This window comes from Scleropages formosus, chromosome 6 (genome assembly GCF_900964775.1).
Source record: "Scleropages formosus chromosome 6, fSclFor1.1, whole genome shotgun sequence".
Classification (NCBI taxonomy): Eukaryota; Metazoa; Chordata; class Actinopteri; order Osteoglossiformes; family Osteoglossidae; genus Scleropages; species Scleropages formosus.
In genome coordinates this window covers 28984501-29052999 of record NC_041811.1, presented here as the reverse complement: position 1 = coordinate 29052999, position 68499 = coordinate 28984501, and the positions used below count along the sequence as shown (strand labels likewise).

Sequence of the window (68499 nt, the reverse complement as noted above, 5' to 3'; positions counted from 1 at the left end):
CCTTACACGGTGGGTTCGATGCATCTGCATTTATGTGCTTTAGAGACATGCTCTCGGTCCTGCGTGCACACATAATGTTTTTTAAAGGCAGTAGAAGCAATTGTGAATTTCGTTTGTGACGAAAAGGCAAAGTAGTGGCTCGGTAACTTGAGCAAGGAATTGTCAAGTCGAACACCGAACCTGGCTGTTGTAGCCATCGGCAGCGTGAACCTGCGTTTCAGCGGATATCCAGCAGTACAAATGGGATAAGGTAGTTTTCCAAGGCATGGAAAAATTCTCATAGTGACTGTGTCTGAAAGGGAAAGAAATACATTACTAGCGTGAAATGAAATCGGCAACAAAACAGCAGCAACTTTTTCTCATGCCTTCGTACATCTTAAAGGGATTGCTTGTTTTATTGTCAACTTGTTTTCCATCTCCATTAATTCTTTCCGCTCGACTGCAGCGTATGGGAGAATCCGTCAGCGCGCTCTTAGTGCATCGGGTTAGGCCCGCTTTGTCCGGAAACCGGAAAATTAGCCGTAATCCTATCGGCCGGCTTCTGCTTGAGGTGTCATTTAATCCCCCACCTCGTTTTTAGAGATGGAGAGCCTGGAATTACAAGAAAAGAGCTGCGAAAGCAAGCGGTCCGATTCCAATTCTGCTGGATCCTGCAGGGGACTTCATAAGGGGAGCAGCCCTTTGTGTGTAACACATAGACAGTGAGGGGAGAAAAAGCCATTAAAGTCGTATCTTAAAAGGTCAATAACGTTCCCTGTATAATGACTTTGACTGTTTTAATCCAAATGTGCGGCTGTGTGCCTAAGCCCTTTCCTGACATTGATAGACTTGAGTGGCAGTGAAGGATCTTCTCTGTCAAAACACTGCAGACGGGGAGATAATGAGAAGTGGCACTTGAGCGAGAGCCCGCGGTGGAGCACGTCCGCACAATAGGTGTTGAAAAAAAGCGCGCAGACGGCGCCGTAATAAGCGTAATTGTTCCAGCGGGCTGCTGAGGCATGAGGGCCACGCTTCGGGAGGGTGTTTGCCTTTTAAAACTGGACCGATGTGACACTCGGCCCAGCCAGAAGAACAAGGCAACTTGAAAAGGTCTCCTTTCTCCCCGGACGTCTAATGCACTGCTTGCGCCCGCTGTGCTGCTGTCGCAATCCAGTGTCAGCAAAAGCATCTTGTCCACAATGTAGGACAATTTCCGCACCTCTGAAAAGACACCATCGCAAGTCAATGGACTGTAAATTGCACCTGGAAATGGGATCATCTTAACTACAGGCTGTTTGTTCTTCCCTACAAGGTCCGCAGGCAAGTCCCCCTCCTTTTTTAATAATTTGTATGTTTGGCTGTTTGGTCAATTTACTCTGCACTTGTAACATCTCCTGAGTGAGGCCATCAATCAGACTCAGGTTGACAATAATCTCCTGCTACAATATTGCAGGTTATTAAAAGGATGATGGGAGGACAGGCACCGCCGTTGGCCGGGGCCTCCTTTCTCATTTTCAAAGAGCACGGCCCTCGGCGTATCCAGTGATTCATCTCGGCGCACCTTATCAACAAGTGCATGGTGAGCACCTCGCTGTATCTCAGCCTCCAAGCACGCGCTCCCGCCGGCGTCAACTCCGGCGCCCACTCTTTGCATCTCACAAATGACAGTTTTAATGCTTTGGACCAGCGGCCGGGGTCTAATATCTCGGACACATAATATCGCACATTTTTCCGATTAAGTTTTTTAATAAAAAGAGCGTCGGGAGCGTAGCTGACAAGCAGCTGCTGGAGGAGGATTCCCACTCGGGTGCCTCTGGGAAAGAATTCCCATTCTGCGAGAGTCCTGAGGGGATCGTTCCTCCAGGCAGATGGAGAACTGTCGACCAGACATCGAAACGGGATTAGATTTACATCTTTCCTGACGTATTGATCAGAGTCTCGAGGTGAACAGGGCAGTCCGCCGAACGAATTTGCTTCGGCGACGACGTTGTCTGGGCGAAATTGAATTTTACTGGACGTCATTTTTACGCCGCAACTGCTGTGCAGTATTTTTCGAATTGATTCTTTCAAAAAACATGGGAGAAAACAATGATAGATCAGAGTTAATATTTTTCATGCAGTTCAACCTTCCGGCGGTCCTTTTGAAACACAATGGCACCCGAGAACCTAACATGGGCAGGATGGAGAAACACAAGGGACGGTGTGTAAATTTGGGCTTTTGTTTCACGCCGATTACATGAGTCGAAACTCATTCGGAAACGTCCGCAATCGGAGTTAATGAACAAATCAATCGGTAATTAAATTTTCCTCCTCGCAGATGAACTTGTTCACTGTAGAAAATGGAGGTGAAAGGAAACAGGGAGTTTGACTATCCGGTGATCTATTGTAGCTGCTTTTTTGGAAGATTGATGGAGATTTTCTTCAAGTTATTTGATTAAAGCTCTGCAAAAATTAGTTTGATTAGTCAGCATTAAGATCTGAAAGAAAATTGATCACTTTGGCTGAATTGAAATAAAATGTTATCATTTGGCATTTAAATAAGACAAATGACTGGAAGGATAATATCATCAGGCTGCCTCTGTGTTGGACTTAGCATTAATGCCACTTCTTTTATCACCATTCAGGATATTAATAAAAGAATCCTTCGTGAATTAATGCTTTTGGTTATTAAAGAGTTCAGGGAGGAATATGGCTACACTGAAGTACATTTTTATAAAGCCATTAGAAAAACATTCACTAATGTCCATAACAGCTTATGGCAGCTGGTTTGTGACAACGACAGTGTCGTGCAGAGGGTATCGTGTTCTGCCAAATGCCATAGTAAAATATCATGGAAGTCTGCAATTTGATCTCCAAAAGTCCGCATGCCGTCGAGAGACGAGGAACAAGCGGGGTTTCTGGAAATATGTCGCATTTCTGACGGGATCTCGGTGCCACGCTGCCACTGCTCCATTCCCATCCCTAGTTAAATTTATACGAAACAGGCAAATATGGAGATGCAGCTGTTGCTGCGGTGAAGTCTTAAATCAATTACCGGCGAGTGCATGTTAAGTACGGCGCATCTCTCGTCTACCCATTACAGGTAAATAATCCGCTCCCGATGAATCATTGGTTGGACATTAGAGGTTTGTGTTCGTGCAGCGGCACAGCGGCGCTCGCTGGGCCACTGAACTCACAGAGGTCACGTGGAGATCAGGCCACTCATGAGAACACGTAAGCCAGTGACCGGCGCTTGGCACACGGATGAAACAAGCCACGGAAAGCGTAAAATACGGGCCTCTTTTTCTGACGTCGCAAGGCATCCGGAACTTTCTCGTAGGAGACCCATCATTCTTTTTATCTAAACATGCATAATATGTACAGCGTTTGACTGCTCTGAAATTAACAGGACGGAAAATTAATGATTGAGACCGTTGGTTGAGGTGCTGTAAGCTTGCCTTTTATTTATATTATCCACAAATACCACTAATGAATGGAGGGAAAACTGGAGAAAAAAAAAAAATATAAAGAAGAGGCATCATTTTAAGATCATTAACTTAATTATTTCTGGTTAATGAGCACGGAGAAAGAAAGGAACCAATTACTAATTAAGTCCCATCATTACAGTAGGATAAACGAGCATTCTGTGGCTACATCGCTTTCATGTTGTTGCATATTTATAATGTTAAATTAATTTCCAATTCTCCTTATAAATCATGCAAATTTATGAACTGGAGGTTTTGTTTTATTACAGCGTATTAAGTCGTGTTCGATGTGTGAGGTGGCTCTGAAGGAAGGCAGAGCTCAAGGTTAGGCCTGTTATTTACGGCCTGTCTGTCAGTTAACGCTAAACGCCATTTTATTGCACTTTAATGCGCTGGGATGTTGGGAACAATACTAAGGAATGCAATTACAGGGATTGCAGCGCAGATGCTGTTGACTTTTACATTAATGCAAGTTGTTCCTTTTTGTTTTTATTCCTTGACTTCCAATGTCATCTAAGGGCTGTGTTGGATCAATAAAGCCATCATAGTTTTTTTTATTTTTTTATTTTTATTTTAAATGAATGTCAGGTGTGTCGGAAAGTTTTACAATGTTCTGCAAAACGTGATGAGCAATGCCGACGTCGGTAAAAATACAAAACACGATGGTGCCAGGAAAAAAGCAACGGCTTCGTCTTTAGCTCAGCTGAAGAGCTCGGTGTCCTTGGCGTCAACCCGTGCTGTTCATGAGTGCCCTTGCTCACCTGTGCTGGGTCAACGACTCGCGTAGAAGACCCAGGATGCATTATTCCGAGCTGTGGAGGAAGACACCGCGTACACTGCTCCATCCCTTTCGCTGCTGTGAAGAGTACTGTGCTGTCCCACAGTAATTTGTGTAATATGAGCCTACAAGGTTGACTCGTGGCTACAGACCCAGGAAGCCAAGAGTAATCCTGTCCCTATACACACCTCCACAGGAGAGGTAGTGTGCCAGTGCTGTCTCAGACAGTGGCCCTAGTGGGAGTCCTCACGTGCGCCGAGGGATCTTTTCCTATTGTTCTCCCAGATGTCAGAAGACCCTATCTGAGATAGAGTCAGCGCACCACCGTACCCTTCGCGGCTCACCGGCCCTTGGATCCGCTCCCTCCGTGACATGTAAATGCTCCCCACGTGTGGGTCACAGCACCCCAATTGTTCCTAACGAGTGCGAGCGCCACACGGCGGTAGGGTCGTGTCCCCCTCATTACGGTGCCTTCGCTCGCCTCCCTGTGCCATTAGAGGGCTCCCCGTCAGGCATTCGCTGCAATTTACCGCGATTAATAGACGGAGGTCAACCGGGGTCACTTCCAATTTCCACCTCGAGGGAAGAAAAATGGAAACAACTCATTTGCACAAATTTAAATAATTTGCTCGTTCGAAAAAAAAGAAAAGAAAAGATGGGAAGCTGGGAAAGGGAAGGAAGGATAAAGGAAGTAGGGAGCCGGAACGCTGTTGCACCGGCACAATAACAATCCGTGTGGTGCTGGTCGGATTGCATAGAGCTTCTAATGAATTGGACGGGAGATATGAATCCAGATGTAGGAATAAAGCCCCTTTTTTTGCGGACCAACTCGCCAGGGAACGGCGGCTGCCTCCTGCGAGCTTTTAAACATATCACAAATGTATTAAGATTGCGCCAGGCCATGAAACAGCTGTAGACAATTAATCTTCCGCAAATCTTATCCGAAGAATTGGTTTCTGCAGAGTAACATCTGTTGCGGGAGGTGATTATTCATGAGCGAGGTTCGCCCAGCGCACTTTTATGCATGGGGCGCCATCATTGCCAATGAAGTAAAAATTTATAGTTTTCCCTGTTCGGTAAGAATAACAGTGGGCCGCATTAAAACGCCATCCATCAGCATCGCATGGGTGCCACACGCCGCCTCACCCGGAGAAATTAAAAAAGTATTCATTTTAATGTGAACTTGTAAAGCGTGCTGCTCCATTGGGCCGAGGTTCTCGGCTCCCATTTTTATTTATTTCTTTATTCGTTTCGGAGAAGGAGAGCAGAATGAAACGGGAGGCGTGCGTTCCAAGGTTGCTGGGGGGGGGCTCATCTGAACTGAAAAGACAGGCCTCCTCCATTGTTTGCATCAAGCACCATACCGCTGACTTCACAAAGGAATTACTACAAGGCATTTTGGATGCCTAGCTGCTATATCGCGTCTTTGTTTTTGGAGGGACGTGAAACATTACGAACAGCGGTAGCGATGAACTGCGAGGTGTTAGAAAAAAACCACAATCCCAGTGCTGGCAAATCCACTAAAACATCGTGTTAGTTCTCTAAACCAGCAAGCTCCAACGCACGTGCGTGCAGGAATTGTCTCGGTGTGTTTATAACAGCTTCAGATTTGGCGGCGCTCGACGTCGACGACAGGATGGCGATTTAGCCGTTTGCTACGAATTTTGCTACGCGTCGCTCAGAGCAGTCTGCGTTTTTCGAACGCCGCTAGAAGCACCACTCTACGGCTCTCCGAAGCCATTTTCGATAACCCCCAGCGTCGCAGAATTTCCCTGGCAAGCACCCTCTGGTCTTGCATGTGTACAAATGTATGCATTATTCCAGGCAGGTAGTCTTTAGAGCTGGGGAGGAAGTCCATTCAGAGACAATGAAAAGAAGCGTTTAAAGGCATCCCTCAGGGGCCCGTCCTCTGCCCCCTTTTATTTTCCTCATATTAATTACTTTGCTGTGACTTTTTCATCCCCCAACTGTCGCCACCACACAGATGGCAATATTATTTACAATATAGACCTCCTCTGGAGTCCAGCCAGATGCCGCCTTAATAGGAATTTGATCATCTACAACTTTGGCTGCCTGTCAATTAGTTTGCCGAGAATAAAAAACAAACAATATGCTGTTCTATTCTTACAAAGCCTTTCACATTGTTCTGCCTCACGAGCCTATAGAATCTCCTCAAACTGAAAAATTTTAATTAGTTTTCATGTGACAGTGACTTTGTCTTGATTTATGTTTCATTTGTGTGTTCCGGTTTTTGTTCGGTCACACTTTTTTAACTGCAAACAAACTGATCAAATATAATTAGAATGTTAAGAATACGTTCTCAAAAGCAGCCGGGGTCTGCTGAGAACACCCTCGCAGCGGATAAGTAGCACAGAGGAATTCATACACACCAAAATACGTAGCCATAAGAAATGGAGCACTGCACCGATACAGTGCTGCCGGAGACTATGGGAACCCTCCCGGGATCGCCGTTATCCTTGTATAAAATACGAACGTGAAATTTTAAAATCGAAATCTTAAGTATCAAAATATACTTACAAAGTTAAGAAATTATGATTTATACACCTGATCCTGCTTACCTACTTGTGCTTTAACTAATGCAACTTCTCTTTGCTCCTGCACTGCTTCCGTTTTTCTGCTACACGCACGTTTTCCTCTAAACCAACATATGGAATTGGTAATTACACACATGTCGGATGAGGAAGGCTGCTTCTCATTAAATAATGATTTTGTGGTAAGACCAAGGGACATAGAGGGGTATGCACTGCATACTTTCAAGCAGCAATGCATACACAGGTAATGTTTATACAGGGCACTTTAATAAAATATTATCCAAGAAGAATTCACAGTTTAGGAAAGTTAAGGAAATTTGCTCCTGAAAGTTACAGACTCAGATCCCAGGTGGGGCTTTGGGTAATCCACTCATTAACTTGATATATCAAGTTGAAGGAAATGAAGATATATGTGTCTATTATTCTGATACTTGGTTTTTTTGTTAAATTTTTTTTTTTTTTAATTAAGCTGTCAGAAAAATTGTTGAGTATGGATAGAAACTGGTTTAACTAACTACACGCTAATGGAATGAACACAACAGAACCTTGTAAACATGCAACACGGCGTAAACAGATCAGTCAGAATATGACTGTTTAAATGGAGTGATAGGCTACTGTTAAAGTGCACTGAATGAAGGGTTTTGTTTGGAGAACATAATTATTTAGACTTAATGCATTAGACCAGCAGTTTTCCAAATCAAACGTGAATCCGGCTCATAAAAAGCATCCCTGTCTTCTCCGTATCTGTGCTCAGGACAAGGCACGAGCACTCGCTTACAGCCCTTCGACCCCGTGCTCGAACCTCCCACCAGGCAAACTTGCTCTTTCAAGAAAATGTTAGTTGTTACACCGATCCAAGGGTTTTTAAAGAAGATGTGTTGGCCGGTGCTTTAGCATTTGAGTGCGCACTTCACCTTCCAGGGCACAGCACAGACGGGCACGAGCGCCGTCACAGTGGAGTAACCGCCCCGCATCCCTCACGGGGATGAGCGGCCGATCGCGGTGGCCACACAAGTTCGACGGGTGCCTTATTGGAGGGTCACTCTGAATTATTTCGCTGAGGTCCCACCCCTGCTCTCCTCTCGCTCCGAATGACCCCGAGCAGGTATGGTCTCGTGGCCGTCCGTCTGCACTAGCCATCGAGTCCTGTACTTCATCTATGAAAATCATCTGTATTGCAGAGACCGGTCCTGGCAGCATTGAACTAGTAAACGAAATTTGGTTATAATGGCAGAGTTCAGCATCTGTTTATTTACTGAATGACCATATGGAGGAACAAAAATCTTTTGGTTCAGACTTTATAATTATGTTCGTGTGAAATATGGTCTGTTCATTTATTAGTAGTCCTAAATTTCTAATGTAGTATTGAATGAAAGATGGAAAAATATATTTTTCTGCGAGTCATTTAGAATTAAGGCCGCGCGCGGTATTGAAGAGTCGTTCGTCAGCGACGTTTGATTATTTTGTATAGAAAGCAAATTATGTAAAAGTCAGCGACGGTGCGGTCGCGTGGCGCCGCGACTCTGGCAGAGAAAGCGTTTGAAATGCGTTAAGAGTTCCGTTAAGCGCGAACTACCTGCCGCCGCGCATTACGGCCCACAAGCCCAGATGATGTTTAAAGGCCGACATGTATTGTTCAATGTGACATGCTCAATTTATCATTAGTTGTGAAGTGAGAACGGATGAGTACACTTTCAATTTAGTTCGGTTGCTTTCTCCATTCATCTTGCTTCTTCATCATCCATCATCTCTCGCGTTTGATTTGTGTGAAAACACACTTTCATAAGTTTAATTCAATTAATCACGAAGCTAAGATAATTTTGTATTAATGGAGCGGGACGCTTATTTTATCATTCAATTTGATGAACTTGCATGGTGATTTTGATGAAATCTATTCCGCGCAAGAGACCCGTCCACTTCTTGGAGCTCCAGCTTGTACGGTTTTTTTGTGCTTTGTTGCCATTTTTTTCTTGGTGGAGCTGTGTAATCTGTGTCTCTAGTCTGTCTTTTCATGGGTTGAAATATTTCTACCCAACAGGTGATCCCAATAATAAGCATTTTATTGTTTCTTGCGCTCAGGCTGAACGAACGTAACGTAAAAATAATAAAACATAAATGTGCAAACGCCTCGCTGGTTTGCAAAGGTCTGATGAAAAGAACAAATTCCGGAAAATTCTGGAACATTTAAATGGTATGTTTCTGAACTCCTGCTAACATTGGTAGGTTACAGCTGTGGTTGTTTTTTCTCTGATCCTTTCATATTTTCAGTTTTTCAGAATTTATTAGGCAAACATTTTGTAGTTCATTCTTTACGTGTGATTAAATAGTAACAGCAGTTAGTGTTTAGGGATGTCACCTTATAATCCAGAAGGTCCCAGGTTCAAATACCACTCCTTCAATTATCCCCCTGATCAAAGTACTTACGCTGAATAAACACAGTAAGAATGCCCTGCTCTATAAACAGTTAAATCATTGCCCCAAACATAGTGTACTGGCACCTCTACTCTGTGCCATCCCTTGGGTAAAGCAGCAAATTTTATTTTGACATAAATGGAAAAAAGATCTAGCGGTTTCCATCGCTGTTGTGTGCCTTATAATTACTTATTTCCAATGATTTTCTATTTTAAGTTCTGCAATAAAGCACAAGTTGCTTTGTGTGATCACTAGAAGGCCTACAGGAAATGGTAACCTGTGTAGTGGGGTCTGGGAAAAGTAGCTCAGACACAGCAGCTCACACACACACTCATTTTCTTCTTTATAGCTGAATGCTAAGTAAAGGTCGAGTTCAGCAGTTTTTATGGGTCTGTCCTGAGATGCCGTTTCATGCCATCCCATTAACTGAAAGCTGGCAACGTGGAAGGACCTCCGCCTTCTTTTGTAGCCTCATTGTATTTTTTTGTCATGGACGAAGGAAAGGCTCCCTAAAGGTTAATACGTGAGCTGCCATGTGTACAAAATCAGGGCCAATCTCTGTGAAAATGTGCCATAGCAAAAACAATATGAACCCATTTCAGTTTGCATTAAGGGCAGCATGATGGTTCAGGAGGTGCCTCGGTCTCTGGGGAATTTACATGTTCTCCACCTGTCTGAGAATTTTTCCTCCGGGTGCTCTGGTTTCCTCTCACACTCTGAAAATATGTTGAATTTGTGACTCTAAAATTGCCTGTAGTGTGTGGCTGCCTTCCGATGGATTGGCATCATTTCCAGGCTGTACCCATCCTAGTTTGGCACCCAGTGATTCGACAAGAGGCTCTGGACCATGTGCCCCTGACAAGGAAAAGTGTTTAGCGAAAGTGAATGAATGGCTGCGTTATTGTCTCTGATAACCAAGGGCCTAAAATGTCCAGTTCATATCATTCACCAGGATCTGTATGGAACTGGGAAAAACCTGTATTTAATGTGCAGTTCTGGAATTTGTTAAATTTAATGTTAAAATTTTACTTATTCGCCAGCTGAGCCTTTGGTTCAGTTTTTACTACAATTTCATGTGAACGGGGTAAATTATTATTTTCAGTTTATGATATTTTAAAACAAAATCTCTTCAGCGATTAGAGATAATTGTTACAAACAAATCTTGCTTTTTTTAAAAAATATACGTTTAAATAGGGCGTAGGAAGGCAAATACATGTTACTTTTAACCACTGAAATGATATAATTTTCAGCAGAGAGACATGGTATTCATGGTATATTGCAACTCTTCTCTGGAGAAACTTGGCAAACAATTGAGCATTTTTCAAGAACATGGTAAAGACATATTCCAAAATGGTCTGGTCCAATGAAAACTGTTCTAAAGAGCAGTAATTCTAACAACATCTAGTATAGTCAGGAAGTTTTCTCGTCTCAGCAGGTACGACACAAACCAAAAGAGAAAGGGCTCTTCCTACAAGTTGGTTATTCCGCACGATTAACGGCGCTCACGCAAGACATCCAGTGATAACTAAATAAGAACATAATTATTTCTCAAAATGAATGGTGTGGAATTTCACCACAAATCAATCAGCTCTCCATGCTAAGAAGTTCCGACTCCATTGTAGCTCAATCAAAAAAAAATCAATGTGGACCAATTATAGCCTGTTTCATTAGTGTATGCAAATGAGCGAGGGTTGTAAATGGGGTCTCCCCAGTACATTGTGAAAGAACATATAGGTGCACACTTACTGGCCTCTAGTTGTAAAATATGGTATTAGCCGGTACTCCGATCACGGTGACTTTTCTCTTTCCCTTCGTACTCTTGGGCCTTCAGCTTTTTGTCACCCTTTTTTACACATTACATTTACTTTTACACACCTTCTAGCGTTTTGTCTGAGAATCTAGATGGCTCCTGGATTGTGTGTGTTTTATATTCTGTAATCATAACAATGTTGACTGTATTAACAGTATGTGGCAACAGAGGTTTTAAAATCCTTTTTTGGCAGGAAGGTCCAATAAATCTATCACTAGTGACCCAGATATACTTTCGTAACAAGCTCCTACTACAGTGCATTTGTGGGGAAATATTGTACCGCAAAACACCCAATTTGTTACTGCAGCTAGTAATAATAATACCGTGAAAGAGATTTTGACTCAAAAATAGGATGTAAAGTTAAGAACATATTTACGTTTCACAAAAAAAAAAAACATTAAATTTTTGAAAGCTGTGTTCTACTGTTTTTTTTAATGGACAAAAATGAAATTATGGGACACATTTAAAAAAATAAAAACTGAAAATTTACTTCGTAGGATGCCCAAAATTGGTCAAAATGACCCATAGATGCTTTTACAGGCTATTCTATGCCTTCCTAAAGAATAATTGCCTATGCCTGGGGTTGTATGTCGTTTTGATATGTTGATTAGCATATCAAAGCATTTAGTTTTACATAATGATCATTTTAATCCATTTTAAAACATTGCCATATGTACGGGTAATTTCTTTGACACATATTGTGCATTGTTTCCAAAACCCAGAATTCTCTATATTTCAGCGTCGCAATTTTTCCTCTGCCGCAGAATACGAGGTGAAAAGAGTATACGAGTTAGGGGAGTTGTAAAGTAGCGATGGACTGGGTAAAAGATGACATTAGTATTAGGACATAAATCACGGCGTTAGACGATCGGTGCCGTCATTTTTTTATTAACACGCTCGTGTGTGTTTCTGCGTACGAAATGTGCGTGCAGTAGCTAGTTTCTGGTTGGACAAGTACCGTACAACGTGGTCCCATACATTATTGGGCCAACTCTCTGCAGATCCCTGGATGGGTCTATGAAAGATGTATTCGTGTAAGAGTGGGACTACTGAGAGCAAGACAGGGGCCGCAGTGATTTAGACCGAGCAAGCGCTTCACTTCCAGGCAAATAGGGATTTAAAATGATGTCCTGCTTGAACTACATTCTCCGGGAAAATGATTTAATTTAGCCATTTATTCATATTTACTGAGTGTACCTACATTGCATTTGTATGGATCACATCGGAGTAGGACCAGAAATCGAGAAAATCTAATCAAACCGTGGAGCCACGGTGGGCGATCGCACGGAGTCTGCCTCCGTAAGCCGGGCCGGGTCACTTCCATGCTTTTCATGATGTCTTTTTGAAATCTATCCGAATCGCATTAGATTGGATATAAAGATGTGGAGACACATACATCTCGGTAAAAGGTCCGCGGACTGCTGCTCCTGGAGAATCCCACCTCCGCAATTGGGTTATAAAACCGTCTTCAGATCCGATTAATAATTCACAATCCTGTTAGGGGAGAACAAACATTTCTGTTCAAGCAATTTAGGCTGCGGGATTGTTATTAGAGCGGGGTGCTTATACGGGCTGGAGGGCGGGACGGATCTGCCAAGCGGGGAGCCGCGCATCGTCTGTGCGGGAGAATAACTCAGTGCTATTTCACACTCCCTGCTTTCTTTATTAAAGTCCCGTCACAGTAAACATGTATTACCCACACTTATCTTTTCAAGGTTTTCATTCAGGATCATGCCACCTCCCCCAATTTTATTCTCCCTCTCCCTTCTCTTCCAGGGCAGAACGACTTTTGCGCCGCTTGGGGAGAGGGTGCTTCGAAAGGTCGACCATGGGGAAATAATCCTACATGTTGCCATCAAACGATTAGCAAACAGAAGTCGGTCATATTCCAATCAAGCAGTAAATGATCCCTTTAACCCTCAGGACAATAGCATTAAGGAGTGGCAACGCTGCCATCCAGAAGGGAAGACGGCGATTACGACTCTTACACGGGGCTGATGCGCTCAAGGTCGGCCACGCCACGGAGACACAGGATTTAGGCTCGGGGCGAAAAGGACGCTTCGTCACAGCGTTTCATCGAGAAGAGTTAAGCGCACAGGTTGCAGAGCGACGTTAGCATTTAACGGCAAACTGGCTGTTTTCCTTACACGCTTCGCCACAGACCTCTACCGTTATCTCTTTATAATGCTTACGCCTCCATGGTGTGTTTAGAATAGCTGTATTTATTAGAATATTCCTTGTATCTTAAACACAAACGCTAATTGCGAGAAACTCAAACATGCTGTCATTTGCCTCAAAAACTGGTCTTTATTTACATTTATCCATTTAGCAGATACTTTTCTCCAACGCGATGTAAATCTCTCTATAACACTGGCTGGATAAATAAAAGCCCAGTTAATTAAACACCAATTAACTCCAATTAAAGGAGTGAACTTATTCTGCTCTCCTGTTTTCGCCGATTATTAGTAACTGGTTTATAGAAATGTATTATCTTCCAGGTATTTTCTTTGGCAAACAGTTGCATTTAAAATATACCACCATGTTTAAATAAAACTCTTACAATCTCATAGAACACATATAGTGCAGTCAAATTATTATGCAGTTTTTCTTTCTTTTTTTTTTTACTTTTTAAATTACTCCAGATTGTAGATTCGGTGGATAATTCCTCATGTCATACTTACTAAAATATTTTAAACATTAACATTTTTTAATTCCAGTCAACATTAATCTAAGGAAGAGATGTTTGTTCAGCAGGCCTTAACACATTTGGACGTTTACCCAACACTGTCCCCTAGTGCTTTGTACACTTCTAATAGCATAAATTTCATTTTGTTTATCACCTGCAGTATTGTAATTATTTGAAAGAAAAATAGTACCTTGAGTCACCAAAAAAAAAAAAAAAAAAGAAAAAACCTGGGTCACGTCTGAGTAATACTGTTATACCCTGGACTACTCAGGAACATCTTTTCTTAAAACGAGACCTAACCAAACAGGAGCATGCATGAGCCAAACAAAATAGTTCAATAAGTTTTAATACACAAACAAACATTTAGACAGCAACGTCAAGACCCATAAGCTTTGCTATGTACAAGTCTACTCAAATTCACTGCATCAGTTATTCAATCAGGGCTTCTTATTGAAAGAAACAAAAAGTAAAAAGAATTTATTCCAGTTACTTGGAGACTTAGGTGCTTATTTTGGAACCAAGTGCAATTTTTTTTTTTTTCTTAAACTCCCGTGTATTACGTGTTGTGGGAAGCGGCCCATTTGGTGCTGCTGGAGGAAAGGCCCCGTCAGTCACTGCTGTCCTCCCCAACAATCATGCTGCTGTACTTCTTCTGCTGCTGCTCCTTGTATGTGTCCTTCACCTTGGCCCTCTTCAGCCCCCCATCCCTGCAGAGACACGCATGGCCATCAATCCTACCCTGCATTAAAACCGCTGAACTTCTTGAAGCTCTTCAACGCTTAAGCCCATCTAGGGGTCCTGGCAATTCCCTCCACCTCAAACTTCATACCTTCAATCATGCTTGGATCACAATATGGTGAGGAAGACAAAAGCCTGCTGTGACACTGGGGTCTGATTTCTGGTGCAGTAATCCAGTGGTGGTCTCTGGCAGTTTTTTTTCATGGTTATTTAAACCTACTTACTTAATACTTCCTTGAGTAATTAGGAAACTTGCTAGCTGTCAGGCCATACTAGAACTAAGCCACGGTGTGGACCTTGTCTTCAAGAGCATGACAACTGCTGATGACCAAGACAACAGCACCACCTTCTGGTCTCTCAGCTTTTTCAGAACACAAGAGGAAAGAAGTCAGAAGTCTTTGCTTGAGCTCCTGACAAGATGTCAAACAAATTATGACAATTCCACAAATGCCAAATAGCTCCTGTGATGTGTGAGGTCTCCATAAATAGCACCGTTTTCCAGGCCCATGTAAGGAATCATTCGGAAACATCAGGCTGCTGCTGCCTACTATGCTGAAGGTAAAGGAGGTAATGGGTTAAAAGCTGCTTACATCATTTGACCTGATGCTATTTATAAGAAACAAAAAAGAGAGCGAATATTAGTATAACTTGTGCTGATCTGATTAAGTGGATAAGCAGACGTAGCAGAAGACCGGTGGAGACTTACCAGGACAGGTCCTCGAGACCTCCCTGACGGGCGATAGCAGACTTCACTCTGTTGGCAAAATGGACAGCATCTTCCCCTTCCTGTCCAAAACGGAGACAAGAACTGAATGCTCCGGCCTCTTGCTGGAAAAGCTCACCAATACAAAACAGGGAACATGACACCAACTTATTTTTCCTCCATCCCTTTAAAAGGACAGACCATTGACCGGCTTCCATTATATGGCAGCAGAATAATAAGACATACTAATGAAAAGTTCACAAAGAGAGAAAACACTTTCATTTGCAAACAAATGTCCAGTTCAGATTTATATGAGAACCACTGGAGCGGGTGGATCATGGCCTCCATGTTCATTCTGAATTAATAAACTGTCAGGCGTGTGATGGACAACACGAGAAGCAGTGTGGTAAAATAAAAACTTGACCTGCTTTCTCTAAACTTAACTCACAGGCAATCTGTGCTTTGCAGTGTAGTTTTTTCTTTTTTTTTTATTCTATCCTTGCAAGCCAACTATCAGTTTTAAAGGGGCATTAACTCTGCGACTGGATTGCTTCACAACAGCTGTAGCGGATGAAGCGGAAGCTTGTTGCAGAGGTATTTCAGCCCTCAAAGCAGAGATACATATCAGCACCTGGGACATGAGATTACCTGGCGTTCCACGGCAGGCAGGTACCACACATTGCAGACAATGGCCCAGCTTGTCATCATCCTCAGGAGGTAGCTGACCATGTTGTATTTTCCACTGTTCCAGAAGGCATCCCCAAACTGGGGGTCATACTGTTGTGGGGGGGGGGGGGGGACAGACAAGCCACTTCAGACTCCAGAAACAAAAGAGAAATTTCCCAGTCACACAGCAAACGAAAAAGCATCACCTTGATGGTCACCGGATATATCCTCCCTCCGATTTCGAAGCTGCCCTTTTTGAACATCATGACAGACGTGTTGTTGATACAGGTTCCTGGACAAAGACATTTTATGATCTGCAGGAAGTGCACCCTGATGAGACCACACTCAAGTGAAGAGAGCTGCTGCCCTGGCATCCTTACCCTCTGGGAAGATGAGTATGGGAAGTTTCTCCTTGTCTGCCACATGATTCCTCAGCCTGTGTGCCCAACCAGAGAACCCAACAAAGGCCATCAGTGGTGGTCAACATGTGTTCTGTGAGTAATATTGAGACTTTACCAGCATACAGCAAATAGTATAACCTAATAACAGTCAAGAATAGCATGAAGTACATCAATGTTCATTCAAGAAAGGAGGAAAAAAAAAAAAAAAAAAAAAAAAAACATTAACTGCTGAAAAGGTGTGTGCTCTATGACAGGAAATTGCTGAGCACAGTTGTGTCATTGAGCTACAGTATGTACCCTTATCACGTCCACTTACGATCACTTGAGTTCATGTATGCATATGAATGAAGACTAGCTCATCAGCCATGAAATCAAAGAAAAGAGTTCTGACTGCTGCTCTCATTGTTTAACATTTCACCTCGTTGTCACCAGGTGACGGTCCTTCATCTCAGACCTTTCGAACCAGACATGAGGGCAGGACTTCACCATTGATCTCTGAAGGACCCCCATTAAACCTCCATGAACCTGACCTACCTTTAATGTAGGAAAGTGTAGTTCAGACACAGAAAATAATTTTATTGAAATCATAACATATGCAATCACTCAGATATTAACAGGAATCTGTCAGCATTTGCACTTTTCCCTACCATGGCATAGCATCCATCATTAGCTAGAATGACAACATCAATCGGCGAAGTGTGATTGGCTACGCAGATCCCACCTTTCCTGGGTTTGTTTTCCCTAAAAAGGGGAAAAAAGTATTAGTCAGTCAACGGAGACATCCTTTAAAGCCGGACTTGCTGCATCCAACAGTTACCCAATCAACAATTCTGTAACAGTCAGCAAAAAACATTACAAAATAGGTTACAGAATACTTTTCGTTTCTCAATCCAAGCAAATATTTATTGGGCTCAAACTAATGTGAGGAAACAGAAAATTGCCCAGTCATCTGGACCAAAAAGGGGAAGCCACTGAAATTATATATTAAGGGCCAGCTGAAAGTATACCGGTCAGAGCTGCAACCTTTATAAGAAAAGATCGCAGGTTCAAATACCACCTCCGGCTGTACTGCCCTTCAAGAAGTTACGTACCTTAAATTGCTCCAGTAGAATTACCCAGCTATATAAGTAGATAAATCATGGTAGGTAGTTGTGGAAAAGTGTCAGCTAAATTAACAAATGTAAAATCACACTGAGCAGTTTGTCGTAGTCAGCAGTGAGTACTTGATGGGTACGCTAATGTAACTTCAGTCTAAACTACTGTGTTTTCCTTCACATTAATTAATGTATACATTTAACGTGCGAAGGATTCCAAGTTGCAAAAAACTTCAGGATTCCCCCCCCAAAAGAGGTGATCACACCTGCCACGTGCTTGTCGTCCTTTCCTTGTAATTTCCACGCCCTCCACCAGGTGGCAGAACGTGCTGAAGGGCCACATTCACCCTCCCACATTTTCTATGGAAAGATGACTCTGGACCCAGTTAGATTTGGTTATTAAACATCTTGCCAGGCCACAATCTCTGTCTCCTTTGGCACATAAATCGCCTGCATATTGCAGGCCCAGTTATGCTTTTTTGGACATTTACCACCCATCTGCTGTGGAGTAGTAAAACATCCCAAATTCCAGGTGTGACCATGTTCTGTTCCCAACAGCATGTACATAGGTTGCCTGAAGGGTTTCCACATCATCATGCGGTGTCATTTTTCCCCAGGAAGGACTGCTTTTGTCAACTGAATGGGGTTTTAAGTCTTCTGGATGAGACCACGTCGTGTAGGAAACCAAACCGGTCATCAACTGGCAATCGAGATAGAGAAGCACCCCGATAACTTCAATCGAGAAGAGGGTTTCAAACTATCAAGGACCTGGACACCCTTCATTTCGGATTTTCATTCCAGACCCACGACGACCCGACTGCCTCACACGGAAGCTCAGATCAACGAGCCGACCATTAACTCGAAAGATACGGCGCAGGTGGAAAACGCACAGGGACACCACCCAATGGGACCACCCGCTACGTCCTCCGACCCCGACCCCAACCCCGCCCATAAATACGCCCCACCCTCGTCAAACACTCCAGTTCACATCCAGCCTTCGCAAGATGTGGAAGCTCCCTGAAGATGCTTCCAACAGGGGAAGCGAACCGTCGGAACCGGTTTCATACACGATGTGGTCTCATCCAGAAGACTTAAAACCCCAGTCACTTTTCTAACCACTTTCTTGGGGGGGGTGCGGTAATATCCAGGTGGGCCAGGACAACAGTGATAGGCTACACACAGAGTAAACAGGTGCAACTCACTTGTTATGGTAGTGGATGGTGGCAGACAGAGCCCGGGCACAGATCCTGTAGCACATAAGATGGACCAGCTCGCTGAGCCAGTTCTTCATCCTGAAAAGGGCAGCACAGCGGAGCGTACACGTAAGCGTGTGTAGGCACGTGACCGCCGTTTACCTCCAGCGCAAACTGCGACAGATGGTGAAAATGACATTTTCAGAACAAGTAATTGCTTGTTTATGTTCCACAATAAGGAGAGTAATCCAGGATTTTAAGACATTCCGCTTTGTAAAAATGGAACAATTTATGCACAAAATCTAAATTGCGGCTGAAGGTTTTTTATTATTTTATAGGGCAGCTACTCTACTTTGCACCCTTCCCGAAACATAAGGGAAAACCCTAGTTTACTCTGGAGATACAGGCATTACGTAACCCCCAAAGTGTGTGAGGAACGGGAAGCTGCTGTTAGACCTTCAAAAAGACCCCAAGTCTGGAACAGTGCAGGTATGGCACCCAGGTAAACGGGTCGCACTGCAAGTTGCCTTCGGAGATAAAATTTCACACCAAGGCTGTGGTTCAGACTTGTATCTGCTCTTCTGGCCTGATCCCAGGTGTTGCACAACACCTGAAAGTACAGATCCTACAGTGATAAAGCTATAAAATATTCTCATACTCTTCCAGACTTGTCATCGGTGTTGATTTTTCCACTGCTTCAAATATACCGTACATTCTCAGCTCCACAAATTTACCATGATTTTGAACTGTCGCCATCATTGTCTTGTTAACTCATTCACAACGCACACTCGCCAGTTCTGCAGGAATACCCAAAGGCGTCTACTGGTTTGCACACCGTAATACTGCTGGTGATGCCGCTGCAGATGATAAAAGTTTACTGTGATTATAGCAGTATGAGCCACAAGTCTGAATACACCTGTCGGAAAGCGGTTTTTCACGAGGGACTTGGTTAGCGGCATGAGCAGCAAATGAGCCAGCATGTCTTCAGCAATTCGCAGAGATGCAGGACATTTGTAGGTTGCTTTACTTTGACCCTTCTGTCCAGTTTGTCCCATGCAAGTATAGACCAGATGTACTCAATCTTTCAAATTGGTATGGTAAGTAACCTATAATACACAGGTTTTACTGTTAGATCTCCCTTCTGCTCCAGGTTTCGCCGTTTCCCAACACTGAATGGTATTGTCAACTCTACCTGCCTCTGAAAAACAAGGCTCGCTGCATAGTGGTTCGCGCTACTGCCTTCGGACCCAAAGGTTGCAGGTTTGATTCCCACCTCCAGCTGTAATACTCTTGAACAAGGTACTTGCCCTAAATTGCTCCAGTAAAAAATTACCCAAGTGTATAAATGGGTAAATAACTGTAACCTTAACACTGTAAGGTAAATGTAATGTATTTATTTTTAAAAAGCCACCTAAAAAGGTAGAGATGAAACTACCTGCTGGAGGGAAGCAGCCCAACTAAAGTGGTTCCTATCACCAACCAGCTCAATCCAATGGCTGCCAAGGTGATCCTACAAAAGGAGAAAGAAAGGTCGCGTAACCACAGATTTCTTAGGACGCGGCAGATTACGCCGGCGAGCCGAGGACCGGACGGATGCGAACGGCGGGCTCACCGCAGCGGCAGCAGTATGCAGTAGCGGATGGCCACGCCTAGACCCCAGATAACCGTGAGCCGCAGGCTGATGTAGTGGAAGTTGTTGTTGGTGCGGGTGAGCAGGTTCCAGGAGGCCAGCTCCTCAGAACTGAAGCGTTGCGTCACTTCATCTTCCACGATGCTCTCGATGCCCTTTCGGCTGAAGTAGAAGATATCGCTCAGCGTGAACTCTCCCCCTGCCAAAGACTTGGGTCGGCAGCGACGTAGCTCCCCAATCTCCTGCTCCATGGAGCCATCATCTCTCTGTATGATTCCTTGGGGCGTGCGAAGAACAGCAGCAGTCAGTCAGTCACGATCACCGCGACGCCAAGGGCCACTAACCCAAAAACGCCCATTACAATAAAATTAACAGCAATTATTTCATTTATATGCCGCTTTTTTCCTGCAGCGACCTACAACGCTAAGCTACTTACAATTATTTACATAGAATTATTTATACACACACACACACACACACACACACACACACAGTGGCTACAGTTGCCGCCTTTGGATCTGAAGGTCACACGTTCGATCCCCACTTCCAGCTGTAGTATGCTTGAGCAAGGTACTTACCCTGAATTTAAAAAAAAAAAAAAAAAAAAATACTAGATTACCCAGCTGTATAAACGGGTAAATAATTGTAAGCTTGTAACTGTGACCTTAACATTGTAAGTCACTTTGGGGAAAAGTGTCAACTACATGAATAAGTGTATTTACACAGCAGGGTTATTTTACTGGAGCAACTTAAGGAAAGTGCCTTGTTCAAGGGCACTATAGCCAGAGGTGGGATCAAACCTGGAACCTTTGGGTCCGAAGGGAACAGCTTGAGCCGCTCCACTGCTAGCTGCCCCTAGAAACAATCTAAATAAGATTCCTCCCCCCCCACAGCTTCACGTGCACAGTAGCAGAGATTTTGAGACCTGTTTTTAGGCACTCTCAATAACATTGCATAATTCACCGCTGCCATTTCCTCACTGACTGGCATCAATCCTGTATTTCACTTTTTCCCAGTATACTAACAGGTAACGAAGCACATTCTGAAATGTTTACCATCTGAACATTGTTTGAGAAACTAAAATAATTTAGACTGATGTTTCATGGTGATTGAGTAACCACGCAGGCGTATTTCAGGAGTAAACCCCCAGACTGAACGAATATTTATTCAACAATTACAAGTAATACTTGCTGTTTGTCAACAAAAAAAGAACTTGAACTGATTCCACAAGGACATTTTTGGAACCCAAGGGTCACAGAAAAATGAACGCATATCAAAAGCAAAATCTAAACACAACTGCACGTATCAGCCAGCGCAGAGGCTTTATTGCAGGGCTATGACCACGTTTTACTACGGACTAATCTCGATGATATCACTAAAGCTGAGGTAAAGGATTTTAAAAACCGATTTAAATCCTTCAGCGTGTCAGAGACGTGTTATACGACACGGGCAAGAGACTTGGCTAGAAACCTGCAAGGGTGGCTTGCGAAACACGGGCAATTTCCACATCTCCAGGATGCCTTGTGTCATCTGCTTCTGCAACCTTTTTTGCTACAGTGTGTATCGAAGCACCGCAGCCAATCCGTCCAACAGTCATGCCCTTTGTGCACTTAGCCCACACCATCCCAGGACACTACGTTACAACTGGAAGAGCAATTTTCTGCTTGTAGTGCGTGTTGGTGTGTGCAGGTGTGTTTCGTGAGCGTCGCTGAGCACGACTCCAAGCGCAGGTCATCAGCGAGGTCTTGTGGTTCCAGCTCCAACACGTCCCCGACACTTGTCGGCCGTCCCTCCTTGTGACTAACAGCGAAGAGCGACAATCCCGCTCCGCACATGCTCTGGAGTCTCCTCTGAAGGGACGAACCTCACGCGCTGGGTGGATCTAACAACATACGGACCAAAGTCCAAAGAAGGAGGAGCAGAAGAGCTTCAGTTGTGAAATCAGCCACTGCCTCGAGGGACAGTTGGGTGGAAAGAGCAGAACCAATCACCTCAGCTGCCCTGTAATAAATCCACACGTGGATGGCTGGGTATGTCAAAATAAAGTGGACATGGACCAAGTCTCCAGGTGAGGGAAGCCAGAAACATTCCCCTGAAAGTAAAAGTCATTAGAAAAACCGCAGTTTGTCCTGTATTGTCTTAAATGCAAGACACCACTCCACATGGCAGGAATGTCCACAAAGGTCTCAGAAACACGCCCTTAAACATATAGTAACGCAACAGTCTTGTGCAAGACTGACCGATGGAGAAACGATTACCGCAAGTACAGTAAAAAAAACACTTTTTTTAAAAATTCTAAGCTTAATCACAACCCGACTCGTACAGGAAAACTATGCAATAGGAGCGGCACCAGCAGACATTTCCAGGGACAACCAGATCTGACACCGGACATACCTACAAGTCACCTTCAGTCTGCAGTTGTCAACTGATCACTTCGAGTCACCTCCTCTTTTTCACTTATTTATGATGATTAAAAACAAAAAAAAAAAAAAAAAAAAAAAAAAACTAACTACTAAGAACTCAAAATTCCCAAATCCCTTATTTTTGCTATATCTCTTAAAAAAAAATACTAGATGCTTGATTCTTGCATTTTTACATTTAAAACTACACCTGGCAATAGAAATTATCATGTTGGATTTGAAACTGATTAATCTTTGGCCTGCGTGCGAGAAAACACAGGTCATCGCTGTACAATGACCTGCGGCATATTTTCCGCTGCACCCACAGGTGTAATTTATGTTAAAGAGACTAGAATTGCTGGGCGCTTGTTTCTCGTGCGTTTCAATTATTTAAATGATGGTGGAACAAGGAAGCTGCTCTGAAGCCCCTGTCCTCGGTGGCTGTTTACTCACCATTGGCAAGGCTGGCATTGAGAACCTCCTGCTTCTTGCGCTCTTTCTGGATCCGCAGCGTTGCCCACTGTCCACGAAACACGGTTATTTGCGGGTGACCTTTCGCTCACTGACTGGCCCACAAGACACATATTGCTGACAGCACTTGAGACAATGCCATGGATAACAGTTGGGAAGCACATGATGGCTGGGACTGAACAATACTGGCCATGTCTTAAATGAAGGTAGGGAGAGGATCACACACTGCAGCTTTACTGTAAGCTTACATCAAAAAGGAATGCTGAACACTGAAGGAAGAACACAAGCTACTGTTTTTCATTCTCATGTCTACCACACCTACCCTAGTGTTATATGCAAAACCCCAGAAACCAGAAGCATTCCACCTTTCCCTACCTCCAAGGTTTTGACCAGGATCTTCATGTAGAGCTCAGTGATGCCCAAGGAGACTCCAAACATAGCAGGCAGCATGATGAAGGTCACCACAACCGAAAACCACGCCTTGACTACGGCGAACGTTAAATCCCAAGATTCATCCATTATGCCGTCCCACGCGCGCTCCAAATTCTTCCGAGTTCCTGCCAGTTTCTGTGGGGCCAAGCCAGAGACAACAGGGGGATCAGAACACCTACAGGAGGAAGAATGATGCTGACTGATCAGATTTGGCCCATATGTTGCATTTTCAGTGACCATGATGCTGCCCTTTTAGTTCATTTCTGTCCACTTGTGGCCCCTCACAACACCAATTACTTACTTCACCTCACTCTTTTCAATGTATTAAACCCTATAAACTGCCAGTGTGTACAACACCTTTTTAGCAAGAGCTATGCAGACCTTTCACTGTTAAACCAGTTACAGTCTGATACTATTGACAAGTCACCCAGTCATAAAAATTATTGAGCATGTCCAGTTATGAAATAAGCGCCTTATGTTTATTTAAACAGTCTTCAGAGTTTAGGAACAATGCTGAATGCTTCCATGAATGTACTTTATAAAGAGAAAGATATTACTCAGTTTACTTTGATTTACAGCTTTTGGACTTATATTTCACAGCACAGATGTGGCCACATGTTCCTTTAAGCTTTGTGAATTAATTACTGGGTAAAGATGGCTGTGACACGCGCGCGCCTTTGACTCTGAGATAACACAGCTCGCTACATTGTTTCTAACCGTTCTTTGAACAGTATCCCACACCGTGTCACTCCAACATGTACTGTACCCACACACGAGAGGAAAACGTCGTTCTCTTGCGTAATGCAAAAAAAAAAAAAAAAAAAAAAAAAGTGTAAAAGAAAAAAAGGCCATTACTGAATCTTCTTGTTTCTCCACTACGTCTACGACCGTCGAATACACAGCAGTAACTTTTACAACAATGTCGTACTTATAAAGTCGGTTAGGCACCAAAAAAAAAAAAAGTGTGAGGGATCATCTTAAGATTAGTCTTTAAAATAAGGATTTAAGTAAGCATTAAAGCATGGATTGGTAAGGAGAGCGGCACAGACATGAGGGATTTTTCACAAACACTCAGCTCACACACATGACATGATCACCACCGCACCCCCGACTCGGACCCGGACAGGAAAGGCAGCGTTGCCGCCTCCTCTCTTCCAAGCGACACCTGTTGCTGAACAGAGAAACGAACCTGAGCAGCGTCTCAGAGCAGGTCCGTCATTCTTCAGCAGCACCGTCCTTCCCGGAGAGCTCGCTGCGCGCTTCGGATCCGCGCGACCAGCACCAGCAGTGTGAGCGAAGCTCCAAAGTTCGCCCCGAACACGGACATGCCTGTAAAGCTGGTGAACACCGCCACCTTGTGGCCACTGCCGAAAATCACCGCCTTCAATTATTTCACTTAGAGAGCTGCTTTTCCGAAAGTATGTATGTGAACCCTTTTTGTCCCTTAATTTTACCACGAAATCGCGGTTAAACCCGCACCAGTCGTTCTGTTGTGACACAACAGGTGTGCAATGACCAATTTAGAGGTAATCATGCGTGTAGTAGAAAAGTAGTGCAGGTGCAAAAATAAGTGAACCCCAGATCTTGCATTGGTTGAACCCAGTAGGATCAGCCTGGTGTGTAAGTCATAATCATGTGTCAATTTTATGTGTTTATTTTAAGATTTAACACTTTGATTTTGTAAGATTTTGTTACTGTTTCATACAAGAATAGGTACCATTCCTGTTGGGTTCACATACTTTCAAGAAAGCACTCTATGCCTACAAAAAATATACAGCCTAAAAACACTGCTAAAACATTTTAGTTAATATTTACATTTATTCATTTAGCAGACGCCTTTGTCCAAAGCGACGTACATCTCAGCAAAAGTACAATTTATGCATTACATTGAGAGAAAGGGACATAGCTGCAGACATGAAAGTCTCAAGCAAACCTAGTTTGTTCCCTACCACTTGCTGAAGAGAGAAAATAGGTAACCCCGTGGGTGAGATGTTTACTCAATTTTACTGAATATTTTCTTAACACTCACAATTTATGTGTGCAAATGCATAACTTAAAACTTTTTGTTGAACTGCGACCCCGTATAGGACAAGTGGTTCAGAAAGTGTGTGTGTGTGTGTGTGTGTGTGTGTGTGTGTGTGTGTGTGTGTAATTGAATACTTATAATTTGTAACCTGTAGGGGGCGCAGTAGCGCAGCGGGTTTGGCTTGTGCCTGCTCTGTGGTGGGTCTGGGGTTTGAGGCCCGCTTGGGGTGCCTTGCGATGGACTGGCGTCCCGTCCTGGGTGTGTCCCCTCCCCCTCCAGCCTTGCGCCCTGTGCTTAAGAAAAGAAGTGCACATGTGTGTTACCTGTACAATTATATGACTTTAAAAGCATGACTGCTCAAACAAACTGATGTATACAATTTGTTATATATGCAAATACACACACGCACTTTCTGAACCGCTTGTCCCATACGGGGTTACGGGGAACCAGAGCCTACCCGGCAACACAGGGCGTAAGGCCGGAGGGGGAGGGGACACGCCCAGGACGGGACGCCAGTCCGTCGCAAGGCACCCCAAGCGGGACTCGAACCCCAGACCCACCGGAGAGCAGGACCAGGTCCAACCCACTGCGCACCGCACCCTTCCATGTTAATATACTGTATATGAAAATCCCCATCTATTGGCTGTTTGATTCATATAGAAGCTTCAAAAAGCAAAGATAATGAATATAACCTTTAACATTATCATAAGTTTGGTAATAAATTAAGGGAGATTTTATAAACTGGGTTGTAAGAGTAAATATTTCAGTGGCCCTTGCTAATTTAATGTCTCATGTTTTTAGTGCAGTTTAAGGGTGATGTAGCAGAACATGACTCCTTACACTTTTACACCACGACCTGTAAACATGATGTATGCGAATGCTGTACTGTACTGTGCTATACTGTACTATGCATCCATGCGCTCCATCATCATCCACAGTTCAGTTTGACAAGGACTGTACAGCCTATTATGTACATAATTGCAGACTGGAAAATAAACGTGCATCATAAAATGTTTCTGTAGATAAGTTTTGTTGTGCAAATCAAGGCAAAGTGCTGATCATAGAATGAGGATTGGGGACTGGAAGCTGGTCTCGGTTTGACACTGTGGCTTATGACGGGAGTGGAACTGCGGGGTCTCTGAACTACAGCCTGGAACCGGGATCTGGGGCAGGGTCTGGAACCCGGGTCCTGATACTGACACTACGAGGTCTTGGACCGACACGTGGTCTGAAATTTTGACTCATTGTAGGACCGGTATTGTGACAGAGACTGCTTCTGGATCAGGGTTTGAGGCAGAGTATGGGGTTGGTACTTGGAATGGGATGGAATCTGCAGATTGAAACCTAGAACTGAGACTGTGACGGGGCCTGGAGACCGGATCCTGGTGGTACTTGGATTGGGTGAGGGTTCCGGAATGGTGCTGCGATGGGAACTGGGATCTGATGCTGGGAAGGAAACTGAGGCTCGTACCGGTACTGGCCCTGGTGGTGTTACTACTGGGTCCGGTACCGTGACTGGCACTCATACTGGCGCGAGGCGTTGTTGTGCTCAAACGACCGCGTGATCAGCGACGGTATTTCCGCTTGGTGTCGGTGGGAGAGGAGCGCCGGAGCTCGGGTTCCAGCGCAACGCAGCGCCTGTCCTCTCTCTACTCGATCGCGGTAGAAGCGCGAAGCTACGTGCAGTGACTCCCGGCTCGGAGACTCGGCGGGACCATGATGATGACGGAGCTCCACACAACCGTCCGTATATCGGGAATCGTGCTCGGATCGCTGATGTTTCAGCACTTCAACAGTGACTCGGACGCGGTGAGCCTTCGCGTAAAGCCCGGCAGTAAACCGCAGTAAACCACAGTAAACTCCGTGGCGGCGGCGCGCGCACTCTGACTCCCGACGAAACCCGCGCCGTTTCCCCGTCGCGCGCTAGCTAGCTAGCTAGCTACTTAGCTACGTAGCTAACAACAGCGAAGCGTGGACCTTCTTCCAACTCTGCTCTGGCCACCTCGCCACGAATTTGTTCGGGTCTACCGTCTAGTTCTTTTCGGAAACGGGTGGGTGAAAAGTGCCGCTTTATATTTTACAGGAAGGCTTCATTCTTGGGGAAAGTGAAGCGGAGGAAAGGAGCAACATCACGGACTCCCAGCTGAACCAAGTTCAGTACGAGCACACGATCCGTGAGTAATACTCAGCGTGTCGAACACAGACACACACACTCGTGACTCGTGTGGGCCGTACAAACTTGCGAAAACCCAAATTATCATGATATTTATTATCATTCATTGTAAATACTTTCGTTGTCGCCTCCTCCTCCTGAGGACACGTCCCCTGTCAGGATTCTGCTTTTCCTGTGTCACATTTTTGCACTTCAGAATTTGAATTGTGTGGTAATTTTTGTTCTTTAATGTTAATTACAGACGTTCAGAAACATATTTCCTGTCAAAGGCTCAGCAGGTGAGTGGAGCCGTGTGTGTGTGACACAAGCCCGGGACTCTGGCTCCTTTCCTTACATCGATTCAATTCATGTTTTTCTCCAAACTAGTAAGCCACTTACAGCATTAAAGTTGTAAAGCAAACTTACAATTAGTTATAGCTGGCTAATTTTACTGGAGCTATTTTTTTATTTTTATTTTTAAGGGAAAGTACCTTCCTCAACAAGTGTGGGACAGCTGGCAGTGTAGTGGTTAGAGCTGCTGCCTTGGACCCAAAGGTTGCAGGTTCGAGCCTCACCTCTGGCTGTAGTACCCTTGAGAAAGGTACTTACCCTGAATTGCTGCAGTAAAATTATCCAGCTGTATAAATGGGTAAATAATTGTAACCTCAACACTGTAAGTTGCTTTGCGGAAAAGCATCAGTTAAATAAATGTATTTTAATGTAATGTAAAGTGTACTACAGCCAGAGGTGGGGATTGGACCTGCGACCTCTGGGTTCAAAAACTGAAACACTAACCACTATGCTACTAGGTGTCCCTTAAGAAAAGAAAAAAGGCAGAGACACAGAGCAGCATCTTACCCCTTTTTTCTCCATTTTCCTTGGCAGTTTTTATACTGGTACCGGAGAGGTGAAACGGGACGAAATTAAAAGCATTCTGGCAGGTGATAAAGAGGTGAGTTTTGAGTTGGAAAATTCCCTTGCCTTGAAGGATTTCCAGTGAATGGAATCTGGTGTGTGTGTGTGTGTGAGTGAGTGAGTGAGAGAGAGAGAGAGAGAGGCAGTTTCCTGTCTCTTCGTGCAAGATCACTCCGGGATTTTGAGTTCATCAGTCACATTTATTGTTCGTAAACTCGATCAGGGCTTTTGGAGGAGTTGGACCACAATCAGAACAAGAATTTAGTCGACGGGAACTTCTCAACTCATACTCCAGTCCCTCTCTGGGTTTATCATCAATCTGCCTCCAGTGAGAGGGTTTTACATTTATTAATTTAGCAGACACTTTTCCCAAAGTGACATACATCTCATTTATAAGAATTTACAACTTCTATAAAGTGTTTTTCATAGTAGCAAGATGTCTAATGTACATATGTAGTATGTCACTATAGTGTCAACATGCATATGTTTCTGTATGATTCTGCCAATGGATGTGGGCAAGACTGTGGGTGGGTATGAAGGCAGTTGTGGGGGGGGGGGGGGGGGTCGCTGTCCATTCTATCATGTTGTCCTGTAATGCTTTGCTTTGATGAAGTTATCAGTTTTAAAAGGACTAAATACAATGGCTTGGAGGTGAATGTAACTACAGATTGCAGGAGTTGGAGACTGAAGGTAGAAAATGTTTGTGTTACTCTTGCAAGGAGAATGTGCTTGGATGGTACAGGCAGCGAAGGAACACAGAGCAGCGTATGACCTTCAGGGAGCAGGTGGTGCATCGGAACTTGAGGAAGGCACTGTCTAATCATGAGCTCATCTTCCTCCTTTTAACACCTACCGAGGCCTCATCAACTGGCTCTACCCACCGCCTGGAGTACTCTGTCTTCAGGTCACATGGAAGGTTAGGCCATCTCTGTGAAATCGTGTTTTTCTTGGGCTTTTGTGATTGTTGGTCAAATTTTCAGGCTGGGATTTACATCATTGATGTAAAATGGCAATTTAAAATAGTTTACTAGGAATTATATATATATATAAGGTATATGGTAGTTATTTTAAGGTAGAAGTATGTTTACTGCAACTGTTTGTGTCTTCATCATATTTTGTTTATACTCTGTTAGCCAGTACCACAACATTCCAGTGGTGGTGAGCAACCTTGGAATGCTGGAGCAGCAGGACTACTGGAGGGGTTCCATCTCATGCTCCTCCTACAGCTATAACCAAGCAGTAAGGAACCACAGGTACTGATGAATAATTTGATTACAGCATTTCCTTAAAGGGAAGGACTACAACAGTTCTTTTGCAGTCTGAAGAATTGTTCCCTGTGCAGATCTAAGTTCTTCACACCTGATGGATCCCTGAAGGAGGTCGGTGAAGTCAATGCCATGAACGACACACTGCAGGCAGAGCTAAAGGTGAGTGTGATCTTGGAACATCTGGAAGTGCTTGGCTGTCAGCGCTTCAGCTGCGTTCCTGAACATTATTTTATGTTTATAAGTGTGTAAAGACCTTTGAAGATCCTAATGGCAGAAACCATTAGGTCTACCTTCCCAGTAAGAACCCCATGTTCTTTTGCAGGCAGCCTGTGAAGCTGTGGAGAAGAGCGAGCGCTTGCTAGAGCTGCTCTTGGCCGAGGTCTCCACCCTCAGGAAATCCATTGCTGAAAAGTCAAATTGCAACAAGACAGAAAGTAAGACGTAGCATAACATCTGAAGTGTGTGTATGTATTTAAGTACAGGTGAACTGTAATCAGGTTCCTGAAAGTCATATAACACTGTCAAGTGGACAGAAGTTCTCCACCATATTTACATCAAATATGTTTTGCCTTTTGTCAGTGGACCACTTCCCTTTACATTACAGCAGCAACTAGACAGGCACTAATAATTGCACTCACTTCAGAATCAAGTCTCTTGTTTGTGATTGTGTAATAGACAGCTGGAGCATGCTGTGTGCAATGTAACATTTTGGTTGCCATGTATACATTGCAGAGGACCTGCACGCCATCTCAGACACACCTCAGGAAAATGTGTTACTCTGCGCAGCCTTGAGGGCACTCTTCCCAGAATCTCCTCTGCTACGAACGCAGGCACTGACCCTCCAAGGCGCTCCACTGCCGGAGTACAGCTGCAGCACTGACCACGATATTGATATCTCCACTGCGCTGCCTCTCATCCTGGCCCACCAGGATGCCACAGACAGGACATGGGGTCCTGGTAGAAAGGGCTGGAACCGGGGTAAACGGCGACTACCAGAAGCATCGCACTCCATTCAAAGGAAAAGGAGGGATGTTATGGAAATAGACAGTGAAGAGGCCTTCACAGTGAGTGGATCAGAGACTGATGAAGAGCTACTGGACTCTCAGAATGTTAATTTGAAGAGGGCCACTTCTCCTGTCTTCTAGCAAAACAGTGTAAAATTAACTTTTTTGCAAATAATTGATGGCATACCAAAATTACTATGATTGGTAGAGAGGTTGTACTTTTTTAAAAAAACTATAGCTTGGATATAATGTTAAGATCCCCACTCAGCAAAACTTTCCTTGTAATTGAAGATTTGTCTCTGGAAATGCGATGCGTGTAGTAAATGACAGCGGTTGTTAGGGATTACCTCAAGTGCCTCCTTTACAAATAGTCTTAGGGATTACCTGCACTTGCTCTGTAAACTTTTCTTTACCTCAGCGAATAACCACGGTGTATATAATTCCAGTTAAATCTGAAGTTTTAATTATTTATCAATTTTTGCATATTTTTAGGTGTTTGTTAATGTTTCTACCTAAATTTCTGATTACCAACAACAGGTTTAAAAAAAAAACTGCTAAATTGGCAGATGGGAGAATAGCATATTTATTTATACAAAGGAATCCAAGTTTCATGAATTAAAAAGGGGCAAGCACTTTACTGTGTACATTCAGATTTACTGTGGCAGCAGAAGGTTTGGGCAGTTACTCCAGATGCTTGATGTTGCAGATGTTTGGGTCCTTCAGGAAAGAGGGGTCTTTGAATGTCACAGACATAAAACCTGCAGTAAAAAATATCAAAACAGAAAATGTGATGTTAATTTTTCCTAAAGTAAAGAATACAACAAATACACAGTAACATTAAGTAATTACAACATACAGTGTACTGTACACAGGTGCACAAACTATAGTTCACTAAAAGCACAGTGTGGTCTACAGTAGTAGTAGTAGTAAGAAAGAACTCTTACCCATGTTGATAGCTTTCTTTATGGCTTTAGAAACTTCTTTTTGCTTCCGGCCGCACAAGCCTGAAACAAAGCACAGTTTGCTGGTGACAAATAACATTTTCAACATGTGTAACAAAGCCTTCGCAACATCTTACCTGTTATGTGCCTTCCATAAATGCGGCCGGTATGAGGTGAGACAAACTGAGACAGGAGCTGGCAAGATAAAGTTTGTGGTTTCAAGAGGATTAAAAACAGAGCATTATCACTGAAAACTAGGCATTTCATCTTATGTTTACATTACCACTGGATATATCCAAATGCTCACCAACCTGCACATTTTTATGATCCACTGTGATATTGCAAAGTATACAGCCTTTGGGCAGTTCCTTGTATGGATTATCCATCTGTATTGGCTATGGATGGAGGGAGGAAAAAGATTCAAGAGTTTGTCATGTGTACAGTAAAGTTTTACACCACACAATGAAATTCTTACTGTGTGAATCCTCTCAGCAGCGTATGACATAAATAAGGCCATAAGGAAAGAAAAACACAAGGAACACAAGGCATAAATTACAAATTTACAAAAATTACTATTAGTCCAAACACTGACGAAACGAGGTTATATACGTATATAAAGCATGCAGTGCGCAATGTAAACGTGGAAGTCGTACATGTGCAAAGTCCTGCAGAGGTAGACTGGGTCTATTCGCAGTTGAAGGGGGGGGGGTGTATTTGCGTACGCAAGGTATGCGGAGGTAGTCTGTGGTCTCTGATGTTGTTGGCGTTGTGGATGTGTATGTGTGTGTAGAAGGATGGGAGGTAGTTGACACCTCTCAGGCTCAGAGGGTAATCTGTGTCTGCCGTGATGGGTGGAGAGGCAGTGGATGAGTGTCGTTCACAAGCCTGATGGCTTGTGGGTAAAAACTGTTTTTTCAGTTTTCAGCCTTGAAGTTCTGGCTTTAACACTCCTGTAGCATTTGCCTGATGGTAAGGGTGTAAAAAGGATGATTACCTTTTACACAATTATTACAACATACCAAATTTGTATGCAGAATAAAAAAAAAGAAAAAAAACCAGCACGCAAACTTCCAAAAAAAATTACATCTTAAAATTTTAAATACAATTTTACATCTTCTAATTATGTTTAATGCTGTAAGGGTAGAAGCCAGGGGGGGAAGTAATAGTTGTGGTAATCGGACAGGTGGTCTTACACATTGCTCCATGAAATGATTCAAATATAATTTTTTTTAATTAACAGAAGAAGGTATAAGAAGGCCACAACAGCATAAAAACGTACTCTATAAAGCGCCCCCCAGCAGACTTACCATGTCATCGCTGCTCTTGACCTCAGCTGACGCGCTGAACAGACTTCTCAAACCGAACTCTGAATAAATAAGAGAAGCTCAGTTAACGTTCAAAATTTGTGAACATTTTTTTCCATTTTTTACTTTACCATTTACAAACGGTTGTCAGATTTTTACAGACACCGACTACTAAAACAGTTAATTTGAACAGAATACAACAAAAAATAAACTCTACCTGTTACCGAATATTTTAGCCTATGCTGGGAAAGGACGCATTGCATAAATCCAACATTTCTGATCGCCAGCATCGCTCTGCGTGCATAAAACAGTCAATCGCACCCAGTGAAGGGTAACACATCCCCAACTTCCGGTTAATATGGCGCATCACCCATGACTTGTCCCCTATAGAACATCAAGAAGTGATCGCGCGTTCCTACCAAGCGACCCCAACAGCACCGGCTTCTTAAAAACGACTAATCAATAAAGCGTTTACAGAAAGGAAATACAATACATCAACGTAAAAATTTAAAGATTTTGCATTACTATGGGCAACTATGCGCAAACGAAGCGTTAACACGCGTTGCCGGAGGAATGTTTTTGTGTAACAAGCGCTCCTCGTCATCAAGCGGATGATGGTTGTGTCTTTTGAAACGTCGTACTGCGAGTGTTAAAACTGGTGTACCTTTTTTAAAAAAAAAAAAGTATTGATTATTCTTTTTAGTTTTATTTAAAGACGATTATAAGCAGTGTTGAAAGATTCCCACTCACAGTACTGCGCGTTGTAAACGCACTGACTGTAACGCGGCCAAGCAAGCGGCCAGCAGCGCCTGGTTGAAACACCGACCCTAAGTTAACTAAACACTCGCAACTTTGTAACCGAACTCGAGTCACATGACCGTGCAACCGTGTTTATAATAGCTAGCCGGAGACAGTTCTGCGTAATTAATAAAAATAAACCGGGCTGTCCGGTCTTATTTCTTTAATAATTAAATTAATTTGAGCTAGCGAAAGAGAAGAAAAGAAGATGAAGATTGTAGCACTGCCGCTGCTGCCGGCCAGTCTACAGAAGATTAGATGCTGAAGAAGAGAAATGAGCGCGTTCTGCGGTTATTCGTGGGGGCAAAATGAGCACCGATCCCTGCGAGATCAAATTAAAACGCGTGCCTTCACGAAAGAGGTCCAGGGACGGTGTGAGGAGTCACCTCACGCCAAAGAAGAACGTGTCCTCCTCCGAGACGCCGGCCGGAGAAGAAGAGGCCGAAGGGGACGATCCGCCGCGGCTCGCGATGGAGCACAGCGCGCGAGCTGTAAGCGCGGTCACGCCCGACGCCCGGCGGTACAGCAGTATGCAGCAGTGCCTCAACCACACCGACAACCCGAGCATCGATCCAGTCTGAATTTCCTGTGCACACCTTCACTTTTCTGTATAAAACAAGCTAATTTTATTTTTTTAATCATAATTAATTAACTATAAGTATTCATTATTATGAATAATAATAACAGTAATAACCGTTAATCGTAGTTGTCTGAACAAAAAGGATTATTCGCTGTTTAAATGTACATTTATGCTGTGTGTATTAATGCAGTATGTTGTTTGACGATGCAGCTTAAAACGTACTTTGAAGATCCGGAGAGTCTTTTTGGTTCTGTTGACATGAAGCGAAAACCGGCTTTTCTGTCTTCACCCCCCCAGTACTGCAGTGACCATGAGGACCTCTTCGGGGATTATGACAGCATCCTCGGCGATTGTTCTTTCATGGCCAGGCTTGAGGATGTTGAGCAGGATGCAAAGCGGCAGAGTACAGAAAAGGCGCTCGAGGGAAGTTCGGCCGTTGATCAGGGATGGGGAGGCGGCCTTCGTAGCTCTTCACCTGCCTTCGGAGCTCTAAAGACAGCTGGAGACCACAGCAGGACAACATGTGGCGAGGGCCATGCAGAGTCTGACACCATGTCTGGATTAAACAATAAGCTCCATGAAGACATCCCAAGTTCCCAGTCTGTATTTCAGCAGGAGGTTTTTACTGGAACAGAAAGGGGTGACACCTCTACTCCTGTCGAGAAAGCCACTGGGGAACATCACATCCCTGATGGCAGCGCGGAGAGGCAGGGCCCCAAACCCCATGCCAGGTGGAGCATGACAGATCGTATGAAGAGAGCGATGCTGGAGAATGCCTCGGCACCCTCTCCCAGCATCTCAAAGCTAGCTGCTTGGAAGGAGGCGGTGATGACAGAGGAGATGGATGCGGCTGCTAACACCGTTCAAACCGTGTCGTCAGAGATTGATCTGGGCCCCTTCTACGGTCTCCCCACCAAAGTGAAAGATCTGATCGCCAATCTGCGTGGAATTAAGGAACTTTATGGTGAATACCCTCCCAGAAATTTAATTTGCTGGTCATTGAATAAGTTTAGTTAGTATCATAATCTTATTTTTCTTGCAATTTCTTTCAGACTGGCAGAAGACATGTTTGACCCTTGACTCTGTGCAGCAGCGTAGGAATCTTATCTACTCACTGCCTACAAGTGGGGGGAAAACCCTGGTGGCTGAGATCCTCATTCTCAAGGAGCTGTTGTGCAGGAAGAGGGATGCCTTGCTTGTCCTACCCTACATATCTCTGGTGCAGGAGAAGGTAGCAGTAATGTAGAGTAAAGCTCATATTCTTGCAGTGTGGGAGACCCAGCAATACACAGCAGTGCTGATACCACATGTCCTTTCGGTTCAATAACAGACACACTGAGCAGGAGATGAAACACGTAACTTGCCAAAGACACAAGACCTTCTGTGCCATCCTGAGCTACTACTTAGAACCATTTTGGAGATTGCATAATTGTGTCCTTAACTCTTATTTGTCTTTTATGTTTCAAGTGTGTTGCTTTTATGTTATCGCGTGTGTCTGTGCAGGTGCGAGGGCTCGCCGGCCTCGGACTGGAGCTGGGCTTCCTCGTGGAGGAATACGCAGGGAGCAAAGGTCGCTACCCACCCGTCAAACGGAGGAATAAGAAGTCCTTGTACGTAGCCACCATCGAGAAGGCCCACAGCTTGGTTAACTCTCTAGTGGAGTTAGGTCGCCTGGAGAGCGTCGGGCTGCTGGTGGTCGATGAGGTACGGAGTCCCAGTAATCTCACCACGTTAACGTACACAAAGAGGTGCAGTGCAAGAATGCCGTGCTCATTTTTTCTTTCCCGTGTTCCAGCTCCACATGTTGGGGGAGGGGAGTCGAGGTGCCTTGCTGGAGATGACCTTAGCCAAGGTGCTCTATATCAGTAGTGAGTACTGCTGCTCATCTTGGAGGTCTTCTGGGGCACTTTGTCTTTGCAGCTGGAGATATTCTACGCTGGTTGGCTGTGTAGTGCCACGTGAAAATGCACTGTGCATGTCATATCATTTGAACACATTGTTTATATACAGTATATATATTCATTTTGACAGAATCAACACAAATTATTGGCATGAGTGCGACTCTTAGCAACGTGGAGGATCTGCAGAGGTTCCTCAAGGCTGACAACTATACCAGTGACTTCAGGCCTGTGGGTTAATAGTTCTGACCACTTCTCTGCATTTTGTATTTCTAAGAGCATGTACATCGTATGGTTTACATTTGAATATACATCTTTTTTTTTTTTTTTTTTTTTTTAAAAGAGTGAGTTACCTGACTGTAGTGATGATAAAAACATGGTTTGTGCATTTTGTCAAGGTCCAACTGGTAGAATATGTGAAGTTGAAGGACACCATCTATGAAGTCCATCCACAGGAAGACGACTGCTTCCAGTTTTCTCGTGTGCTAAATTTTAAGGTGTGTAAATGTTTCTGGAACAATTTTTGTATTGTTAAAATGATGGATGGCTGTGGAAGGGGATCTTTTAATATCTTCTGTTTTTTGCTTTTTGCTGTTTGTTTGTCTAAATTTGACAATTTGTCCATGTTTATGTTGGGGATTCTACTCTGTATGTTCCACTTTACTGCGGCTGCTGCCGTTTGCTCAAAGTACTCCAGCAGTATGCAGAAGGTAGACCCTGACCACATCATCGCCCTTGTGACAGAGGTCATCCCAGCCCATTCCTGCCTGCTCTTCTGTCCAAGTAAAAAGAACTGCGAGAATGTGGCCTCCATGATTTGCAAGTACCTGAAAAAGTAAGAATAGCATTTTCTTCATTACTGCAAACATTAGACTGCTTTCAGCAGTGTGAAAACTCCACAGAAATTTGTGTAGATGATATTCAGATGTACTCCATGAGAGTGAGCTTTGAATATCAGCTTTATAAAGATGCAGAGGGTTCTACAAGTTTGGCATGTTTTTGCTCACATGTGAGTTGGGTGGTGACAGTGCCAAGTTTTCATGCTAGGTTGAAAAGAAGAAAAAGAACTGTGATTAAATGATACAACATCACATTTACGCTGTTCAGCTAAGTGGGCTACTCAATAGCAACACCCACTTAAGACATCCTCCGGTCACAAGAATAGTTACCCGACTGCTAGACCACCTGCTCATTCTGCAAGTGTGTCTGCTCCTCTACAGAGATTTTCTGCTGCATCGGGAGGCTGAGAAAGCAGTGCTGCTGCAGGAGCTGCGAAGCAGTGGAGGTGGGGCCCTCTGCCCAGTGCTGCAGGCCACTGTACCTTTTGGCTTGGCCTACCATCACAGTGGCTTGACCAACGAAGAGCGCAAGCTAGTGGAAGAGGCCTATACAGCTGGTGTGCTGTGCCTTCTCACCTGCACCTCCACATTGGCTGCCGGGATCAACCTACCAGCGCGCAGGTGGGCCGTGATCTGGGCAGAGCACCTGAACCTGAACATCAGGGCATGCTGTCATCACACAATCTTTTCCCTCATTTAATGACGTTTTGATGTCTTGAGGATGTGGTCTAAGAGCTTTCTGTCTGCACAAGCACAGATGGCTGTGCAAACTGTACTATTGGTGCCAAGCTCTATTGTAACACACCAAGAGCTTTAGAGAACTACGATCCTTCCCCCACCTTCGTCTCCATGAAGTGGCAACTTTCTTCTGCTGGGGTCTTGCTATGTGTCCAAAAGTCTACCTATTTCTCTGTTGTGCTTCTCACTCCAGGGTGATCCTCCGTTCACCGTATGTGGCCATGGACTTTCTGAAAAGAAGCCAGTACAAGCAGATGATTGGCCGTGCCGGCAGGGCTGGCATAGATGCCAGGGGGGAAAGCATTCTCATTCTGCAGGAGAAGGACAAGCTCTTGGTTAGTGACTAGCGAAACCAGTCTGACTAAGGATGAAATATGGTGAAAGCAGAGTTGTAATTTCCTTCTGAATGGAAAGTTTTAGCACTTAAATGGACTCAAGATGCGTAATCATTTGTTCCAGGTTCATTGTGTGATGTTCCACAGTCAGCATCCGTGTGCCAATCTCTTTTCTCAGGTTAAGCAGCTGGTGTCCTCCCCAATGGAGAGCTGTTACAGCCAGCTGATGCATGACAACGGGAAGGGCGTACACAGCCTCATCCTGTCCCTTGTTGGGCTGAAGGTGTGCAGTCTCCGTTACCCAGCATCACCACCTGACTCACCCAACAGCTTGCAGGCCTTTGCTCTTAATACTGCATCCTCGTAGCTTTGTCTGCCACTTCAAAAGTTATTTTGGTTCATATTATTGCGTAGCTGAGATTGTACTTACATTTCCGTACATTTAGAGGTATTCATTTAGCAGATGCTTTTCTCCAAAGCGACATGTCTCATAGAAAATACAATGTGTGCATTACATTAGCAGAAAGAGACATAGGTGTAGACACGTGATTTTTCACTATAGTTTGTTTCTTTCCGCAATATGAACTAATGTTCATCACACGAGTAGCTGCATGAAACTTTATTTGTATATTGACGATTCCTGATCACCTTCTCAGTAATAATTTTTTTTTTAAAATATATATAAATGTAGAGGGTGTGGTGGCGCAGTGGGTTGGACTGGGTCTTGCTCTCTGGTGGGTCTGGGGTTCGAGTCCCGCTTGGGGTGCCTTGCGACGGACTGGCATCCCGTCCTGGGTGTGTCCCCTTCCCCTCCGACCTTACGCCCTGTGTTACTGGGTAGGCTCCGGTTCCCCGCGACCCCGTATGGGACTAGCGGTTCTGATTGTGTGTGTGTGTGTGTGTGTGTGTGTGTGTGTGTGTATATATATAAATGTTTAAGGGAATGTGGTGGGGCGGCACGTTTGGCCAGGTCCTGCTCTCTGGCGGGTATGGGGTTCAAGTCCTGCCTAGGGTGTGGGATCCTGTCCTGGGTGCGTCCCCTCCAGCCTTATGCCCTGTGTTGCTGGGTTAGGCTTCGGTTTGCCGCGACCCTACTCGGGACAAGCGGTTTCGGACTCTGTGTGTGTGTGTGTGTGTGTGTGTGTGTGTGTGTGTGAGATATAAATGTTTGTTACATTACAGGAGTAGCTGCGTAAAGGTTTATCCACTATGGAGCCAGAACCGAGAACCTTCGTGCTTTTACCTTTTGTGTGTGGGACCACCAAGCGGGCAGATGTGGAAGAGCATAGTAGTCTAAAAAAACGAAGCTAAAAGAACAAAGGCAACTGGACTTGCATGAATTTTCTTGAATACGTTGAATACGTTTCACCACTCATCCAGGTGGCTTCTTCATTCTTGAAGAAGCTTCGTTTTTTAGATGCCATGACCTGGATAATTGAGAATCTTCACAGACAGCATAGTAGTCTGGTTGGGGTATAGTGGATGATCAAGTTTTGTAGATATCTGGAAGCAGTTCTATTGATGCTTTTGTAGGCCATAACTTTTTAGGGTCTTAAATTTCATCATGGTAGCTATAGGAAGCCGATGCAAAGAGACAAGGAGGGGAGATGCACAGGAATGCTTGGACAAGTCAAACACAACACACTTCCTCAACAAGCAAGGTGGCAGGTTCATCTATCCGTCTTTCAGATTGCAAGAACACTGGAGCAGATCAGGGAATTTGTATTGGGCACTCTGCTCAATGTGCAGGAGAGCCACACCTGCCCGGAGAGGAAGCTCTGGGACATCACACAGGACTCCTTAGAGTTCTTAAGACAGAAAGGCCTCCTCAAAGTTTCCAAGGACTGTGAGAACAACCTGGTGCTGGAGGTGACCAGCCTGGGCAGAGCCACTTATAAAGGTGAGACAAATCTCAACGGATGAGCTGGTGTGCAAAAGAAACGGTAAAGCACGCGTGATCGAGTAAGGCGGTCATGACGCCTTTCCTAATGACAGGCCTGCACTCTGTTCCACCACTGTCTCCATCTGTGTGTGATTGGTCCAAGTCTGCTTCCCTAGGCCTAATTTTTACTGCCTTGGGAGGAGCAAGAGGACATATTGAGTCTTTTCAGAAAAGAATTCCTTTCCACGCCTTCCTTTTCCCCCCAGGCTCCATAGATATGACCTACTGTGACATCCTGTACAGAGACTTGTCAAAGGGGCTGGACAGCCTCATGCTGAACAGTCTTCTGCACTTAGTCTACCTGGTCACCCCCTATGATATGGTCTCCCAGTGCAAGCCTGACTGGATGATCTTCTTTCGACAGGTGTGACATCGTCCACGCTTCGTACATTTGCGCCAGTTTTGTATTTGTTGTTGACTGCGTGTGAAATGCCTCCCCCTTTAACAGGGGCTGTTTTCTGCCCTAAGCTGCTTTGCATTTGTTGTTCCTTTCGCAGTTCTCATCCATGACTGCTGCTGAGCAGAAGATGGCCTCGGGCGTGGGTGTGCCGGAGAGCTTTGTGGCAAGGAAGGCAGCTGGTCAGAGCGTGAAGAAGGTACACTAAACCATTCTGAACTTTCAGGGCACAGAAAGCCAGTAATTTGTGGACGGTCTCTGGATGAACAGGGTAACCTCAGCTCTGCTCAGTTACAATCACATCAAACTCATCAGTTAAAATACCATGCTGAAATGAATGTAAAAGGCTGTTCACTCACAGATTACAATGAAAATGCTCTCTTCTCAGCCAGCGGACCCTACGGTGGCGGCCCGACTTTATCTGGCACTGGTTCTCTTCTTGCTGGTAAAGGAGAACAGCCTGTGGAGTGTGGCCAACCGCTTTCAGTTGAGCCGGGGCTTCGTCCAGAGCCTTCTGAGCTCCGCTTCTGCTTTCTGCTCCTGTGTTCTGCACTTCACAGAGGTAGGTGAAGGTAGCACTTCACTGAGAGTTCTCACGCTAGAACAGTGTGCGTAGCGCCTCCCGGTGGTCAGACACAATTCTCCTCCCCTCACCACTTCCATTAATCGATGTCATCAGATTAATCTTGAGTGAGGCACAGATCCAGAACTCCTTTTGCATTATTTCAAGAGGTGAATGCAGGCTATAACATATCAATTATGTAATCAAATCAATTACGTCACAAAGAGGCTGTTTTGCTGCCTCTTACTGTCCTGTACAATCAACCAGAGGACATCCTCCCATCATACCATCCCCATCTCCCTTCTCTTTTTAAGGAGTTGGAGGAATTCTGGGCATACAAAGCCCTGCTGACTGAGCTGACACGGCGGCTCACGTACTGTGTCAGGGCAGAGCTCATCCCCCTAATGGAGGTGGCGGGAGTCTTGGAGGTAAATGTAGCACACACTCCCCGTGCTCATCTTGTTGGCCTAAAATATGAATCTGTTGCCTTTTCTCTTTTTTTTTGGCTAAATTGATGCGTCGTGAGTGACAGGGACTTTGTTTAGCACATTTGGTTTATTTTTCATTATTTTGAAATGTTTATTAGTTTGTATTTGAGAAGGAAAATGTTTTTGGGTTTTTTTTTATTTTATTTTATTTAAGTGGCCTTGTTATTCTCAGTATATGAATGCATGATGATGCTGTATCACTTAGTTTTGTTAAAAGCATCAAGTGGATAAATTATGTTTATTTGGTGTTGTTAGTCAAACTGAATATTCATCTAGTTAAAATTTAGCTATATTAAATTTGACCTGACCTCCTTCTGTTTCTCCATGAGCAGTAATGAGAGAGGCACTGCTTCTGATGTTTCGACACTATACGTATCCTTGGCATTTGTAAGACCAAGTGAGGAGTGTTCATGCTGTAATTCTGTCTGTATATACGTGTACTTCCTCCCAGGTTCGTGCCAAGCAGCTCTACAATGCTGGGTATAAAACCCTGTCTCATCTTGCAAATGCGGACCCTTCACTGCTTGTTCAGACTATACAAAACCTCTCCAGAAAACAAGCAAATCAGATTGTGGCCTCTGCCAAGGTGGGTGGACTTGGAAAGCAGGCCAGTCAGATTGTGCCCTGAAGACTGAACTGAACACGTCAGGCCTCTCTTCACTAGGATGTTATTGCGTCCTGAATCTCAGTTCACAGTCATGTCTTTGTAGCACATACAGTATATGTATACTGATTACCAAAAAAACTTGGAATTCCCCATTAGAAGGAATGTGTGTTTAATGAAATGACAGGCCAGATAGAGTTGTGTAAAGGCCAGGCTTGTCAACCAGTCCTTATTACTGGAGTAACACACCCCCATATCCCAGCATCCTTTGAACATACTGTATGTAAACAGCTGCCTTCAAAGCTATGTATGCTGAAAGTTACTTGGATCTTTCCTTGAATGTGTATTGGTTAAGGGTGTGGAGGTGCATGTTCGTTGGGAGGGAGTTTGAGTCTGCAGGCCCCAGCTATGGAATCAAGCCAGAAACTGCAGCCAGGGAAACCTAGGCACTTGGCATATGGGCACAAGTGATTACATGACCACAGACTATATTGTTTGTTTGTGAAATCCTCCATCCTCTCCTCTTTCAGATGCTGCTGACGGAGAAGGCCGAGGCACTTCAGGAGGAGGTTAATGACCTGCTGGCATTGCCACCTGATCTCCCCTCTTTTTAAATGCTGCACTGTAGCTTGCTTGTTTATATCCAGAGAATAAAGTGTTTTTTTTTTTTTTTTAAATATGTGGTGCACCTTATAGTCCAACCAGCTAATGTCAACAACCACTTGTCCCAAGTGGGGTTGCAGTAAGCCAGAGCCTACCTGGCAACACAGAACAAGGGACACACCCAGTATGGGATACCTGTCTATCACAAGGCACCCCAAGCAGGACTCAAACCCCAGACCTCCCCCACACCAGGCATCAGCCAAACCTGCTGCCCCACAGCACCATTTACATTTTAGCTTTAACAAACATTAACAATAAATGTTTGCAGTCCCTGAGCTACTCGTTTTGTGTTTTTACGTAGTTTTATAACATTTCTCCCTCAGGCTACCGGTCATGTGTATTTGCTTTGTAATCGGGTTATATTATTAAGCAAAGCTGCACTTTATACAAGGTTGTCACCTTGAGAGTAATTCTGTGAGTTTTTCAATGGTGGTAGTTTTTGTGCTGTCCATTTTTTTTTAATCATACATCTGCAACTATGTCTCGTTCTGCTAATTTAATGCACAAATTGTATTTTCTATGAGATGTACGTCGCTTTGGAGAAAAGCATCTGCTAAATGAATAAATGTAAATGTATTAGATTAACAATATAACGGGTGCAATGACCTAAGAGCATGCAAGCTCCACATGAGCTTGTGTGTTGGAAACACTGCACTAACTCTCCTACAGTCACCTTGTCAAATCTGATCTGAAAAGGAATTTATAATTGAAACCTTTGGCTGTGGTGTAAATTTAGCATGTGTGCAAGCTTATGGGGTTCTTTTCACACAAACTTTCCTACACCTCCAATAACTTTTCAGTAGCACAGTGAGTAATGCTCCTGTCTCATACTATCTGGGTGGTGTGAGAGGACATGGGTTCAATTCTCTGCTCAGCCTCTGTGGAGTGTGTGTGTGTGTGTTGCACTGATGTATGGATGAGTGACCCAGTAAGTAGTGTATCTAGCAGTGTAAGTCACCTTGGTGAATAAGGTGTGTGGGCTGATAGCACTACATATAGAGTTCATTAGAAGTTGCTTTGGAGAAAACTTTTCTGAAAAGCATCACATAAAAAAATGTAAATCAGAGCTGCATGGGGGCTTAACGTACTTGCCAAGGGGCCACACTGCACGTGATTTTGCAGGTACACTTTAAAGATATTTTTCAGTCAAGTATAAAGACAACTGGCATGTAGGTGCTCTGAATAAGCGCAGAAATAGTCCAACACCTGCCTGTGTGCGGAATGGACGCTGCGGGAGGCCCCGCCCACTGCGCGCTCCGCAGGTACTTTGTCCTCGTCGCCGCTCACATGATAAATGAGCCGCGTCGCTTCCTTCCAGCCTTTTCTCTTTAGCCGTAGAGCGGAACCGTTCACTTCCACGGCATGCTCGTCTCGGTAAATGAAGTAAATAAGTCGTGGTAAAGGCGGTTTTGGTGACTGTTGCTGGTTTCGCTTTTGCTGGTGGTGGATGTGCGTCGTGTGCCTTTGCGCGCGTGTTTTTTAGCCGGCGACGCTCAGCGATGGCTGGCGTCAGTGTCGCGCTGGCGGCTCTCGTCTTTTCGCTCTCGTGTTTGGGCTCTGGTACCGGGGCCACCGTAGGGGGCCCTGATGGGGATACGATCTTCCTGTCCGTGAATGTGTCCCGGGTGCTGAAAGTGGTCAGCGAGCGCTTTTTGTCCGTCGCCATCGATGCAAGTTTACTGGCGGAGGAGAAGTTCATGTACCTCTTGAGGTGAGGCTCGCCTCAAACGCGTGGTGGACTTGTTTTGTGGTGTAACTTTTTTTTTTTTTTTTTTTTTTTTTTTCGGTGGTTAAAGTAGCGAAATGTGAACGTAAACTTAGCGAGACTGAGCGGAGCCTTTCCTTCGCTCACACTCTGCCGGTTCCTGGGGGGCGGGGGGGGGGCGTGTCCAGCGGGGTGTTCCTCTAATTAATTAATTGGTCATTTTCTTCCATATTATTATAGGTTGTTTTCGGTCCTTGGTTCTCACACACACACACACACACTTTCTGAACTGCTTGTCCCATTTGGGGTCGCGGGGAGCCAGAGCCTAACCTGGCAACACAGGGTGTAATTCTCTGTTCATGATGGATTAAAAACTAATACAGTAAAATGTATTTAGCACACAGGCTCGTATAAATAAAGCTTTTTTTGTGTGTGTGCGCTGCATTTCATTGAGTTTGGTATAACTGGCTCTATTCTACCCCTATGAAACCTCACCACCAAGTGGAAACTGGTTAACTTTTTTTTTTGGGGGGGGGGAAGGGTAGTAAATGTCAATATTGCTTAGTGGCGTTATGGACAAACCAAAGGTTCGTGAACACGAGGAATATAACCACCCTCTCCCCATTTCCATGTTACACTGATGTAAATGGTGGGGGTTTTTTTTTTTTTTTTTTTTTTTTTTCCTCCCCCCTCCCTTCCCACTAGCTCCCAGAAGCTGCGAACCCTGGCGAAAGCGCTGACTCCGGGCTTCCTGCGCTTCGGCGGCACCAAACAGGACTTCATGGTTTTCAGTCCCCACACGAGGTCGAATGCAGCGTTGCGACCCGACGGTAACGCCGCTCGCACGGGGGTAAACCCGTGTGTGACCGACAGCGACCTGTTTCTTCTCAGGCCTCTGTCTTCCCGTTAGGTTGAATCACTTCTAATTTCTCTGAACATCAGTTATACATAGTAGCTAGGGTTGGCAAACAGTCAGCCCCTTATATTCTCCATAAGTCCCCTCAATGCAACGGTTGAACACTTAATTCCAGTTTTCCCACGATACAACTTTTTTTTTTTTTTTTTTTACAAAGGACCCCTTTTTCTACCTAAACTCCCAGTTACATGGGTCATTACAGTGATTTCATTGAAATAAACATGCTGGACATGTTGCCCTGTCAGCAACAGTGGTGGTCACACATGGGACGATCATGTAGTTCTGCTCTGTTCTGTGTGACACCCCTTTGACTGAAAAGCACAATTGATTGGAGAACATGAATGTTGAAATGTCTCATTCCAAGTGGTGTAACACGAAGCATGACATCAGGAGCAGTGTGGTGTGATGGTCACTTCCCTCTTCCAGGGAACAAAGTGTGTTTCATTGACCTGATCCCCATGGCAAAAGGGAAGGAAAATCCAATCTGTTTAGAAATTCAAAACTCAACTCTTAGTAAAGCAGCGTATCACTTCCCGTTTAAAGCAGCACTTTGCTTTTACAGATGCTTCGCTGCAGTCTATTGTGATGCACCAGTCTAATCTATCAGCCAAGGGTGTGTGTAACGCTTTGGTGTTGCCCAACTTCCTGGAAGAGAGGCTGAAGAAAGAGTGGGCTGAACAGGAGGTCCTCCTCCAGAAGGAGGAGATTCAGGGCCACTACAGCAAGGTCAGGTTCTCAGGTAGGCCAGCATTGAAAGGTGGATGATTTGCTTATTTTGTTTCAGGACATTAATGCCTGGAGTAGTAATTGCTAGCATCTAAAAAAAATGTTTTCATGGCCTTTCTTAATATGGAAAACATACTGTCCAAAGCTTTACTTAAAGCAAATGCACTGAAACATGTCTGATGCTCATACTTTGCTGGCAGAACATGCAGTGGACCTCTTGTATTCCTTCGCAAACTGTTCTGGGTTTGACCTCATCTTTGGGCTCAATGCTTTGCTCCGGACTAAGAACAACTCGTGGGACAGCCGCAATGCGGAGACCTTACTCAACTACTGTGAGAGCCAGAATTACAGCATGTCTTGGGAACTGGGCAATGGTACGGCAACCTTCCGGCAAAGTGCTGACTGCCATCGGCGTGCCGTGTGGTGTCCTTGCAACTGTTGTCACTACATTTAATGTGCTTGTACTAGTCTTAAGTTGTCTGGTTTTCAACATTACAACTAAGTCGTATGCAGGGATTTGAAGAAAGTAACTTGAACATTTCTGACTGTCCCAGAACCAAACAGCTTTGAGAAGAAAGCAGATGTCCGTGTTGATGGATACCAGCTAGGCCAGGACTTTTTGCATTTGCGCAACATCCTGAAGAATTCAAAGTTGTACCATACTACTGGGTTATATGGTCCAGACGTCAGCCAGCCAAAAAACCATCGGAAGGACCTTTTACAAGGGTACGTATGCAGAAGGCCAGTGGTCACTCATGTTTTTCCAGCTGCATTATATACCAACTCTAAGTAGAAACAATCAGTGTGGACACTTATGAAGCATTTCCCCTGAAATTCCATTCTTAATGCTCACCTGAAATCAGTGTCAAGAGCATCAAGTGAGACTGGGACCATTTCACTCTGAGGTCTCATTGCTTAGGAAAAGTTAAAGGAGGAGTTGGATTTTTTTTTTTTTTAAATGCGGAATGCATAAGTCTTCAGTTTTTACTCACTTTTGCTTGATTGGGTTGCATTTCCTAGTGTACTGTACCCTTGGCTGAAGCCTGGGCCAAATGGCCCTGCTGGGCCCACTTTGTACAGCCTGCTGGAATTTTTAACCCAGGATCCTATGTGCAGGACCTGTTTGTTTGGGAATGGTAATCTATTACTGTTCTACAACATAGAAATATGCTTAATGAGGTTCCTGACAATGTCACTCAGGTTCTTGGAGACTGCTGCAAAGGCCATTGATGCATGTACCTGGCACCAGTAAGTCTGAATCAGTTCTATTGTGAATTTGATTTAGCCTTTTTCATGCTTATGGTACATGGCCATTTTCAATTGAACTTTCAGCAAGACTAAGAGCAGTGGTTTGCCTGGCTAACATCTGGCTGCAACTCATTCATTGACTTAATCAGATAAAATAGGTATATTAAAATTCCTTTGTGCTGGAGAAAACTAAGGAAATGGTTATGCCTACAGATGCAGGTTCCAGTTCTTTTTTTTCCCCCCCTAGTGTTTTTACACACAAGTGCCCATGCAGCATTTCTGCCTAATGACTACAGGGAACAAGGGGTGCCGTGGCGCAGTGGGTTGGACCACAGTCCTGCTCTCCGGTGGGTCTGGGGTTTGAGTCCCACTTGGGGTGCCTTGTGATGGACTGGCATCCCGTCCTGGGTGTGTCCCCTCCCCCTCTGGCCTTACGCCCTGTGTTGCCGGGTAGGCTCCGGTTCCCTGCGACCCCATGTGGGAAAAGCGGTTCTGAAAGTGTGTGTGTGTGTGTGTGTGTGTGTGTGTGTGTGTGTGTGTGTGTGTGTGAGTGACTACAGGGAAATTTGATCCCGATGTCCTGTTACAAGCTGCCTTGACCAGTCTGATGTAATAACTCCTCCAGCAAGGAGAGCATGAGTTGGGCTTACTGCTCACTTCCAGCAAAGGTTTACAATCAGGATCCTTGCATTGACTTCCTGTACTGGAAAAGCAGAACATGTGACTTGGCACCGAAGATCAATTTGAAAGGGCTTTCCTCCCAATTCCCCTTTGATTGTGTAACTGAGTGATGATGACTTTGCCTCCAGTACTAACTACTGCAGTGTAATTGATTTGGTTCTCATCCTAGCTACTATGTGAATGGGAGGGAAGCTTCCATGGAGGATTTCCTTAGCCCAAAAGTGCTTGACACCCTGACTACAAAAATAACCAAAGTGCTACAGGTAACAGATCTTCTCAGAATGCCATAGCTCCTTGGTATCGGCATCTTCACTCAGTCCTTTGAGTCTAGGCTGACCAATAGGAATAATATGGATTATCAAAGGCTGTGATTTGTTCAACCTGCAGAGAGCTGTTTGACTACATTTTGGTTTCCCTGCCAACCTATTACCAAGGTGTTTTTTCCTATATGCTATAGCAGTAATTTAAACATCTGCATATCTAGGCTACTTTTTCTCCTGTCCAGACTGTTACCCTGGCTTCCCCAGGGAAGAAGGTATGGCTGGGAGAAACGAGCTCTGCTTATGGAGGTGGTGCTACAGGCCTATCAGATACGTTTGTTGCAGGATTCATGTAAGTGAAATACAAGATCTGCGCCTACAAAGGCTGGTAATGACACTATCCCAGGTATCTCTTGAAGTGGGAGTGGAAAGTAACTTTAATTTCCCACAGGTGGCTGGACAAACTGGGCTTGGCTGCGAAACTTGGCATAGATGTTGTTGTTCGGCAGGTTCTCATTGGATCTGGGACCTACCACATGGTGGATGCCAACCTGGACCCATTACCTGTAAGTGTCTAGCAGGATTACACCCTATTAACACTTGATCTATATTTCCTTTACATTTATCGACAACATTGCACCAAAACATTTAATTTGCGAGTGCATTAGCTGATGGCTGTTGGTACAATGTTAGTCTGCTACAGTAGCTGGTCTGTGAGTTACTGACACTGCTTTGGAAAGGTTATATATAAAATTTCTGCCTTGCTGGCCATGAGTCTTCAGTTCCTCTGACTGCTGCCTCAATCCACATCACACTTGACTCTGACCACTGTGGCTCATTCTGTCTGACAGGATTACTGGCTGTCAATTTTGTATAAAAGGCTGGTTGGACCAGAGGTTCTGGATGCAGATGGATTAACAAATTCTGGTGTTCCAGGACGGAAACTACGAGTGTACCTGCACTGCACAAATAAGAAGAGGTTGGCTACATGATATCCCTGTAAAGCACTTTGGCACCCATGTATAAATGAATCCCTCAGCCCCCCAGTTTCTCAATCTCTTAGTTCAGCCTCTTAATCCTTTCCTACAGCCCAAACGTCAGGAAGGGAGCTGTAACTCTGTTTGCTCTGAACCTAAGTAAGAAGAAGATGGAGATCATCATGCCCTCCCGTTTGAACAGAAGCAGCGTTGAAGCCTTTGTGCTGGAGGCTGGTAAAACTACTGGGTCTCGGCCCTTGACCTCCAGGTATTTTGTGCTGTGTGCGTTGTTGTTGTGTTTTTTTTTTTTTTTTTTTTTTTTTTTTTAAATCCAGATTTACCTAATTTTATATCTTAGGTTTTAACCTTAGCATTCTGGGGTTCATGCTTTTGTACAGCAGTTCAAATTATACCTTCAAATGTATAGGCAATGAATGGTTTTACTAGGAATCCTCAATTAGCTGTGCCCCCCCCCCCAGATTGGTCCAGCTCAATGGAGCGGTGCTGAAGATGGTGAATGACAGCACCCTTCCCCCGCTGCATGGCATCACTCTGCCTCCTGGCCAGTCACTCAAGCTCCCTGGACGTGCATTTGCCTTCTATGTGCTGAGGGATGCTTCTGTGCCTGTCTGCTGGTGAGGCTGGCAAGTGAAAGACGGGGATGGAAGGGCCTGGAATTGGGGCAACATGCCAACCCCTGCAGTGTTTCAACATGTAGCGTTTGCCAAAGTTTATGAAGATCAATCCAGGGAATACTTTTTATATCTTTTTGGCTATAGCTGCTGAGGGTGATGAGGTACAATAATGTAAATTTTTACTTTTTAGTCTTTATGAATTCATATTTTTTATAAATTGTGCTTCCGGTCAAAGTACACTGTTTTAACCGGTTGAATGTGTTAAATAAGGGACTTAATTGGGTACAACTCATGGATTCAGTGGTGGAGCTGATGTTATGACTGTATCCACTGGTCAGGAAATGGTACGATTAACATTTGTATACATGTTTACATGATCTCCAGTTCATAGGGTATGAAGGATACTTTGCAGTGTGGGAACTTGCCTGTAAACAGTTATTCAGGTGACTCAAATGATGACAATGCTCAATCCTTTGCAAAAGTGACAATCCAGAACTACCTGGTTTCAGTTGCCAAGGACAGGTGCATTATCTTTGTTTACAGAACTGTTCTGAAATAATGTTTACTGGTTGTCTTGTAATTGTTACTGTAACTTTTACATTCCTTCACTGGAAATAGGATATAAACAGGATTGTTTAAAGGATTTGCAACCATAAAGCCCAGATTCATTTTAATATGCAGACATTCACAGAATAAACAGACAGCTGTTTCATTATTTGCTTCATATGGAGATCAAATTAAAATCAGTCTAATTTCATTGCTAGTAGGGTCATTCCCAGAGGCCACATGAGGAAGGAAGAGCAGAAGTGTTAAAGGTAACAAGTATGATACTAAGAGCAATTTTTAACCTTAATGTCTTTATTCAACCTCAGACATTTTAGATGGGAGTTCTTTCATATTTATACAAAGTGCACATGGTAGGAACCAGAGGATGCAAATATTTCCTCACTACTCCTGCTCCTCCCCATGAGTGATGATATAACAAAGAGACTTGTAGTCCAGATTTCCTGACTGGTCGATGTTGGAGGACTGGAACATCTGGTTGACCTGCCAGTAACCAGAAATGGATTGAGGATGGAACATGAGATGTTAGAGTAGCAAGTGCTTGTAGGAACCAGCTTACCTCCTCTGCCGTGAACTTGTCAGCCTGTGTCATCAGTACGCGCTGCAATCTAGAATACATGTACAAAACAAATGTAGTTTGTGGAAAAAGTCAACAGTGACTGAGTTTCAAAGTATGTCTTCAGAATTACAGTATATGACTAGGTAGGCAGTTCAACATTTGCTATTTAATTAAAAAAAAATGCAATATATCAAAATGATATGGAAGTTATTCCCCCCACCACACACTGATAAATGTAAGGACTTTAAACTTACTCATCTTTGTGTATGTGTCCCTTGCCATCCGGGTCAAACATTTTAAATGCGTTTAGAATGGTTTCCTCTGGGTCAGTACCTGCACATAATGACATGCATTTTCTTTGGCATTACAACACTTTTATTGTATGTCTTTTACAGTCACTTGTCCAAACATCTTGGATGATAGCATTTCTACCCCATGCTCTTGTGCATGTGCACTTAGGTGAGAAGGCTTGGCCCCTACCTCACTGGATTGTATGTTCTGGAGTAACAAGAACATAACCCAATAGATTACCTCCGCTCCAATGGTCTGTCCTCTCCGCTCTTATGTAGACATACTGAAAGTCATTTTTATACAAAACTTTCATTTTAATTGCATTATATATATTTTGAATAAGGATTTCCCCACATATCAGCAATTTCTTTTTGCTTCCTCTGGAAAACCACTTGTAGTGCAATTTATGACAACTTGTTTTTAAATAACACTTGACAGTACTCAGAATTGAAACTAGCTTTAAAAAAAAAAAAAAAAAGGAATGCTGCATTGGGTGGAATGTAAGCTTGCATAGCGGCATGAACATCTATGCACACACGTCCCATTCCAAAGTCAAAAGGGGCCTCACCATGTAGCTTCTCCCCAAACAGGTTCAGGAACATGGTGAAATTAATGGGGCCGCTGGCCTCCTTCAACATGTCCTCCAGCTCGTTGTCCTTCACGTTCAGCTTTCCTGATTCCATACATGGCACATTTACCAACAGAGAACATAGCCACAGCTGCTGCATACAGAAGGTTGCTGGCTGTACTTCAAGCCAACTGACCAAGTGAAGCATAGGTGTCCTTCAGGTCTTCTTTATCTATGAAGCCGTCTCTGTTCTGGTCGATCAGCGTAAAGGCCTGTCGGACAAAAGAATAATGCTCCATTAACAGATCGATGGAGTGTTTTAAATTTGACTGCATTGGATCAAATCGGGTATTTGAAGCAGATTTCAGATGTTATCTCAGTGAGCTGTGAGGTTAAAGTGCTTGAATGTGTGTATGCTAACGATTTCAGTGGGACTTCTATCCATACAGCTGAGGGGGGGAGGAGAAACTCTTACTGTAAACCCTGTGATTTCTTGGGTCAAGGTCCATCAGCTGGTACAGTTGGATAAGAAACTTTTAAGAAACAGCCTAACCTTCTTTGGTTAAAAGGGCAGTTTTGTCCTCTAAGCCAATGATTGTAATAGGGATAACATTACAGGTTGTTGCTCTGTATTACTGTAGGATAAGATTGATTTCTCTTGTCAATAATTCAGGCCCGCATCTCCCACCTCCTTGAATTCTTGAATCTGTGTCTGTTCAAACATAGAGAAGACATTGGAGGAGGCTCTTTGAGCACGCTTGGCCCCACCTTCCTTCTTCTTGGTCTTCCGGCTAGCCTGAAATAGTAGGCAGAAGAGGAGTTAATGCAGTCAAGGTCCATGCTTTCCCTTAATCTTCCACGGAGAGGGCCGTGTCACAATTGTCATCTAACAGCAGGTTCATAGTAATTTACAAGTACATTATTACACAGCAAAAAAAAATTTACAACGGTAAATCAAAAAGTATCTGCAATAAACAAATTGGATAAAATGCTAATTATTGCTTACACTTCTTGACTTACATTTTACTAAAGTGTACAGCAGATATTTTATTCCATCACTAAGGTGTGGGTGGAACAAACTTAAATAGATTCTGCTTAGATTTTAGATCCTTATTACCGGTAGACCTACTGCTGATCTTCAGGAGCACTCACCATGTCTGACTGGTACTGATGCTGTTCCTCAAGAATGCAGCAGAGAGATGTCCAAGAAAGCTGCTTAAATATGGCAGCTGCTTGAAATGGAGCACCAACTGGCATGGAGCAGGCCTCTTGGGGGATGATCACGATCTGACTGGGACCCCCAGCCTAGGCAAGTACTCCATACATGGGCAAAACATTAGGTGAGGCTGAGGCCCTCCAGAGGCCGAACAACTGCTTTTTATAATGTAAACCTTTTAAAGCATTTCTACTTTGTTGCATACGACTGCAGGAAGATGGGCTAAAGTTACAGGAGTGCCGACTCCCTCCCTGAGATGTTTGTCACTTAGATGCAATATCTCCTTTAAATCATTGCTTACTGTTTGGAATGAAACTGGTGGTCCAGCTTTTAGTTTCATGAGTTCAAGGATTTCAAGTTTTACATTTTTTGTTTGGAGATTTTAAATTCTTCCAGAGCTACCCAGATCCTCATTGATAATGCAGATTTTTTTAAAACAAAAAAAAACCAATAGAAGAGAAAAGGCAGCCCCACAAAAACAATGCCATTGTCTCTGTTATTCTCCACTAAACTTTAATCATTAAGAAAAAAAAAAAAGAAAACAGCTTTCTCATGTTGTACTATGCCCCTATGAGTTAGTGTGGCACAAACACTACTCCAGTCTAAAATTAAACGGCAAAACCTGAAGTGGTCCCCGGAGAGCTGCCACTTTAGTCAACCAGTCAGAAGGACTCTCCTTGCCCAACCAGCTGTCCCTACACTATAGAGGCTATTGGGTCAATCCACCTCCTGTTCTAGTGAACTCAAAGTGGACACTTGTCAAGACACTGCAGAAGATTATAATTTGATAAAACTATGAACATTGAAGTATAACGAGTCCAAAAACAAAAGTGACGCAAATTAAACACAAAGTTCAAGTTCATCAGCTTGCCCTACACTGCATGGGCAAGGGCCTGTCAGTGATTACCACAATACTGGAGTAAGTGGGTAGTGTAGTAGGTAGAGCAGTCATCTTTTAATAAAAAGCTCCCTGGTTTTAATCCCACCCCTGCTGTAGTAACAGTGAACAAAGTTACTTGCCCTGCGTTGCTCAATAAAATGCCAAGCTACATAAGTTTCTTCTTTTGGTCCTTAGCTGGTCATTTGGGGGGCAGGTCGCCCTCTCAACCAATACACTGCTCTAGGTGCCGCTAGATTCCATATGTCATTCATGATACGCTTCCACTTCTGGCGATCGGTGGCGATAATTCTAGCCTCGTTGATGGTCAGTTGCTGGCTGTTTAGGTCTTGTTCAACATGTTTAAGCCATGTTTTCTTTGGCGCTGCTCGTTGAACCCTCCAGTGGACAGGTCGCTCTCGCCAGAGGAGCTTGTGTGGCAGCCGATTGGAGTTCATTCTGCATACATGGCCAAGCCATCGCAGTCTGCGTGTTTGGATTTGCTCTTCGATTGAGGGTTGATTGTCGCACTTTTTCCGAATTATCTCGTTACAATGGCGATCACGAAGAGAGACACCCAGGATCTGTCTCAGGCATCTCATTTGGAAGACTTCAAGCTTGTTGATGTCTGATTTGAGCAGAGTCCATGTTTCCGATCCGTATAGGAGGATTGGCAGGATCAGTGTTCAGAAGAGGCGAATTTTGGTCTTAAGCTACATAAGTAAAGGACTGCAAGCAGGTTAGTATTAATACCTAACCTTGTACATTAATTGACCCCTTTCTCTAAAGTAAATAAAGGGAAACAATAACAGTACTCAATTTGGCTTTCTCCAGAACTGAAATCAATCTCCCAGACAGCTGGTAGTGTGGTGATTAGAGCTACTGCCTTTGCACCCAAAAGTTGCAGGTTCAAATTCCCACCTCTGACTGTAGTACATTTAGCAGATGCTTTTTCTTCAAAGCACCTTACATCTCAGAGAAAATACAATTTGTACATTACATTAGGAAAAAGACATAGCTGCAAATGTGATTAAGTAAACCTACTTTGTTTCTTTCCACTTTATGCACTGATGTTTGTTGCATCAGTAGGTGTCCAAAACACAGGATAGATGAATCCTGATAACCTCCTACAAATTTTTTTTTCCTCTCCTTAATAATGAGGTACAAAAACAAACATTCACATACAATGCCGGAGTAGCGGCTGTGTAAAGGCTTATCTGGAGATGATCATAAAGGCGTTGCATGAATATTTACACCATACAGGAGCTTGAGAGATCATGTGTGAAGTGAATCTGGAAAAGGTGAGTTTTCAGACCCTTCTTGAATGTAGACAGTTTCAGCAGTTCTGAGTGAGCGGGTGAGGTCATTCCACCACAACGGAGCCAGAACTGAGAACCTCCACGTTTTACCTGTTGTGCGCTGGACCACCAAGTGAGCAGAAGTAGATGAGCAAAGTGGTCTGGTTGGGGTGTAGCGGTTGATTAAGTCTTGGTCAAGTCTTAGCACCCTTGAGCAAGGTATTTACCCTAAATTACCCAGTAGTATAAATGGGTAAATAACTGCAAATTTGTTAATATTGTAAGTCATTTGGAGAAAAGCATCAGCTAAATGATGAAGTGTAGTATAAACTGTCTCAGCTGACAACAGTTGCCATGAAGATAAATGTTCTCCACCAGGGGGCACTGAGGGAGGTGTTGAAAAGACAGACTTTGTGGGAGTAGATAGATTTAAGGTGTATTTTATGTAATCAAACTTAATGATAATACCTGTAAAAACAGATTATGGAAAGTTAATCATTTGACATTTTTCAATCATTTTGATTGATCGACAAGATTAGGTATGTTTTGAGTTTCTCTCAACATCTACTGCATTTCTGTAGGACATAGCCTTTGTTTACAAACTGGTGCGCCATTGTTTTCTATGCTAGATTTTTTTTTAACCCGGAATAAAAGCACAATCTTGTAGCTCCGATATCATAGGTGTTGAGGAGAGCTAAAAACAGCTTTTTTTAAGGATTAATTTTTAAACAAATTTCACCTTCATGTGAAAAAACCTTATGAAATGTGTTGTCTTTTAATATTGTGATTACATTTACCTTTATTCATTTAGTATTTTTCTCCAAAGCGACTTGCATGCCATGCAGAGCTTTCATCCAAAGGTGTCTTACAATGCTAGATACACTACAGTATAGTACCTACAGTCCATCATTCATTTATACACCAGGGTAATGTAGTACACACACAATGGGAAATTTAGACTTGTGCAAACACAGATGCATGGAAACAGAGCGAAAACATGCAAACTCCACACAGGCTGTGTTGCCGCATACCACAGTCTGCTATAAGACACAACAGTCATTGCTACTGAAAATAGCTACCCCTCTTTTGAAATATACAAGGCAACTCTGGGACTCTTTGGATGGTAGCATGCAGAATATATTCAAGGGTCATGTACTGCACAGAATGTGCTGTAGGCCTACTGTATGTATAGGCCTTCCTATCTCAAGACATACGGGGAATCGGTGAAACATTTTTGGCTAGTGGTATTCCTGTCCTGCTATAAACTGTTACACCTCCTTCAAAATATTCCTGAGAACAGTAGGATTCCATGGATTTCAACCTATACAGTTAATGATGAGATGCACTAGCAGTACTAATTCATGTGTCAGACCTGCCTACATAAAGCTACTGAAGGGAAATGCTTTGTAGAGCGCAAAAAGCATGCCTTGCTGAGAAATATTTCCTTACATGACTGTGTAACTTGAATAATTTCAGCTAATCCCTTTTTGTTGATGACAGGGACAAAAAATTCTGCCACACCACTCCAAATTGCCACAACTGTCTTTTCCAATAAAGTGAATTAGGCAGGTGTTTAAATTTTGCCGTCTGGGGAAAGTACAGTACATGAAGTAAAATTTAAAAAAATATATATATTTAACATTAGTTGGTTACATGCCAGCAATTACAGTGGACTGTTAATGTTATCTTGATTTCTATACTGTTATTGTATACTAGGAACATATATTCCAATGTAGGTCGAATGGAAAACAGAGTGAAGTAATAAAAGTGCTTGTAACGTAATTCTCCTGTCTGTTCAACTCTTTACAGCGATTTGTGACAAACTCTTGAAAGCAGCCAGGGTAACACAACCCTCCACGAACCCTAATTTCGCTCTGACAAACGGTCGCGTCTGACACGTGACGACTCGGTGTTCTAAAGTTGGCGGTACAGTGACACCTAGCAGGCAGACATAGACATCATTTCCGGCTCGCCGCTCAAATAGCCCCGCCCCCTTATTTCCGGCCCTGTTGGAATCTCCAGTGCTGACGAACGGCGGACACCAACTGTACACACAGGAAGACTGCTCGCGCGCCTGCTGTTGTTTGGGTGCGTTTTACTGCCATCTATCGGATCAGTAGGTAAACACAGGTCGCGTTTGCTCTCGGACCCATTGAAATTTTTATGAAACACGCAACTAAGGAAAGCACAATTGAATAAATAAACCGAAAAGTTTTCAATCTTCGAAATGCCGTAACTTGACCGTTTATAATTTGAAAAGTCAGTGTACTGTAATTAAATCCACACACTGGCACCAACATTTGTATTTTTTCTAATAGAATTTTTTTTCTGGTTTTTACGAATTTTTGGGAATTTTATGGGGGGTGCGGTGGCGCAGTGGGTTTGATCGGGTCCTGCTCGCCGGTGGGTCTGGGGTTCGAGTCCTGCTTGGGGTGCCTTGCGATGGACTGGCATCCCGTCCTGGGTGTGTCCCCTCCCCCTCCAGCCTTGCGCCCTGTGTTGCCAGGTTAGGCTCCGGCTCCCCGCATCATAGGACAAGCAGTTTCAGATGGTGTGTGTGTGTGTGTGTGTGTGTGTGTGTGTGAGAGAGTGAATTTTACTGATTTCTTTTGCATCAGAATCAAAATAAATTACCCGAGAATGTGCTCCATAAAGAATGCACTGGCATTACAAGGTCAACCACTGTGAAAGACTGTTTAACACTGCTACCATAGGAAGTGTCTCTTGGGTGTGTCGGTGTTTCCATCAGCATAAATTCCGGCCCATTGTGTTGACGTTACAGTATGAGACTGTGAAATTGCCAGTAATACATCAGCAGTTGCCTTGCTGTCAGACCCTGACCTCAATTAAGCACGCTTTCGGTGTGTGAGTGACCGAAGGCGTCGGGATGATCCGCCAGCAACACATCTCGCCTCTGTCCCGCAGGGGAAAGTCCTTGGCCTTCTTGTCTGCATGCGCACTCAGAGTCAGTCTTTTCCCCTCCTCTCCTTGCCTCGCTGCTTTTCATTCAATGCCCTCATAAACCAATACCAATAATGACACAAGTCATTCACATGTGGCATTTCACACCGCTGCAATGAGAAATAAGCACATAAAATACACCTTTGTAACATTGCGAAGGAGAACAGCAATTATATGGATGACACTGTATGCAGGGAGATCCAGCTAGTCAGGTTGGACAATTTTACTGTGGTTAATTGGATCAGATTAAATATCTCATGGGCGTAGAACTGCGTGCATATTGTTCTGCATTTAACTACGATGGGTCTAAAAGTGTCCTAAATATTCATGCTCTTTTGTTATCCTTATGTTGTAGCACCTTCAAATAACCTTGTGTATTTATTCACCCGTGTATGAAGTGTCTGGTTTTTTTTGGGGGGGGGCAGGTCAGGGACTGCTAATCAGGTTTTTCATGGGGAGTGAGTATGTTTGATCGGAATGCTTGGAATGAGAGTAAACAATATCCTGTAATGTCAAATATCCATCCGAGGAATTTATAATCTGGCGGAGCTCTGTAATCTCTTTTTTATAAAGATCATCTGCAGGTAAAAAAAAAAAACTCTTATCTACATTCACACGCACATGATTCTTAAAAAATGTTCTTTAAAATGTACTTGGGTACAGCAGAGAGTGCACTGCTTTCCCTTGATATCTTTAGTAAACTTGTGTATAAAGGAACTTCTTGAGAGAAAGGTCAGTCGGCCAGTCAGTGTGACCAGGCGCATGTTGTCTTCTGTGTGTTGCATAACTGAGACATATCATAACTAACAATCTGATCAAAAATGACGGTAGCGAAGAGTATGAACTGTACTGAAGGTGTTTTTGGAATGACTCTCTTGGTCCAGCCATGCCCCTGATGGAAAGAATTTACCTGTAATTACTCCAGTAAAAACACCAAAGTGTATAAATGGATCAAATACAAGGTCACTTACAGGAGGGAGCAAAAATATGAGCAGTAATACTCAGTGGAGTTATGCACAAATACGTAGGGTGGCAAATTAGGCTTCTTTGAACGTTGGTGAAAAAAGTTCCCCTCCAGGTCACGCCAGTTGTCAAATAGTGATAGTTGCTTTAGATAAAAGCCTCAGCTAGACAAAAAATTGACAATAAAAGAGCAGCATCATTATGACCGAGGGACAGTCAGAGTGACATTTAATTTATTCCTTGTCTTTTATTACACACACACACACACACTTTCAGAACTGCTTGTCCCATACGGGGTCGCGGAGCCTACCCGGCAACACAGGGCGTAAGGCCGGAGGGGACACACCCAGGACGGGACGCCAGTCCGTCACAAGGCACCCCAAGCGGGACTTGAACCCCAGACCCACTGGAGAGCAGGACCTGGTCCAACCCACTGCGCCACCGCGCCCCCCCCCCCTGTCTTTTATTATATGTATTTAAATTGTGTTGAAATAGTTATGGTTTCGATCTGTTTACAGCCCTTACAGTGTCCTACATGCGGCCTCAGCGGAGTACAGGTAGTCAGTGTTTCACAGGTCAGTGTTTCACTTTCTTTGGGAAACACTCTTTGTTTTGCAGAAAAACAGAATGACAAAAGCATAATTAGGTCTGAACTGCGGTGTGTGACAGAAATCACAGTTAAGGACCTCTTGTGGGACTCCGCAGCTTTTTGTGCAGGGAGAGGGTACAGTGGGTGCTGTGGGGAGAAAGGAGACTGTTCACCTCTTGTGAAGCTGCTCCAGCGTTCTCGATTTAAAGCTAAACTGCTGACTGACTTTTCCCCCACTGTCAAGTATTGCTCCTCTTGGAAATATGTCAGATAAAGTGTGTTTCGACACCTTGTTTCGACTTTTCGGGTTCAGCGTTAAGGAATGGGAAGGAGTACAACTTTTAAATTTCTTTTCAAATTTTCAAAGTGTGTTATAATGTAAGAACAACTTTGCAAAACATCTATTCAGATCGGGGCGGGGGGCAACAGATTAACAGATTTGGCCGGGGCCTGTTGTGTGGTGGGTCTGGGGCTCAAGTCCTGCTTGGGGTGCTTTGTGGTGGATTGGCATCCCATCCTGGGTGTGTGTGTCCCCCCCCCCTCCTCCAGCCTTCCGCCCTGTGCTACGGGGTTAGGCTCCAGCTCACCGGGACCCTGCTTGGGACAAGCGGTTGTAGACATTCATTGATTGTATCGTCATCGTGTGTGTATTCAAATAAATAATCTACAATCAATACATGTAAGTACAACTAACTTCTCAAATAGCCTATTCCAATCAATCTGTAATCAACAGTGCAAGTGCAACTTTTCAAATCCTCTGTAACGTTTGTAGCACAACTTGAAGAATGAATGGGAAAAAAAAAATGCGGTCGTTGTGGGCGGGTCCCGTGTGTCACGCAGCAGAGCGAGAGCGAGCGCGAGCGCGAGACGCGCGGCTCTCGTTACGCACCTTCTCCGGTTCCCAGCAGCGCGGCTCGAGGACCGAACGAGCCGTTACTGCTGGGAGGGGATGGTGGCCCCGCTGTGGGGGAAGCTGTAACTCGGAACTGGACGCCGACTTTCACGCGATCGGGAGACGCCGCGGAGACCGCAGCTCGCGCGCGGGTTCGACCGGCGCGAGGAGGATGGCGCGTGAGACGCGCGGCTTGCGGCTGCTCTTCTTCGCCGTGTTTACAGGTCAGAGCGCAGCTTGAGTTCCCAGAAGGGTTGATGTTGACTCCACTTTGGGGGGGTTGGAACGGGGGTCTGCTCGCAGCTTCGCTTGTGTGCACCTTAGTCTTAGAATTTGTTGGAATCGGGGACCGGCTTATAACGTTTTTATTAAATATAAATTGGGGTTAGATGAAATGATGAATTTATCACGTATCACATAACGTCTCATGCTAAAGGTATAATTCTTACAGAATATGAAATGTGAGTCGGACAGACCTGACGCCGGGTTGTTACTACGGAACGAGTAAAAGTTTGATCACACCCCCCGCCGGGGCGCGAGACTCCTGCGTCCCAAGGACATTGATTGCTGCGGAAAGGCTGGATACGCGTCCTGCTCAAATTTACTACATTATTATTTAGTGGCTCCAGGGGGCTAAAGTCTGTTTAGGGACACAAAGTAGCAGTAATTAATGGCTGCGGATCTACACTGAGCACAATGTGAATGTCAGTTCAAAATGTAATAAGTGGCGTCAAACTGAGTATCTGCGATTCTGCAGTAATTTAATCGGGTTACTGCTTCATCACACCTTGGGTAATATTACCATATCAGTAGTAAAGATCCTTCATAAAAGGCGGCTTGGTGTGCATGGGTTCCATCCCCACTCGGTCTGTGTGGAGTTTGCAAGGTGTCTGTGTGGGTTTTCTGTGGGTGCTCTGGTTTCCTCCCACAGTCCATAGACATGCTGTTCAGGTTCCCCCATAGTTTGTGAGTGACAGAGAGTGTGTGTGTTCCACTGATGCATGGATGAGTGACCCAGTATAAGTAGTGTATCTAGCAGTGTAAGTTACCTTGGTGAACAAGGTGTGTGGGCTGATAACACTACATAGAGTTCACCGGAAGTCGCTTTGGAGAAAAGCGTCTGCTAACTAAAAGGATGCTTTTTAAGATTATGAAGCCTGATCCGTGGATGTTAGTTAAGGCTGCATCAAAACCGTAATGATAAGTTAAAGGCCTACAACATGGTTCTGTGTATCACTCTGGTGGGACTGGACAAAGTTATTGTACTCATTATGAGGTGCTAATTTGCTCTGCGCTTGACATCCTCCTGCTTCTTGGGCTGCTCTGTGTGTGTGTGTGTGTGTGTGTGTGTGTGTGTGTGTGTGTGAGAGACTGGCAGCGTCAATTTGCAGGTCCCTGTCATCACGCCTTGGGGTTACACAGAGTACCTGTGAGGCATGTGGGGGGGAGGTGTGTGTGTCTGTCTTCTCTCTCTGAAGGTCTGGTTTGCGAGAGAGAGAGAGAGACAGACACCTTAAACACTTCCAGCATTATGTACATTCAGATTGCAGACACAGATTTTGTTCAGTTTTGGCACTGAACCCTTTGCATATTGTTTGGTCTTAATGAGGGGATGTCCTTGGATTTCCTCGCAACAATTTTATCGGTTGTGTCCAACGAAAGGGAGCTTAAGCTCCATTAAGAACTTGAACCTTTGTCATATTTCTCTCACTTTTACTCTGTTGAATGCAAAACTGATGTCATTGAGTTGTTAAAAGTGCTTGGTAACTTTCTCCAGGAAGAGAAACGGTATTAAAAATAATCAGAGACACTCAAAAGGAACCATAGGGAGTGGGAGGAAACCAGAGCACATGGAGGAAACCCACATGGGCCATGCAAACTCCACACAGACAGAGTGGGGATCAAACCCACATCCTCTCGCACCACCCAGGTGCTGTGAGACATCAGCGCTACTCGCTGTGCCACCATGCCACCTGTTCATCGAGAAGGCAACAAAGTGCCCTCAGTGGGATGATGTGCCTGAGGCTTTGTGGCCTTTGCATATGTGCATTTGCAGGTGTATCACATGGGTATTGTGTTTCATAGTGTGGAGATGTGTGTACAGTTGTTTTACAGCCCGCATACCACCACCTTTTAGGAGTGGGCAAGAGCCTGTTTTACCAAACATGGTCATGTTTCTTTACCGTGTTCTGTCAGGTTCATTGTTCATTTGTCATGAAGACCTACTTGTCATCCTCCAAAATAAGAAAATTACATCAGTACAGGCATTAATAAAATTGTTTAAATGGCAAAACTGACCCTTAATATTACAACTAATAAATGGAAGAAAATACCCATAGACTTTTGCAGCATGAACCTGAGTTCTGAGGCTTTTTCTAACACATTTCTCAGTGACACAGTTGTGTCCAGCACACCATACATTTTATTCATTTAGCTGATGCTTTTCTCCAAAGCAACTTACAATGTTAAGGTTACAATTATTTACCCATTTGTACAGCTGGGTAATTTTACTAGAGCAATTCAGGGTAAGTATCTTGCTCAAGGGTATTACAGCCAGAGGTGAGGCTCAAACCTGTAACCTTTGGGTCCAAAGGCAGCTGTCCCATATTTGTTTCCAATTGGCCTGTGACGCTCACGGCCGTGTTCGAGCTGTTGACCCCTTGTTTGTGTAGTATGTGACCATGGTTCTGTTTGTTTTCCGCCTCTAGCTGGAGCCCTGTGCAAACACTCGCGGGCCGAATGGAATGCCACCAGGGAGCCGGCCAGTGGGAGTGTGTCCTGTAATCCCCATGGCAACAGCAGCCAGTGTGCAGGTACAGTGGATGGGCCTCCTGATCTGCTGCTGGGCTGCCAGGTGAAACAGGGCTTACAGTCTCCCTCTTCCGTTCTCGCGCCTTTTCAGTTTGCTACTGGGACTGGCGGCAGTGATTAATTGCTTATTGATGGCTGTGACCCACTGCAAATGAATGAACAAACAGCTTCCCTATCTTGACTTCTGCATAAGCCAAAAATATGTGCCGAGCGTCGGCCAGCATCACCCTCAACGTGAGCTGTGTGTCGCTCTCTGCGTGCTTTCATTCGTTTTCTCAGAAAGCCTGCAAGAGGTGTCCAGTGTGGATGGTCATTCCTGTCTCTCTCTAAAACCTAGGATTTTTCAAATCGCTGCCAGACACGACCACACCCCTTAGTGGCCCACCACCTTTACGTTATGGACTCTGTGTTCCGTTCCGTGAAGCAGAGCTATCCTTTTTATAAATGGTGCCATAAACCAGGTTGAGAATGAGCAGGAAATGCAGCTTGTCTCTCTTAGCATTTGTTTTATTGCACCTTCTCATATGGCTTAAGTTCTTATCTACACCAACTGCAGTAGATGCAAATAACCTGGTGAGTTAAACAAGTAGGCTGTAAGGAAGTATGGGTTGGTGTCTTTATGGCCTTTCAGTGGGGTACAAGAAGGTCTGCTCGCTTACGCACTAGGATGACTGCAGCATCCCACCAGGCATGGGCTTCCGTTTTCGAAACTGCTTGGACTTCCTCTTGGAGGTACAATATCTGAATGTTGGGTGGTACCTAAAGTTCTGTTGAAATACTGCCGTCAAATTGTAGGGCATTGGTGGAACGAGGCCAGAGTGGTGCTTCTGGCGGAGCAGGACGTAGCTGGTGGAAGGGCGACTGACTTTTTGATGCGGTTGAGTGGAAGTGATGCCATTCCGTTTTTAAAGTTCTTTACATAAGTGAATCTGAGCCTTGGCTCGCATGTGGGGATCCATGCACTCTTACTCTTCACGGTGAAGTACCGAAATGAGCTGTTCATATTTTAGGTGACTGATAGTCTTGCGTCTAGACTTTTTTTGTGGTTCTGAGATGTTTACCGCGTTCCTTGTGCTCCTCCTTATTTACTCGTACGCTAGCTCTAACTTCAGGCCTTACAGTCAGGGTAGAAGAGGTTGTATTACACCCATTGCTCTGCTGTCATGGTGTCCTTTCCAGTTTAGCGGTGAGGTCATTTAGAAAGGTACCCCTGTCGGTGCGTGGAAGCTTGCATCATCTCACTCCAGTGTCCAAATCGCCTTTACAAAGTTTCTAGTGAGTGTATATTTTTTTTTATCTGCACTTGGTCATGAGGCCTTGGCCTGATTTAAGACCCCCCATTGACAAATCAAACCCTCTTGGTAATCAAGTGTACATTTCTTGATGGTGATGCTTTTTTTTGACTGCACAACAAAACTGTAGTGTGTTTGTGTATATGTGTGTGTGTGTGTGTGTGTGTATATATATATATTATATACACACACACATAGCTGGTCCCCGATTTACGATGGGGTTACGTTCCCCGAAACCCATCAGAAGTCGAAAATATTGTAAGTCGAAAATGCATTTAATACGCACCTCTGCGTGACAGACTGGGAGATGCGGATCGTTGTTGCTGCCCGGCATCGCGAGAGAGTATCGGTGCGTGTATCGCTTGCCCGGGAAAAATTCGAAATTCGCAGCACAATTTCTACTGAACGTCTGTTGCCAGCTCACCATCATAAAGGTGAAAAAATCGTGAGTCGAACCATTGTAAATCAGGGACCATCTGTATGCACACACACAATACAATGTGCTCTATGTGTTTGTTCCATATAGGAGTGGTAGGGGCACTGGTAGTGTAGTGGTTAGAACAGCTGCCTTTGGACCCCTGCATTGTAGGTTCAAATCCCACCCTTAAATTTAGTACAAACTACTTACCCCAAATTGCTCCAGTCAAAATAACACAGCTGTATAAATGGGAAAAATCAAAGTGTTTCTCTGTGTGTTTAAATATGAACGTTTATTTCGCTACTCATCTTTCATGCAGCTGCAACTGAGGAATACAACTGGAGTGGCCACTTCTCCGAGTGCCCCGAGGAGTTCCTCCAATTCTGTGTCCATGGGAGGTGTCGCTTTCTGACGGAGCAGAACATGCCGTCCTGTGTGTGAGTTTCACGGGAGGGGGTGGGACAGTGGGGTTCACTCCTCATCTCTCAATGTAGCGTAATATTCCCTCCATCTTTTCAGTGGCTGCTTTTGCACTGTTACACTACATGAAATTCCAAATACAGTCTCAAGAAATACACATTTGAGATACGAGAACCTGACCTTACGAGGAATTTCATTTAGCACCCCTACCTCAATTTATGAGGCATTTCTTCACGTTTACAAGGAATAAATTTGGATTTTGTGCACGTCCTGACATCTGAGTGGAGGGAGAGAGACGTTTATTCATTCAGTAGATGCTTTTCTGCAATTTCGGTAATCGTGGTCCCCGTTTGGCCTCTCCAAACGATGTCAACTTGTTTGGTGAGTGTGGATTTGTTTGCTTTGTTTTCATTGATTTGTTTTGTCTTTACTCTTCTTTTCTGCAGTAAAGGTTCAATTTGCATATAAACACGGCGTATTATTTGCATGTATATTTTCTCTGTGAGCGTCTGTTAGGTATACGGTGTTTAATAGGTACAAAAGTGCTGAACGAGTGCAGATAGACAGGTATACATTATTAGGTAATAGTTGTCAAAGGGAAACTGCCTTGTTACAGTTTTATGCAGAAGTTTGGGCAACCCTGGCCAAATTACATATTTAATTTTGTAAGTGAAGAGTAGAAAACAACGGCTGCAGGAAACAATGTGTTAAAAAAAAAAATTTGCAAATGTTATTGCACAGTTACTTATTTCTTGAACTTTAAAACATAGGAAGAAAGAAAAGAGTAATTGTGGCATGTGCAAAATTAATTGTGCATCAACAATTTCAAATATGTTGTTTTTTTAACGCACTTTGTCCTGCAGCAATTGTTTACTACTTTTCACTTACCAGATTAACTAAATATGTAATTTGGCCATGGCTGCACAAACTTTGCGTAAAACCATATGTTATGTTGTAGTAACTAATGTTAATTATGTAAGTAACTGTGTCCATTTTAATGGGGTTTACTGATATTTTAACATAAACAGGTGTCAATTTTGGGGCTCAGGAATACATGAAAATTTTTACATGTGAAATTAATTATATCATTGATTTAGGAGAATTCACCTCACCAAAGGTTTTTCAGGAGCAAATTACCTTGGTAAGGTGGGGGAAGAATATTCTTATTGTCTTTTTCAAATTCTAAGCAAAAGCACAGGGACACTAGTGAAGACTAATGTTCTGAAACGATCTGTGTCTTGTCTGTCGCTGCCTTTAATTTTCTTTCAGGTGCTTAAATGGATACATTGGCTCTCGGTGTGAATATGTTGACCTTGACCTCCACACTGGAGATCAGAAGCACATAGTCATTGCCTGTGTCATAGCGACGCTGGTCTTTCTTATACTGCTCGTTGTCTTCATCTGCATCTATGCACAGTAAGTCTCTAAGCACTTTTTACCAGGCATGGGAGACTGAACAGCTTAGGCCTTCACTGGGCACTTGGCTAGTAGGTAACATGGATTACCTGGTAACGTCACCATAACAGAAACAGGAAAGGCATACCAAAGAGTGCAGTCCATTGTCACTCAGCACTGAATCAATCACTGTACAGTAGTCCCCCTTATCTAGGGGGGATATGTTCCAAGACCCCCAGCGGATGCCTGAAACCGTGGATAGTACCGAACCCTATATATACTATTTTTTTTACGATTCATACATACATACCTGTGATACTTTTAATTAGGCACAATAAGATGAACAACTGGAACTAATAATAAAATAGAACAATTATAACAATATACTGTAATAGAAGTTATGTGAATGTGGTCTCGCTCTCTCTAGAAATATCTTATTGTACTGTACTCAACCTTCTTCGTTCTTGTGATGATGATACAATGCCTATGTGATGAGATGAAGTGAGGTGAATGACGTAGGCATTGTGATGTAGTGTTAGGCTACTGTTGACCTTCTGATGATACATCACAAGGAGGATCATCTGCTTTGGGTGATCCTGAATCATCAAGCGATGACTATGTTGATGGTTGGGGATAGTTCAAGGTCCTTGATAACTGAAGGATTTTTTTCACTGAAATCTTTTGGAAGAACATTGTGATTGGAAGTTCGATGGTTGACCACAGGTGAATGAAACTGCGGAAAGCAAAACCGAAGATAAGGGGGGACCACAGTACTTTAGTTATTTGGTTTTTGCTGACATGCATCAATATGTCAACCAAGTTTTGCCTTTCACAGCAAAATTTAACTGTTTGTATCAGTTGTACACATTGACTAGATGTTTTTTTTGTAAAATATTTGTGTACAAACGGTATGATGATGTAGACAAAGTTTTTATTTCTTTTATTAATTTTTTTCTGAAAGTCGTCATAAACTCTGCTATAAGAAGAATCAGAAAAAGGAGGAGAAAGCAGAGGAAGCTGAAAAACTCAACATGGCTGCATCAACCAGTGAAGGTCGAGAGTGCCGATCATCGGTCCATGCCGAGACAGAAACAAACACAGTGTGATGAGGTACTGTGTGAAGTTTTGATGCAGTGTCATGAAGTACTGTCCAACTGGGGTAGAATTTAAGGCAGTATGAAGAGGTACCAGGTCAAGCAAATTTGGTGAGATACTACAGGAAGTAGTGATGAGGCAGGGCAGCATTTACCATATTATAATTCAAAACATATCCTTGCGAAAAATGTGCCATAAGTGGTTGTTATGGCCTGTGATGTAATGGTTGGCAAAAGATAACCTCTGACCCTTTTCAGTACCTATTTGACTGCTCTTGTGT

At 43.9% G+C, this 68499-nt stretch overlaps 7 protein-coding genes across 8 annotated transcripts in view; 4 read left to right on the top strand and 3 right to left on the bottom strand.

The window, feature by feature from the left end:
• Nucleotides 1-14011: 14011 nt before the first annotated feature.
• On the bottom strand, nucleotides 14012-24781 carry gpat3 (glycerol-3-phosphate acyltransferase 3). 2 transcript variants are annotated; one of them, XM_018748268.2, is made up of 13 exons: nucleotides 24598-24777; nucleotides 23352-23543; nucleotides 22959-23025; nucleotides 20089-20383; nucleotides 19912-19986; nucleotides 18486-18575; nucleotides 16837-16930; nucleotides 16608-16723; nucleotides 16169-16224; nucleotides 15995-16080; nucleotides 15771-15899; nucleotides 15126-15205; nucleotides 14012-14388 (listed from the first exon to the last, which is right to left on the bottom strand). In XM_018748268.2, the coding sequence occupies exons 2-13, from the start codon at nucleotides 23493-23495 to the stop codon at nucleotides 14289-14291; spliced, it is 1332 nt and encodes a 443-aa protein (XP_018603784.1). In that variant the 5' UTR covers nucleotides 23496-23543; nucleotides 24598-24777; the 3' UTR covers nucleotides 14012-14288. The 2 variants fall into 2 exon arrangements, with proteins under 2 accessions (XP_018603784.1, XP_018603795.1); XM_018748279.2 differs by having other exon boundaries at nucleotides 14289-14388; nucleotides 23352-23583; nucleotides 24598-24781.
• Nucleotides 24782-26847: 2066 nt separating this feature from the next.
• abraxas1 (abraxas 1, BRCA1 A complex subunit) lies at nucleotides 26848-31245 on the top strand. Its single transcript, XM_018753583.2, has 9 exons — nucleotides 26848-27243; nucleotides 27518-27608; nucleotides 27849-27885; nucleotides 28472-28538; nucleotides 29221-29417; nucleotides 29635-29754; nucleotides 29844-29928; nucleotides 30092-30203; nucleotides 30502-31245. Exons 1-9 carry the CDS (start codon nucleotides 27151-27153, stop codon nucleotides 30912-30914), a joined length of 1215 nt encoding a protein of 404 aa, XP_018609099.1. The 5' UTR covers nucleotides 26848-27150; the 3' UTR covers nucleotides 30915-31245.
• A 95-nt stretch (nucleotides 31246-31340) lies between these two features.
• On the bottom strand, nucleotides 31341-33375 carry mrps18c (mitochondrial ribosomal protein S18C). Its single transcript, XM_018753597.1, has 6 exons — nucleotides 33236-33375; nucleotides 33022-33080; nucleotides 32026-32109; nucleotides 31852-31909; nucleotides 31718-31777; nucleotides 31341-31531 (listed from the first exon to the last, which is right to left on the bottom strand). The coding sequence occupies exons 1-6, from the start codon at nucleotides 33306-33308 to the stop codon at nucleotides 31455-31457; spliced, it is 411 nt and encodes a 136-aa protein (XP_018609113.1). The 5' UTR covers nucleotides 33309-33375; the 3' UTR covers nucleotides 31341-31454.
• Nucleotides 33376-33461: 86 nt separating this feature from the next.
• helq (helicase, POLQ like) lies at nucleotides 33462-42973 on the top strand. Its single transcript, XM_029252754.1, has 18 exons — nucleotides 33462-34266; nucleotides 34695-35360; nucleotides 35449-35627; nucleotides 35900-36100; nucleotides 36192-36264; nucleotides 36428-36525; nucleotides 36693-36791; nucleotides 36984-37129; nucleotides 37515-37754; nucleotides 38065-38206; nucleotides 38385-38489; nucleotides 39896-40106; nucleotides 40355-40512; nucleotides 40646-40744; nucleotides 40934-41107; nucleotides 41422-41535; nucleotides 42047-42181; nucleotides 42730-42973. Exons 1-18 carry the CDS (start codon nucleotides 34125-34127, stop codon nucleotides 42811-42813), a joined length of 3066 nt encoding a protein of 1021 aa, XP_029108587.1. The 5' UTR covers nucleotides 33462-34124; the 3' UTR covers nucleotides 42814-42973.
• Nucleotides 42974-43876: 903 nt separating this feature from the next.
• hpse (heparanase) lies at nucleotides 43877-50868 on the top strand. Its single transcript, XM_018753570.2, has 12 exons — nucleotides 43877-44573; nucleotides 45273-45397; nucleotides 46046-46222; nucleotides 46410-46583; nucleotides 46764-46935; nucleotides 47410-47457; nucleotides 48308-48401; nucleotides 48644-48750; nucleotides 48850-48964; nucleotides 49250-49377; nucleotides 49488-49643; nucleotides 49855-50868. The coding sequence occupies exons 1-12, from the start codon at nucleotides 44362-44364 to the stop codon at nucleotides 50012-50014; spliced, it is 1668 nt and encodes a 555-aa protein (XP_018609086.2). The 5' UTR covers nucleotides 43877-44361; the 3' UTR covers nucleotides 50015-50868.
• Nucleotides 50869-50890: 22 nt separating this feature from the next.
• LOC108935197 (myosin light chain 5-like) lies at nucleotides 50891-52731 on the bottom strand. Its single transcript, XM_018753610.2, has 6 exons — nucleotides 52681-52731; nucleotides 52189-52264; nucleotides 51993-52097; nucleotides 51388-51466; nucleotides 51134-51182; nucleotides 50891-51057 (listed from the first exon to the last, which is right to left on the bottom strand). Exons 1-6 carry the CDS (start codon nucleotides 52714-52716, stop codon nucleotides 50959-50961), a joined length of 444 nt encoding a protein of 147 aa, XP_018609126.1. The 5' UTR covers nucleotides 52717-52731; the 3' UTR covers nucleotides 50891-50958.
• An 8024-nt stretch (nucleotides 52732-60755) lies between these two features.
• Nucleotides 60756-68499, top strand: part of btc (betacellulin, epidermal growth factor family member) — a 9393-nt gene continuing 1649 nt past the window's right edge. The window contains exons 1-5 of the mRNA XM_018751369.2: nucleotides 60756-61012; nucleotides 63497-63601; nucleotides 65629-65746; nucleotides 66999-67145; nucleotides 68086-68234. Of these exons, the coding sequence (XP_018606885.1) occupies nucleotides 60961-61012; nucleotides 63497-63601; nucleotides 65629-65746; nucleotides 66999-67145; nucleotides 68086-68230 (567 nt within the window). The 5' untranslated portion in view covers nucleotides 60756-60960 and the 3' untranslated portion in view covers nucleotides 68231-68234. The remainder of the gene's footprint in view (nucleotides 61013-63496; nucleotides 63602-65628; nucleotides 65747-66998; nucleotides 67146-68085; nucleotides 68235-68499) is intronic.

What these genes read in the sequence shown, in the direction of transcription:
- gpat3 (XM_018748279.2), bottom strand. Translation starts at nt 23,495, where the DNA reads ATGGATGAATCTTGGGATTTAACGTTCGCCGTAGTCAAGGCGTGGTTT. An exon ending in CAATGCCAGCCTTGCCAATG is followed by an intron (nt 20,384 to 22,958) that starts GTGAGTAAACAG and finishes GCACGCCCCAAG; the next exon opens with GAATCATACAGAGAGATGAT. An exon ending in TGCATACTGCTGCCGCTGCG is followed by an intron (nt 19,987 to 20,088) that starts GTGAGCCCGCCG and finishes CTCCTTTTGTAG; the next exon opens with GATCACCTTGGCAGCCATTG.
- abraxas1 (XM_018753583.2), top strand. Translation starts at nt 27,151, where the DNA reads ATGATGATGACGGAGCTCCACACAACCGTCCGTATATCGGGAATCGTG. An exon ending in GTCTTCAGGTCACATGGAAG is followed by an intron (nt 29,418 to 29,634) that starts GTTAGGCCATCT and finishes ATACTCTGTTAG; the next exon opens with CCAGTACCACAACATTCCAG. An exon ending in CACTGCAGGCAGAGCTAAAG is followed by an intron (nt 29,929 to 30,091) that starts GTGAGTGTGATC and finishes GTTCTTTTGCAG; the next exon opens with GCAGCCTGTGAAGCTGTGGA.
- mrps18c (XM_018753597.1), bottom strand. Translation starts at nt 33,308, where the DNA reads ATGCTGGCGATCAGAAATGTTGGATTTATGCAATGCGTCCTTTCCCAG. An exon ending in TCAAGAGCAGCGATGACATG is followed by an intron (nt 32,110 to 33,021) that starts GTAAGTCTGCTG and finishes CTCCATCCATAG; the next exon opens with CCAATACAGATGGATAATCC. An exon ending in TGGATCATAAAAATGTGCAG is followed by an intron (nt 31,910 to 32,025) that starts GTTGGTGAGCAT and finishes TTATCTTGCCAG; the next exon opens with CTCCTGTCTCAGTTTGTCTC.
- helq (XM_029252754.1), top strand. Translation starts at nt 34,125, where the DNA reads ATGAGCACCGATCCCTGCGAGATCAAATTAAAACGCGTGCCTTCACGA. An exon ending in TGGAATTAAGGAACTTTATG is followed by an intron (nt 35,361 to 35,448) that starts GTGAATACCCTC and finishes AATTTCTTTCAG; the next exon opens with ACTGGCAGAAGACATGTTTG. An exon ending in ATACCAGTGACTTCAGGCCT is followed by an intron (nt 36,526 to 36,692) that starts GTGGGTTAATAG and finishes CATTTTGTCAAG; the next exon opens with GTCCAACTGGTAGAATATGT.
- hpse (XM_018753570.2), top strand. Translation starts at nt 44,362, where the DNA reads ATGGCTGGCGTCAGTGTCGCGCTGGCGGCTCTCGTCTTTTCGCTCTCG. An exon ending in CCAACCTGGACCCATTACCT is followed by an intron (nt 48,965 to 49,249) that starts GTAAGTGTCTAG and finishes TCTGTCTGACAG; the next exon opens with GATTACTGGCTGTCAATTTT. An exon ending in CACTGCACAAATAAGAAGAG is followed by an intron (nt 49,378 to 49,487) that starts GTTGGCTACATG and finishes CCTTTCCTACAG; the next exon opens with CCCAAACGTCAGGAAGGGAG.
- LOC108935197 (XM_018753610.2), bottom strand. Translation starts at nt 52,716, where the DNA reads ATGTTTGAACAGACACAGATTCAAGAATTCAAGGAG. An exon ending in GGACACCTATGCTTCACTTG is followed by an intron (nt 52,098 to 52,188) that starts GTCAGTTGGCTT and finishes GTATGGAATCAG; the next exon opens with GAAAGCTGAACGTGAAGGAC. An exon ending in GTTTGGGGAGAAGCTACATG is followed by an intron (nt 51,467 to 51,992) that starts GTGAGGCCCCTT and finishes CATTATGTGCAG; the next exon opens with GTACTGACCCAGAGGAAACC.